We start from the raw sequence: 65,127 nt of genomic DNA on the forward strand, positions 1-65,127 counted from the left end.
GCTTAAGAAAAAAAGACAACACCCTAAGTCAGCCGTGAGATGCAGGAGGAGGAGGAGGAGGAGGAGGAGGACGCATGCTGCTGAAATATAAATGGGCTGCATGCCTTCCTTTGTTGTGAGTTTGCTGCAACAGAGCAAACAAAATGGTGGACTCTTCTAATGGCAACAATTGAGCACAGCATTATCCTTTGTTGACAATAGGACGGTGTAATTCTAAGGTGATTACCCTTGGATTTATATGGGTGGATTGTGCAGTTGTGTTGTCATCCATGCATCAACACCCTTGACCTAGTAACACAGACAAGGGTCAGTTGCATCCGTTTACATTATCTGGTGAAAAATGAATGAAAGAAGGATGAATGAAGTTTTACACCTAAACAGCCAACAGCAAAAACTAGGCCTACCGCCTCTTTTAGCCCTGCAAGCAACTGTCTGGTCCCTTTTGTAAAGCTCTAGGAAAAAGCCGGTTCTCCTGATTGTGCAGTTATGCAGTATGCTACAATGCATTATGAATTATTCGGCTTTGTTTTTCCCCTGTCGTTCTATTATCCTCCTAGCTAAGCCTCTTCATTTCCTCTGCCTCAGATGGCTGTGCCACTGTGCATTTCCCTCCCTGTAATTTATCCATCTGCAGAAATGGACCACGCGTGTGTGTGTGTGTTTGAGTGTTTGCGTGTGTGTGTATTTGCGTGTGTGTATGTGCTGAGTAATAGGAAATGTTGTGTTTAAGAGTGATGATTGCTTTGGCTCTCGTGGTTTACAAGCAGACAAGGTAATGATGGTTGCTACTTCTCAGCTAGCTCCAGTCAATCCCTCCACAGTGTGTGTGTGTATGTGTGTGTGTGTGTGTGTGTGTGTGTGTGTGTTTGTCTGTGTGCTGAGTAGTAGGAAATGTGTTTAAGAGCTCTCATGGCTTACAAACAGTAGGCATGGGTAATATACATTTTTTAATAACAGTATAGTTTTTGAAAATGTGTTCCTTTTAAAAGTAACTTTCCTTATTGAATGAAAGCACATTTTAACCAGCAATAGAGTAAATTATTTTCCAAGTAACATTTATACATCTCTACATTTCCAAACAGAATTCCTCCATGAGTGCCATTAGGTTAGTGTAAAACCTGAGATCTCACTTTAGGAATCCAACATTTTTAATCTTTTCAATACTTGTTGATACCTTTTGATGCCTATAGATTCTGATATGGAAAAATCAGTACTGTGCTAGTAAGTATCTCTTTTGATACACACTCCAAATAAGCAGACATGGTCATGATGGCTGCTACATCTTGTCTAGTTCTTACCTGTTTTATGTAATGCATGCATGCGTGTTTGTGTTTGTGTTTGTGTTTGTGCATGTAAGTGTTTCCTCAATGTAGGCTAAAGGCTGTGTGTGAAATGCAAGTAGGTGAACATCTCTCCAGGCCAGTGAGCTGGACAGATGGGCAAGGCTGCTTCATCAAATTATAGTATAAATAGCAAGATGTACTGGGAAAGGACAGGAGAGAATGAGATGATGAGATGAGAGAGAAACAGAGGCAGAGCCAAATGAGATAGTAAGGCAAGTGAAGAGAAAGAGATGGGGAAAAATTAAGTTTTGTGTAATTTTGTGGTTTCTCGCACATAAGACGCTTCCTAAGAATACACCCAGTCTTTGCATGAGTTGTAGGCCTGAATCTAACCGGCTGTGACAGTATTATCCTCTGCTAGTAGGTCTTCTTCCTGGGATAGAATGAGGAAGGCCGAAGTAGCTGGAGAAAAATAGAGTGAAAGAGAACCAGGGGAGATACAGAGAGAGCTACTACTTCTTTTTACACTTAAATGCCATTAAGAGAGGTTTAGCGCTGCTACTGGCCACTTCTCTCTGCCCAAAATTAGCGATGAAAGTGGATTTCAAATGTCCATAGGCAGGCAGACATCTAAATTTTCCATTTATCACGTGTGAACAGTGACCTGAAAATACCCTTCATTTGGTGATTCATTTTTGAACTACTTTCCTCTGTGTTTTCTGATTGGTAGTTGCTCTTCTGACTTTTTAGCAGAGAATTTGGGGGAGTAGAGAGTCATTTTCACCGCTCCTCTCCATAGACATTTCATGGAATCTGGTCACTGGTTGCTGCTGGTGAGCGCTGTTAGCAGAAATTAGGCGCTACATGAGGTGTGCTTTGAGTTAAAACCCATATCTGTATCTTTTTCATGGATCCTAGGCCTGAGAACAGCACACACACACACACAGACACACTCACTCACACACACACACACACACACACACACAGAGGCCCTAATCCCAGCACGTTATCAGTGAGCATCAGTGTGTGAAGTCATGTGGACTGGTATGAGTCTGTGGCTGAGCCTCAGACGCCATACAGCCGGGATCCGCTGACGAGAGCATCTCCGCTGGACGCCTGTCATCCTTTCACACCCCTACCCACTGCCTAGCGGCCCACATTAGCTCAGAAGCTGTTTGGTAGAGAGGGAGAGAGAGAGAGAGAGAGAGAGAGAGAGAGAGAGAGAGAGAGAGAGAATGGCAAGCCGGGCTATATTTAGCATTATATGTAGTCAAGAGACGCTGTAGTCAAGAGACAAGTCAGAAGTCATATGTAGGGAAAATTCACAGTACTATAATGCTTCCTAGAACAGAATTCATGGATGCAACATTTTATGATCTTCGACAGCTAAATTAATTTGTGAACATCAGTTTTTTTTCCATGTCCAGGGAATCAAGACTTTAATCTTTGATGCTGTCAAGAGACACTAGGATTAGAAATTGATTTTGTTGACCCATACAATGTTTGTTTGAGCTTTTACATCCAGTTGAACTTAATTTCTTTGCAGTGCATAGGTCACAAACCAGAAAATGAGCCCATATGTCACTGTGTCCATTAGGTCAGTTCTCCCATTTGCTATCAGCGCAGCAGCTCCAGGATTTGCCACACATTGACACTCAGCTACATTAGTTCAGCTTACTAAGTGAATTCTTAAATCCTTGTTTCAATTGCTCAACACAATAGACCAATCTGAACTCATTGTCTCTGTCACATCGGTCTGTATTTGTCTGCTTTTCTGGAACACATGACTCAGTCTGTGTCCTCTACAAACTCCAGCGCTCTAGTACAGTCGCCCCTTGCATGTGTGGCTGTGGGTCGCTTCATGTACATGATGATGTTATTAACCACTGCCATCGCAACCACACTATACTCTCTGCGTTGCATATCTCCGCTGTCATGCAGGTTCATCTTTTTCTAGAAATGTAATCCTTTAAGTAATAATCCGTGACATTTTCATATAAATCAATTTCAGTTTTGCTACGCTCTATATAACAGTCTTTCAACCTATACCCAGTTCATGAAAGCTATTACATTTGCTTGTTCTAAACAAATCCTCTGGCACACAGGAAGTGATGGGTTTTATGTTTATGGAAGCAGCAACAGTTTGTTTGGAATAAATAGGAGAAGAACTTGGTAGCTCCACCATGGCTGAACAGACAAATTGAATATGGGTACCTACAGAAACTCAAACTGCATCAACATAAAAAAAAAAAAGATGAATCACTCAGAGGAAAGCAAGTGCGCTAAAAAGGAAAAGGACCGTCTGAGACAAAAGTAGAGTGAACATCAGCATTGTGTTTCCAAGATGAAAAACATTGTAAGAGGGGAAGGCATGATGCAGATGTGGCTCTTTGATTGCTGCTAATCGGATGCATTTTTTTCTGTTGTGCTAACGTTACTTTAAGCAGCTGCTGTCTTTTGTCAATGTAAAGTTATTGGCTGAGCTATCGCTGCAGTAGATCACTTGCCCCTTCACAGGGAGGTCAGAGGTCGGGGTCAGGTACAGAACAGCAAGCCTGGAGCTGGTAGGATTCAGTGTCTTGGTCAAGGACACTTCAGCAGGGAGGATGCTTGAATCCAGGTTCACCGGTTGAAGGATGTTGTTCCTCCTCACTACACCACAATGCTGTCAACAAGAGAGCAGCAGCCTCCCTCTTTCAAGCCTGGCAAGACAGTGGGAATATAGGTCAACAGGTGTAAGCTTCCATTTACCATCCATGGCTAAAGACAAGTGGGGTGGAAGAGGAGGCAGTGGGATGTGAGCGCCATGCAGGGTGAATGGATGGAGGAGATGGAGAGCGGAGGATGGAGGGTGATTGGAAGACAGACTGTAGCAGTAGTTTGATCAATGTTTTATAAGTGTCACTACTCTGATTGTAGGCTAGACTTATCTTTCTCCTCTCCTGTGTGGGATACTGTGGAGTTGTGACTCATACAGGGCTGTGTGGTTAAGATAACAACTTGGCATTGTATGCCTCTCGAAGGGTGTGTGTCTGTGTGTGTGTCTGTGTGTGTTTGGCTATGTGTGTGCGCATGCATGCATGTGTGTGTTTGTGTTTGTTTACATATGTGGGTAGACCAAGATGGCCTGTGCACATATTGAAGGTCTACATCAGTTTTTATGACACAGCTTTGTTGAATACTCAATTCTGATTGGCCAACAAATGCATTCTGGTCTGGTCTGTCTGTTATTTCTGAATAACAGACCACCGTTTCACATCTAATCATATCAATCTGCAGTCAAGAAGTCGATTTTGCTGATTTTTCAATCAAATTAAGTTTGAGCGACACCTAAAATACACTACTCTTTGCAGACGAACACTTGACTAGGTTAGAAACATGGAAGATTTTTCCACCACTACTTTAATTTATTCAGAGAGCACAAAACTTTTGATTGCTGGTTAGAGGTAGAACGACAATCTTACCTGATTTGTTTACGTCGCTATGGTTACAGTTCTGCTACAGTGTAGCCCATGGATGCCAGATACAGACGTTTCTATGGTTGCAGTCCTGCTGAACTGTTTTTTGTGGTAGAAGCTTGTAAATTACTTTAGCTTGTAATAAAATAATTTAAAATGAATATTTCATGTCGAATGATTGATGTCTTAGGTAAGTAGTTGTGTAGAAAGCAGGATAATGTGCAGGGAGCCGGCCATTACTGCAAAACAAGGCCTCCTGATTCACCCTGCTGGGGCTTATTTTGCGTTAACGACTGTCTCACTGTACATTAACCCTTAATTATTGCCCTGTTTGTTTATGTTCTTCATCTTTTGTTTCCTGTCCGGAAGTGCATGTTCTCCTGACCTTTTACTGTATGTGTGCCTGTCTGAGGATTGGTAGTCGTACTAGAACTGACTCAAAGCAGCGGTGTGAACGGGATAATCCACTGACTGTTGTAGTGAATATCCCAGGCTGCATCATCAGTCAAAGCTGACGGTTTGCTTGCTGTCCTTGGCTGAGATGTGAGGGATTGAGATGCTGTCAGAGCCATGCCATACAGCTCATAAATAGCAGGTCCGGCCACAGCTTTTACAGAGGGATGACCCCTGCTATACCATAGGTAGGTCTCTGACATAAGCCACTTCCAGTTGTATCATGGACTGTTACACAGAAAACCTGTCAAAAAGCAGTATGTAAACAAGCATGGCTGGGATTGAGCCACTTACAAAGAGCAACTTGGTCCTTTTTTGTACCTTTTAATACATACATGCAAAGCTGAATATACCCTATGTCATAAAAAAAGTGTTGATTTTTAATGCTAAGCAACAGAACTGTCAAGTGTGTTTGTTTTACTGGCATTCAAGTTGAATGAAGAAGGAATTTTGCTTATCAGTAGCCGTGATAGATGACTATTGCGCTGTATTTTAAGGAAAGCCTCACCGTCTCTTTTGTTCTCTTTCTTGCTGTCTTGCTCTTGCTCTCTAAGCAGCTCGCCCACAAGAATACCACTATAACACACACACACACACATACACACACACACATACACACTTACAAGCACCATGCTGCGTAGTCGTTTATCGAAATCCACTTAACACACACCTTGCCCCAGCAGTTTTGAATTGAAGAACAGTCAGGCATAACAATACTCCCCAAACATCAACAAGGCTCATGTAACTCGGCCTACTCAAAGCCTGCCATGCTGTGCTGCAGCTAGCTCCATAAAGCCCTAACCTACATATTTTACATCTCAGCCTCAACCATCTCCCCATAAATCCAAGAGGGAATGCTCCTTGCCCAGTTATCAATAATACACGATTAAGAAGTAAGTCAAGGGTTTAACATGCCTAGATAATGGAGAGGAGAGGAGGATGCTTTCAAAGAACTGAGTGCTTTTAGCCCAGAAAACCACCACCAGGAAACACAGAGTCTTTATGGTAAGGAGCGGTAGTAGCGAGGGTTTGGGTTACTTTCTACAGATCGCTGATTACTCATTTCAGATTGTAATCACCAACACTAATGTCCAGAATTGATAGAATATGTAGTTAAATGAACATTTTATTCCAATTAACATGCTGTAATTTGATCCGTGTTCTATCATCACCTCCAACCATTATTAATCATTATTTAAATCATGGTTTTTAACATATCTAATAGGATTACCTGTTGTGTTTAAAGTGAGTGTAATTGATGATAGTTATAACTTTTTGTAATCACATTTCTGTAACCATCATCATTACTCTGCAATTCTGGTGGTAGCCAAGAGTATCCATGCCTGAAACCTTGTAGTCCTAAATATCTCTCATGTCCAGCTGCAGGTGTGTGGTGTTATATTTACATGTCTCATAATGAATATATTGATTACATCCGGTGCTATAGGACAGGGTGAAGATACAGTTTACTGAATGCTAAAGGAAGGGTTAGGGTTAGACACTTACAGATGTATACTCTAAGAGACATGCTAATCACATCAAAGATAGAATAATATTATTATCATTATAGTAAATATGACAAACTTTAATTTATTTTAATGTCATCCTCTGACATTTGAAAGAGAGTAATTTTCAAATGGATCACTCTCTGTTTGATGTACCTTTGAACAAATAGCACAGCAGCCATCGCTTTCTCAGGGTGAGAAGTTAGGATCTGCTTCCTCTGGGTGTTAAACACCATGTGCAATTATTTGCATTTTGGTTTAGTAAATCGATGGGAGTGAGCCATTTCAATAATCCCCTCTTCCATTTTTGCGCCCTACCATTGCCACTCCTCAAAATACATATTAATTGGGTCAAATGCGCCAAAAGTCTCCTGCCAAGTGTCAAGTCTACCCCATTTCCACTTGCAAAATGCTTGTGTGCACCAGTTAGTAGATCAGAATCAGCACTTTTAACACATGCAACTGCATTAGTGCCACCGCAGACGCTTAGTAAATACGCCCTGATTGATTACGGTATGTCATGCACTGTCAACTTAGACTTGTCTGGCTTGCCTGAGAAACAGACGCATATCTGAGTCTGGAGTTAACTTTTTTTTTTTACAAGTGCATGTATAAAACATTACATTGGGGAACTGGGTTCAGATGTAGTGTGTTACAGAGGAGAGCAGACACAGGCTTCTCTTGTTGCATCATCTCTGCCCGTCTGGTCCCTTTAATATGAGGGCAGAGGTACTGGAGTTGTGCTGCAGTTTGAGAAGTGACTGAAAGGTCACTGTTTTGAATCTTCAGGACAGCTGGGAAAAGTGAGAGTGGGAAGTAAACTCGAAAATGCTCTCCCCTCCCAGTGCTCTTTAGCAAGGCAATCCCAACTGGAGCGACCAAGAGAAGACTTTACAAACCATCTCCAGGTGTTTGTAAGTGTGTAACTCTCCTTCCCCTTGAAGATACTCCCCTAGGTTGTTTAAATAGGAAAGTATTCTCAGTCAGCCTGACTAGTTAAATTAGGGTTAAGAAATAGCTGTAGTTTTTTCCTGCTCTAAGTAGCCCTTGAACAGTTAATAACGTGTAATGTAAAGCAGCAATAGTAATAAAACCTGACTGAGGACACTGGCTACTTTTTGCACTGTGGGTAAATGTGTAGAGTACCAGGCAAATACAATAGGAGGCTTTATCACCATTAACGCATGCTCAGACCACAGATACAAACAAAAACCACTGAGCTCTCAGTGAAAAGAGGATACAATTGCATTGCCTTACCAGCTGCCATTTTGTTGTAAGCAGTTCATCTATAATCGTGTCTGTCTGCCAGCATTTCATGTATCTCAAGTGTTCCAGCATTGGAAACTCTCACACCATCACTGTGAATGGCTCATTAGCCATCAATAGAGGACAGCTTTACAGTAAATCCACACACTTGCACACATACACACACACACGCACACACACACACACACACACACACGCACGCAATAAACACACATACACACACACACACATGCAATAAACACAGGCACCCACTGACCCTCAGGGTTGCCAGTCGTCCTCTTTGTGTTTGCCCACTTCTCATCCTTCTGATGGCAAACCCATGAGGTCAAATGACAGAAGGCCGCTCTCAGTTTCAAAAAAAGAAACGTTTGTCTCCTCAGTCTTGATGTGATGTGGATACTGTCTGTGTACAGATGTTAGCCCTGGGGCCCAGAAACAAATACCATATGGCAGTGCCTTCTTCTCACATGATAGCAGGGCTGAAACGCTGTTATCCTTCGTACTTTTTCAGCGTATCGACTGTCTTGGGCAGATTAAGAACATGGCTTGATCTTCATGTACCTGTTGGCTTTGAGATATAGCAGATTGGTGTGATTTTAGCAGTATTTTATGTATACTGCTTCATTCTGCTCTACCTTACACTACACAGAAGAAATGATTAAAGCATTTCAGCTGCTTTATGTTTTTTTCTTTTTTAACTCATTACAGCTTCAAATCTGCATGTGAACAGCTACTCTGTCACAACAGGTGTCACATACAAAATTGCCAACAAGCACAACACAACAATGCTATAGTCACATATACTATCACTTGCATTGATTTCTAACTTGCATTGTAGCACCTATTTTCTTGTTGTTTTATTTTTGCTTGCTGTTTTATTTTTGGGAACTTTTTAAAACCAGGACACATTTCTGGGAACATTTTTGGATGACGGCCAGAACATTTTGTGGAACCTATACTTATCTTATCTGTCTTATGATTCCACATCTCTAACACTGCAAATTCATTTCTGAAAAATGGATTAGATTATAATTCTGTGTTGGGCCGAGACTAAAAGGTGGATTGTGGGGAGATGACAATTGCATCCATTGGAGGATTTAGTATCAAAAGTTTTCTGTGTTTTATTAATAGATGCCTTTGGCTAGGTTATGCTGCATCACCATGTAGGCTCAATAAAGCAGTATTAGCTAATAGGTTAATAGTCTGAAAATGTATTTACAAATTTTGATAACCTGAGAAAAGTTTGTTGTCCAAGTTAATAATCTTTTTTTTTGTACATGGATTGTATGTAAAAGCGTTGCAGGCCTGATCCTTCAGGTTTTCTGCCAGTGAGTAGGCAGTGAGTCAGTGGATATTGCAACAATGTCCAGACTTATCTATCTTGCCGCAGGTTATGGCCGCTAAAGAGAATAATTCATTTTCATTCAACATAGTTGGTAAACAAATAACAGACTGCAAAAGCACAATGTGTGTCTATTCTCTAAATGGATCCATGCTTTTCCACTGAAGACTTCCAGAGTTAAACAACTATAGTGTGCAGTGAAACTTTCAGTGAAGGATTCAACATGGAAAATGAATCCTTTGACTAATGGCTGACACTGAAGCAGTGATTCAAAACCTAATGATTATATAGAAACTGTGGTGATGGGCAACATGGGTCAGTTCCCATTAAACAAAATCCTGATGTCTCAAAAGCACTAGCCTCTCTATTCTAATTGCATTATGCAGCATCATTAGAATGTGATGCGCTTTTGAATTTGCACTTCGCATGTCTCCTCATAACTATGAATAACTGAAACGTGTGAATTTTCCATTGAGATTTCACATCAGATCCACAAAAACCTGGCAGAAAAAATAGAGAGTGCTTCAGGAACTTAGTTTGAGGTCACCCTTCTCTTTAATGTGCTTTTAATGAAGGCACACACGCACATGCACACACGTACATACATATACACGCACACTCACACACGCTCTTTCTCTCAAACACACACTCACACACACACACACATACACACACACACACACTCTGTCCTCAGGACTGTAGAGATCTCATTTAGATAACTCTCCTGATCTCTCAGTACCTCCCAGTCACCCTTCCCTGCTATATTCATCTATTACGGTGCCGCATCGAGAAGATAGCAACAACTTTTGCTGATCATTTCCCCCGATAGTGGCAAGATCATTGAAAGACTTGAAAACACTCTCTGAGTTTGATATCTGCCTTTCAGACGTTCAGTAACTTGGTCATCGGAGTGGTTTTCATGTTGCTAAACACCACACCATCATAGAGAAACAGCCTGTACTTTGCACTAAAATACTGTATGCGAATTACTGTTTATCTCACTGACAAGCGTTCCTCTTGTGACAGTTGTGATGCAGCCACCCATTTGCCATGTGGCCTGTGCTGTAATGATGCTGTTAGAGTGTACAGTACTTAGCATAGCGAAAGCTGCCTCAACTGTCGTAATTCTAGTTGGCTCTTTCTCTATTTAGTCTGCAGCTGCCCCCGCAACTCTCCACCTGCACAGCAGTTACAGTACTTCTCTGCACGGTGTGTGTGGGTCTGTGTGTGTGTGTGACAGAGAGAGAGAGAGAGAGAGAGAGAGAGAGAGAGCCCGGGTGAGACCCTCCCAAAGTGGCATGTGTATTTATATCCCAGAGGACTTGTGGAGGGGTGTGGCTGCTGTACTAGTCTGTTAACCAACAGACTCCCATATTTCCTCTCCCCATAATGCACAGCAGTGGGCCTGATAGCAAACCTCCATGGGGGAGGTGGGCCGATCAGTCAGTGACAGAATACAGGCAGCCCACGTTTTATCTTTAGACCTATTACTGTGTGCATTATATAAGATGTGTTTTCTTGTCTCTATCCTTCTTTTTACTAAATATTGCTTTTAAATTTACATCACATATGAACAGAAATCAAATGCTACACTGCATGAAATTTTGAAGGTAAGATATGAGTTGCAGACCTGAAATGAAATGAAAACTATCAGGTTTACACTCTTGAACAGTCCCTCCCTGTATCACAGTGCTGCCCCAACATCCCGTTTCAGCCAGAAATATGTCAAATCACAGAAGTAAGATGCTCTCAAAATGCTGTTTCATTGTGACTTTAGAAAACACTAGATGTGCCATTTCTTTTTTCAATTTTCGACTACTGTTCTCTGACAAAGATTAAGCCTCCACTCTATAGCAAGATACTGTACGTCATAACTGTCATTCAATCAGTCAGTCAACTCTGTTACACTTGGCTGTCAGTCTATTAATCAGTCTCCCTCATCTTTAGCAGCTAAAAGTTTAGCTAGGCAAGAGCGATTTGTGCCTCAAAAGGAAGGGAAGTTTGATAGTGAAAATCACCAATTTCAAAGCGATGTTGTCTGATGATGATGCCGTTCTTATATTGTAGTTTGGAGTTGTTTATGTACAGGCATGGAGTAGATCTTTGACCTACTTTCTAGCAAATTTGGGCCAGCCGGCTGATTGAACTGGGTGGTTATTAGGAAGTAGTGGGACAACTACCTGTTACACTACCTGTACACTGATGACTACGGATGTAAATGAGCATTTTTGCTAACTCCGGCATGTTAACATCTTGTATTTTTATGCTGATGTTCATTAACGTGCTCTGTCCCTATCAAATAAACAAATAAATAAATAAATGAAAGCCAAGGGCGGAAACGTCTGTATATTTAACGGCGTCAGTCATCTCTTTAAGTGCGAACGCTCTTTCTTGCTAACAAGTCTTATGGTGGGTCTTATGGTGGTTTTGTGTTTTGAGCACAGTAAGGAATCTGCTTTTTTGTACAGAAATTGGATTCGGCAGAGCTCAAAGGCTGGAAGCTACATAGACTGTCAGCCATAGCTCCACATTGTGCAGTTTTAACGCTGTATCGTTCATCAATCCATACTGCAAAACTCAGTGGTGAATCGCAAAACACCAGGACAATGAGACGGACATTGCAACAACGTGCAACGTCTACAACATTGCCTTTTTTTCGTCAGTTGCTGGCTGAATTGTCTGCCAAACACATTGATTTACTTACACATAATGATGTTAAACGGCTTAGAGAAGGAAAGGTGCTGAACCGCTTCCTCGGGCTCAGAGAGGAGATTGTCTTTCCTCTTGCAAATGTCAGCACAAACGAGCCGCAAAACTTTTGGAGAACATGTTGCACGAGAAAGTCATGATGAAAATCGGCCTTCTCTGTGACATTCTTGAACACCTGAACATTATGAATCTGGCATCGCAGGTGCTGGAAAAGTCTGTTGTGGATTTGGTAGAATGGTTGAATGCTTTCAAGACAAGTAATGTTCTTCTCATGGGACCTAAGAGGAATAGAGTTGCAACATTTTCCACAGCTATGTGCTTTCGTGAATCACCAGGACATCGTCATGACAGAATTCCTGGCAAAGTTTAGTGAAAACTTATGAGAGAGATTTCAAGGTTTCAGCTGAGGTCCTGCAGTTTGCTCATGACCCTTTCTCCATAACACCTGAGACAGACTTTAGTCATTCTGTAATTAGATGCACTAAAGCAGTACCTGCAGGCTGGTTGTGCAATGGACTTTTAGATTTCTAATATTTGTCAACATCAGTTCTCCACTCTGAATAAATTGGCATTGTTAACACTCACCATGTTCGGATCAACACACACCTCTGAGTCAAGCTTATCTCATATGAATACCATAAAAAAAACCTTACTTCTTATGAGCCAGACTTTGTTGAAAGAGCAAAGTCAAGACTGTGCAACTTCTCTCACTGATAGAAGTAGAATTCAATTAATAGAACCAAGCCATTGCAGTCGTGCTTGCTAAATCATCTGACTAATGCCTACCTGTCTAGTGTATGTCTTTCTGTAGTAGACAAAATGTTGAAGAAAAAACAGTCTGCTTGTTTACTGTTCATTTCAGTTGTGTTTGTAAATGCAGATTTGTAAATCTATAGTGAAGATTAATGGGATATCAGTTAGGGAGAGAAAGGCAGTTTTATTTGACTTTGGCAGGGGTGGGATTGTTAAAAAATCTGTGCTGATATTATTGTTTGGAATTGTTATATATGCCAGCTGGTACACGATGAAGTAGCCATTAAAGATACACTGTCTTAGTAAAAATAATGAGATTTTGATATAAGAATACAAGAAAATAGAAATGTTGGAATGTTTTGGGGCATTTATTGTTAAATAGACGTTTTTGTGACTTTAAGAAAAGGAACTTGTACTGCAAATACAAGTAACCAAATATGTCAAAGGCTTCAGTATGTCCAGTATTTTCATAGTGGTACTATATTGTCTCTCCATCAACTCTCTCTCTCTCTCTCTCTCTCTCTCTCACTCTGTCTCTCCCTCTCTCTGTCAGGTGGTTCAGGGTGAGATAGTGTAGAATGTGATCCTGTCCGCCCAGTAGAAGATGAATGCTAGATTGTGTGTGTATGTATGTGTGTGTGTGTGTGTGTGTGTGTGTGTGTGTGTGTGTGTGTGTGTGTGTGTGTATGTACGTGTGCATGTGTGTGTATGTACGTGTGCGTGTGTGTGTGTGTGTGTGTGTGTGCCCTCAGCGCAGGGCCTGTCCGTGGTTGTCACTGCTGAATGTCCCTTTGGTATCGGCAAATGGCCAGACTCTGTCACAGCCGCTGACTGGACCAGCTGTTTCCTTCTCTTTCTTCCATCTTATCTCCTCCCCTCTCTCTCTCTCTCTCTCTCTCTCTCTCTCTCTCTCTCTCTCTCTCTCTCTCTCTCTCTCTCTCTCTCTCTCTCTCTCTCTCTATCTGTCTTCCTCTCTCTGATTCAGTCACTTGCCTTCTGAAAGAGTCAGTGATAGGATGCCCGCTGGTGTAGAGCTTGACACGAAAGTTGATATCCACATGTGCTGGCATCACTGGTAAGGCAGTTTTGTGTGTGTGTGTGTGTGTGTATCTGTGTGTGTGTGTGTGTGTGTTGTACAGGGCAGCTAGGACACAAACACCATCCTGTGGATTGAGGGAACAAAGAGGACACATACACTCTCTTGTTGTTGTTGTTGTGGCAGTGTTGACAGAACGACAAGTGGGAGGAGGACGGTGAAGGTCGGAGGGTGTTAGTTTGGGACGTGGCCGGTCATACCGAGTTAAACAAGCGATGAAAGCGAAAGGGGATGGGTCCGGGCTTAAAGCTGTCTGGCTGTGCCTTGGTCTGGGCTGCTGGCGTCGGCACTTTTTGCCCTACGCATCTCGCATTGGGAGTTATCAGAGTGTGCAGGCAGGGACAGTCATCACAGCAGCAGGGTAGCGGTGGTAGACACTCACCAGGGGCTGCAGAGGGTCCTGGTTTGTCAATTGGATGACTAAATTGAAGTTTTGGTCCTCCAGAGAATCAGTGGGATCTATATTCGGCAATCATGGATCAGGCAGGGGAGTCGCTGAATCGTGTTTTGTTGGAAGAGAATGAAAGGCCATAATGGATTTATTAGGTGCGCAGTAGGAATGTTCGTTTGACATCAAAGTGTAACAGCTGAGCAGGCTCTGATTGGACTGGACGATCTCACCATGGCTTATCCAGAGCATTTCGATTGGTTGAGAGAAACTATCAATTTTCTGCCAGGTAAGAGTATGGTAGGTGAGTGATTCAATGATTTGACTTCTTGACAAGAATAGAACTTCAAAGTTGAGGTGTAACGCAGCAGGACTGAAGTGAGATGTGCAGAGTCAGAACTGTAATTGCACATGCTGCTGCTCACTGATCATGCTGAGACTTCAAACTTGACTCGAGTTTTGGGTTGATACAAACTTTCCAGCGTGCCGTAAACAGCGCGCTGCAGGAGCACAGCGGTAAAAAGCCTCTTCCAGACAGTCAACTGAAGTTGTTTACTGCAGTAGAAATACATCTACAGGGAATGGAATCTGAAGTGCATGTCCATGTAAACATTTTTTTTTCTTTTGAGCCAATTAAATCTTCTGAAGGGAATAAGATCTTGATAGAACAAGCGAATACAAATGGGGCAGAATGGAACAGCAAACAACAGAGCAGAGCAGGACTGGAGAGAGGCGAGGGATGAGAGAAGCTACTATTGATGAGGATGCAGAAACATTTGGTCTCACTCTGTAGCCTAATAGACCGACACATGTTGAGGAATATATGGAGATGCCAAACTTTAAGAAAAGATACTTGCCTGACCAGATAGCTAAACACTTCCTACATATTTAAAGCAGGCAAATGGCAAAAAGATTAGTGCTTTATAGGCTAACTATGGTTGAATTTCTAAGACTTAGTGAAGTTTCTGTCACTTTAACCAAGTTTAGCAGCATTCACAAACATTGGATATAATCCAGTGGAACATGAGGATAGTTTGGGCAAAAATGGAGCATCAAGTTTTGGCCTTTGCCTTTGAAATTCTTGACCTTTTGATTGAATTAGGAATTCCTCCTCTTCCCTGTAGCAGGAAGTAGAGGAGAGAACATCGCCCCTCCCTCCGCTTGTTTTTCAGGAAGAATTTGTGTCCTTTTCATGTTGCATTTTTAATTATGTATGAAATGTATTAGCATGTTTGTGCATGAGTGAATGCTCTGTGCCCCAAATACCAAATTATGTTTCCGAGTTAGAATCTAAGGAATACAAAATTAATGTGGTATTTTGAAATCACTCAAAATACGCCGCGCTGCAACATAGCATTAACATGTGCTTGGGCACCAAAAATAGACACACACACACACACACACACACACAGCAAAATACATACATGTCGGCACATACAGTATATGCACACATCCATATGTTTGCAAATGTTCAAACACACAAGAGACATGTGCTCATGGGTAAATACTGTGAACATGCCCAAGTGCATAGACACACAAGCTCTCTCTCTCTCTCTCTCTCTCTCTCTCTCTCTCTCTCTCTCTCTCTCTCTCTCTCTCTCTCTCTCTCTCTCTCTCTCTCTCTCTCTCTCTCTCTCTCTCTCTCTCTCTCTCTCTCTCTCACTCACACACACACACACGCACACAAAAAATACCTGTTTTGGTGTATTTTGGGGGAGGATCCAGTGAAATTATGTATGTGTCGAGGCGTGGTTGGACAAAAGGGGAAATGCCTGCGGAGGCTCAGATGGTGACAGATGGTTTGGAGACAAATCAGCCTGGGAGTCAGGATCTCTGCCCTGGGAGTAGTGGCCCTTTAGTGTGTGTGTGTGTGTGTGTGTGTGTGTGTGTGTGTGGCTGAGCATTTCTGTATTTTGTGTGTAGAATGTCAAGCCGATGGTCTGTGTGGAATACACACATGCGTAAGCGTGGTTATGTAATGCTGCTGTAACGGCACACTGAATGCGACAGCAACATCAAAATATATTGTTTTTACATACTTTAAAGGGCACATACTCCTGTAGCAGGACAACATGCAGCTCTCAGTTATATAAGGTCATCTCTGTAGAGGTTTATGAGGGAATACACACAACACACACATGCATACATGGACACACACCTCCACGCTTACATATTTTTGCCTGTGCTTGCACACTGCTATTAGTTTGCATTGGTGCGTGCACACACACACACACACACACACACACACACACACACACACACACACACACACAAACACACACACACACACACACACACACACACACACACGTGTACGTAGTCAATGTTAAAAAGCACAATCCACTGCAGTGTTGCACACCTTGAATGATGGAGTAATCTCCGCAATATATTACCAGGTGCTATTTCCCATCAGAGTGACTTTGTTCCTCTTTGGTGGAATAACCTTCTAGGCATTAGTTTTAAACTTCACAAAGTGTTTTACAATCTACCCATAAATTACAGCTCAAGAGGTGCTTGTGTGGCAGCCAAGAGCAGTTGTGCATTAAGTAGTTCCTGTGGCCTCATGGAGGCAATTCCCCGAGGTCCCTGCGCTTAAAGTACATCTCAATCCAAAACCTGTTTCATCTGTTGTGAGAAGGCAGCCATGCACACTGGAAACCATTCCACTCTTAACAGCCCTGCAAAATGAAGTTTGTGTTCTTGCAGTGTGTGTGTGTGTGTGTGTGTGTGTGTGTCTGTGTGTGTGTGTGTGTTGCTCCGTCTCTTAGCAGTTGGGCTCGGCCTAGACGACTTAAGCCCTACTAGCCTTAATAATCTCATTCCCAAGACATACCATCTAGGTCAGGGGTTTGCATCTTTATTATGGCTGCTTACAGACCACAGAGTCTCTGATGAAGGCCGGTGTGCTGAAAATGTTTTGTCCGTCGTGAAATAAATGCTTCTTAAAAATATCCTTGCTGCAGAACGCAACCCCATTCTTTTAAATAGACATTTTATATAAGGATAAGCACAGATTGGTCTGAGCACACTGGTCCACCTACAAACGGCATGCTCCACACAGACACACACAAAAATAGATACATGCTAAAATGTTTTGTATCAGCAGAGGGACGGGACTATATTCTGCTGTTAGACCCAGTCTGATTATCACTTCCACTACCTTGCGGTTTAAAATGGGTGCTTAGTTGGATACAGCATTATGGGGTGTGTATTCGTTTTTGTTGACATATTGCTCTATGGTAACAGGGGCTTCAACTACAGTATGTGTTAGATGATGATTCAGTGCAAGGCTGCTATCAAACCCTGTTTAGTCACTGTGTGTCTCACTGCAATGAATGCAGAAGGCAACTTTGTAGTCGACATTTACAAAACACTGGAGCGCTGCCTTCTGTCAGAAAGCCTCTGTCTTTTAGCTTCACCCTTGACGGCGTCTTCATTTACTTTATCTTGAGAGTGTCATTTCTCATAAGTGGAGTGTTCGCATGCCACTGTTTCATCTTGCAGAGGACACTTTGTTTACATGCTCCAGAAATAGTAACACGGTCAGACACCTTGGGCCAATTTGTGGAGGTTTAAGTGGCAATCAGCCAAAAGTGGAAAGAGGGTTGCTGGCATGTCCGCATTGCGTAAGAGATGATTGGCAGCTCAGCAGAAAATGGATAAGAGGAGGGCTAAGGATTGCAAAGCATTCACTTTTGCTGGCTATTTTAGGAGAATACCTGTGGAAGGCATGTATGTTATGCGTTTTTGTGCGTGGGATCATGTGATGGAGCAGGAGAATTTTTTGCTACTCTGGTGATGCCTTTTGGAATCAGTTACCATTGATTTATTGATCCTTTAGCAGTTAGTTCAGTTAGCCAGTTGCCCCTTCTCAAAATGACTAAGAGCATCATGCCTAGCTCTCTCCTGAGCAATTTTGATGTTTCCACAACTCATTTCAAGTAATTGATTGCAGGTTAAATGCATGTTAGGCGCCTAGTGTCATGAAAATTGCACAGAAAGTTCTCTATAAGCTACTGTATGTACCTTTTGGGGCCATCATGTGATATACTGCACTGACTTTCAAAGCTTTCCTTGGAGGACCCACATTGTAGTTTAATTTTCTTGGGACTCATACATGATTTTGCAGGCTAATCTAAAGTTTGGACTAATTTTGGGGACCTATCTCAGTATTTTGCTCACTCAAATCATATCCCAGTTACACTGAATTGATACAATGCATACCTCAGTCATTGCAATGTAAACCAAGGCTTGCAGAGAGTGCAGCATAGAGGCTGGAGTTGTGTAAACATGCCTGTGGGACCAGGTTTCTATCTATGACTTAACACCCTTTTGATCCAGTATTGAGCTTTATACAGGCGGCGGTGTACTGCATAATAATTTGCTGTGCTATGGTTTTGCTCTACTGTATGCATCACAAAAGCCTTAAGCCTTCTCACCCTCCTGCCCTTCCTCCCTTCCTCTCTCCCTCCCTTTCTCTCCCTCTCCCCCTCCTTTCCTTCCTCCATTCATTTCTCTATCTCCTTAACCTCCTGACCATGCTCCTTTACTTTTCTCATCTTCTGCACCCTCCCCTCCCCTCTCGCTCTCCCCTCAGTCCATCGCTCCATCTTTCCTGTTTGAGTCCACTAATTTGGCCTGTCTGGCTCAGCTGCGGGACAGGGAAGAAAATGAGAGAGAGACTTCTATGATTGCAGTTTTTTTTTCCAATCTCTGTCTCAGGTTAGGTTGAGGAATAAAGTCTTCAATGAGTTCAGTCATTGCATCATGTCCAGAAAGTACTGTTAGTCATTTTCAGACCTTTTCTTTGGGAACCCACATTTTCATAACCCAGAATCAATTTTGCACACTATTATGCAAACCTACTTATGCAGATAACTAACCTGCTTGTCTACAATAGTTTATTCAGCCATTACATGGACTTGGTAGTTCTGTAGCAACATAACATAACCAGTAGGTGATGTCATGTTATGTATTAATTTGGGGACCCATTTTAAACATTGTCTGCCTTTTAGCATCAACCCACACATCAAAATCCTCAAGTGGTTTGGCTGAGACAAATCTCTCAATGTGTTTCCTTAAGTAGAGGTTTCTTGCTTGTTTTTGTGTACAATGCACATGTACAACACATGTGTTTTTGTGCATGCACGAGTGAGTGGTATGGGCTGGTACAGCAAGCATTATTTGTGACAAAAACATAAAGAAGGGAGAGAGAGAGAGAAAGAGAGGAGGGGGGAAACAGAGAGAGGAAGAGGGATGACTTTGTTTTTCTCCAAGGACAATGTCTCTTAGAGGAAAAAGACACAATAGGCTTCTTTCACAAAATCATGACATCTTGTTCCTATGACTGGAGACTATGCATCCTCCCCTCACAGCATTACCGCAGCACCCAGCAGATTTCCAAACAATTCCTCTTGGGGATGGAGTAACAGTGCAGCAGCAGTGTGTAGCAGTGTACACCTGAACCTGGCTGTATTCCCACAGCAAGGATACAGAACTCTATATCGCTATCAAATATTACAAAAAAAAGACTTACTTATATGCTTTTCTAACTGAGCATAGTTTGTATTCTTTTTCTGTTTGCCTCAGTGCATCAGCTACTTCTTTTCTCTGATGTTTAGGTTACATAACCAAAGTGGACACTTGGTTTTCCAGCATTTTTGGACGTTTTTTGCTTGTTTTCTCCTTGTTGTTTGTATCCTGCAGCATCTATAAGGCTGAGCGTAGCATACTACACAGCGTACATAACAGCACAGCACAATACAAAATACAGTTACAGCAAAGCAGTCTGACTGATCAAAGATTATGTTCCAACCATGCTAACAATTTGTTATTAGTTGTTATGCCAACAGTATATTAACCAGGGCGATTTGATTGGTGTTTGTCAGCAATCTGTCTTATATTTACCTGTTTTTATGCGTATATTAATTTGAAGTAAACTTTTTAGTCAGTGCATGTGTTGGTAGCTGTTGTATAAAAGCTTTAATACAGTTAAGGACTTTGTTCTTTAGTATTCCATAGTGTAGCATCTGCAAGGCTCAATATTGGATCAAAAGCTTGGTATTGGATCAAAAGCTTGGCGAGTCAAAGATACTGTAAAATCCTAATGCTTGTCGGCATGTTTACACAGCTCCACCATCTATGCTGCATTCCCCATCAACAGCGCTTTACATTGAAGGATTTAGTAGTATCAACTCTAAACATCATAAGCAATTCAATGTAACTGGAATGTGATTATTGTTCTCATCAGGGAAAATTAGATGGAGAATTTTGGAGATGGAAATGGCTTCTCTTTGGCTGATTTAAACAGACAGCTGTTCAATCATTTTGCCAGTGATTTAAAGCAATGCTACAGTCTCTTTCCACTGCTGCTGAAACATGGAAACCACATCAACTGTAATGACATAAACCGTAATAAGGCTTTCACATGACAAATTTTCACCCAGCTGCCGAATGTGCGATGGCAAGTTTAAAGCTTTTAAAAGACCCTTGTACAAATAAACAGACGCTGCTAATTAACTGTCAAAGCTCAACTGAAATGTATGTGTATGCGCTTGCGTTTGTGTATAGGTGTGTATGTGTTTGTGTGCGTTATGTTAAGTGTCTGATGCGTTCATTATGTTGCTCCGTGTTTTCTCCTTTCCCAGTAAGAGGACAAGTGCACATTTCATAATGCTGTGTCTGAATCCGTGGCATAAACGCCTCTCATCTGCATCCACTCAACCTAATGCACTGCCCCTTACCTCCCATATGAAATACAAATTGTGAATGCATTCAAGGTCAACAGGCTATACATGCTGAAGTGGAGGACAGATTGAAAAACCTTTGCCAAACCTTTTGCGAGGCTAGAACATGCGCTGCCCTTCAGAAGTAGAGAGTATTCATTGTACAGTAGAGAGTACTGCTTTGAAATACTCTGTGTGCAGTAATGAGTTTCATCTGAGTATTTATGGATTTACCTCTTGAAATCAGTCAGTGAAGCTGTTCAGAGGTTAAAGTCTGCACTCCCATTAGTTCCTGGAAAACAGAGTATCTTTAATGGTGACCTCATGCTGCACTAGTAGACGTAAATAAAAATTCCAACCAATAAAACCATCACAGATTTTTGAACAGTCCCGCCCCCCCATCACATAGATCTCCCATTGGTTTACACTTTTGAATGATGTAGTAGAAGTATGATGTAGAAGTAAAGATGTTGTTTCATGGTGGTCTTTAATCAGCTCTCTCATTTGGGTTGCCAGGTTTGCCAGGGTTTTCCAGCATGTTTGGGAAGAAGAAGAAACGGCTGGAGATCTCGGCTCCGTCTAACTTCGAGCACCGGGTGCACACGGGCTTCGACCCGCGGGAGCAGAAGTTCACCGGGCTGCCGCAGCAATGGCAGAGCCTCCTGGCGGACACTGCCAACCGGCCCAAGCCCATGGTGGACCCCTCCTACATCACCCCCATCCAGCTGGCGCCAATGAAGGTAGAGTGTGATTGGGCACAGAGCATGCAGGCCGAAACACTGGGGGACAAATCATTATCATTTTCTGTGTCTGTGTCTGTCTCTTACCTCACCTTTCCTGCATCTGTGTGACTATCTTGCTCTCCATTCCTATTTATTTCTCTCTCTGTTTCTTCTTATTTGACTTTCTCTCCCTCTCTCTCCCTCTCTCTCATTCTCTCTCTCTCTCTATTAGGTATTTTATGTATATTAGGTATTTATCTCTGTATAGTACCCCCTATTTTCTGATTGATTTCTTCTTTCACAGTAATTTCTCCGCTGTTCTCCCCCTCGCCTTTTCACTCTGTTTATTTATTTCTGTCTGTCTCTTTCAGTGACTCTGTCTCTCACCACTCCGCTCTCCACTCACCCAGTTTGTCACAATCCGTTCACATGTTACACTCTGTTGTCTTTCTTCTGAGGGAAAATGGGTAATTCTCCGAAGCCATGTGGCCACTTCACACTATCTGTTTATATTACACTAGTATATCAAATTATACTACATTAGATTACATTAAATTGCATTAGATTATACTAGATTATCTCATAAAACTACAGTGATTTTCTGTAAAACAAAGTCTCAGCTACCAGAAACCGTACTGCAACCTGCTGTTTTTGGTGGTTTCTTTTCCACACGGCTGTGTGAATTCCCCAGCTTACCTCCTCTGTGACCGTGATTGTGTGTCTCCTCTTGTCTCTGAACCTTCTGAGTGTCTCCTCTGATGTGTTGTTGTTCATTGGCTGTTCATAATATATTCGCTGATCAACTGAAACAGGACCACAACTGATAAAAAGACACAGACACATTGAAAAAAAACATTTGATAAATTGCACCTTAATCTTTCAGCTATGCACCTTTCTCTGAGGTGTAGCAGAAACACATACACATTGTACTTTTGTATTCTAGAGGGTATTTTTAGGGCAATTCTCTTGATGTATTCGGCTACATGGTGTTCAACACAGGGTCTCTCCAGGCCCAGTCACTGCTTAAAACGTGGCATTCCTCCTCTCCCCCTGCCCTCTGTCTGTGGTCCCATCATACTGCATGTGTGACCCAAGCCTTGGCCTTCCAGCGGGCCATTGCTCTTCAGCTTTCAAACCCTTAGACCTTTTGTCCTGTGTGTGTTACAACACCTGCTTGCACTGACACCATTTCCGTTGACCTTTATGATATACTTAACGGATACATGCCACATAAACGTGTCAGTTTCAAACAAGTTTCTCATATCTGATGCTGAAAGTTGATATTTAGCAGTGCAGCACTGAGTCATATTACTTGGCTGCATTTGAATACATCTAAAGCAATGAGGCTTAATCCACTAGTGTTAGTATTATAAGTTATGATAAGCTATGAGGAATAGTGACAGGAAAAGACATGATCAGACGTCCACAACCCTCCTATAAACCCTAGAACAGCAATATGCCACAGGAGATATCTCTGAAGAGGGGGAAACAAGAAAATAATTCTCTTGCTCTCTTCACAGATATCTCCCAAGAAAGTCCGGTCATCCGAAACGCCGTTGCTAAAAGTATGACTTCTACTTCCCTTCTGTTTTTTTCCCCTCTTTTTTTTTTTTTTTTTCTTTTGTTGGTCGCCCTCACGCAATCACAACTTGCTCTTCTCCTTTTCTGTTTCTACATCCCTCCTCCGCTGCCTGCTGCCATGCGTTCAGGTGGAGGTGGTGTGTCAGCAGTAGTGGGGAGAAACATTGAGAATGACTCCACACATGACATAACTACATTGCTCTGCCAAGTCTTTTCTTAGACCTCATCACCACACTCTTTTTGTGCCATCCGCATGAGACTCCCCCCCAAAAACGACAATATTAACTGTAGCGGAATGTTCCCTTGTTTCTCCCCTTGCTATGGAGTTGTGTCATCAGCGGCATTGATGATGATGATGATGATAATCATGTTGATGATGATAATGATGATGATGGAGAGAAGTGCATGTTGCCATGACAGCTGATCCTGCTCTGCCGTAGGCCCCCACTGTGTAGGAAATAGGTCATGTGGGGTTTGCATGTGTTAGAACCCTTCCTCCGATCCTTTTCTTGATCCGACCGAACCCGGGCCGGGCTGAGCCGGTTTCCATCCTCTCCTCTCCTCTCCTCTCCTCTTTCCTCTTTCCTCTCCTCTATTGTCATCTCCTCTTATCCACCCTCATCAAAGGCTCTTAGTAACTGAAATGAATCAAACATGATGCACTCTCTCAGTCGTGAAAGCACGATACGGCCCGGCTGGCTGGCAAGCTGTGCTTTTTTTTCTTTTTTTTCTTGTTCAATTACACCATCGACACAGAGTTGTTGTAAATGTTTTATAGAGCATCTATAAATCTTACATAGCCAAAATTGAATCCTGTTGTCTGTGTTTTAGGGCAAAAAGGTGAACATTCAAATTCAGAGCCAACATTTAGTATATCATCTTCATCACACCTTCACTCATCCTCCCTTAAGTACCCCTCTTTTCTCTCCTTTTGCTTCCAGAATAGAATGTATGTGTGTATATGAGTGTGAGTGTGCATGCATCCAGGAATGTGTGAATATGTGTGTAGGTGTGTGCATGCCTGTGTGTGTGTGTGTGTATGTGTGTGTGTGTGTGTGTGTGGTGTGTGTGTATGCTTCTGCTTGTGTGTGTGTCCCTGACTCCCAAGGTGGGCTAGGTTATTTATAGTGTCCCACCCATGGCCTGATAGCCTTCTCCTTTGGTTGCCCTGACACTTGATTGACATTAGGCTTCCTCTGCATGGCAGACTCCCCCAGCTCTGTCCGCTTGTGTGTGTGTGTGTGTGTGTGTGTGTAGGGGTGAAGCAGTCTCCTGTCTGGCAGACCTCCAGTTCCGTCCCCACAGTACAGTACAGAGGGACAGACTACAGTAAAAGGTCGACATGGTTTGTGTACGTGTGTGTGTGTTTGTGTGAGAACATGTGTTGCTCAGGCAAGCCCTTGTGTGTGTGTGTGTGTGTGTGTGTGTGTGTGTGCGCGCATGTGCAGCAGTTAGAGAGGTCAGCGCGGTCATCATGCTGAAATAACTACCATCGTTGCCCTCTGGCTTGTGCGCTCATCGTTTATTCGCGAGGCTTGTAGCCTTGTTGTCAGACTGCTCATCTCAGCTGAGCATTAGTATTGCTTAAAGCCTTGGCTCTCTTCTCTGTTCTGCCCCCTTCCCCCCTCCACCAGCCCTCAGCGCACATGCAAATCCAGAAGTAGGCTAACGTCATGCCCTAACAGCATTTCCATGTTTAAAACATTGTGGTCTTAAAGCTTCTGCAGTCAGTCTGAAATTGTGCATGTTGGTGTGCACTTGTTTCTGCTTGTCTGTGTGTAACTGTGTGTGTGTGTGTGTACGTGCGTGTGTGTGTGTGTGTGTGTGTGTGTGTGTGCGTGTGTGTGTGTGCGTGTGTGTGCGTGTGCGGGTATGTGACTAAGTGCACACTGTAATTGCAAATTTAGCACATTTATAACTACTGCCTTGCAAAATTTGTGTCTTCATCTTTATCCTGACCTCGTATTTCTTGTTTTGATGTAGACATAAATGATTGAAATGTGTGTTTCTATGTGTGTGTGTTTCTATGTGTGTGTGTTTCTGTGTGTGTGTGTGTGTGTGTGTGTGTGTAAATGTGTTGCATTCGTTAGCAGTAGCAGGGACAGCGCCGTGGCTATTATTAATGGTAGTCTCATGTAGCTCCTTGACTTTAACACCCTCAAAGTGCCGACTCCTGTGGAGCTGAGGAGATAATTTACCAGGATGGGATGTGTGTGTGTGTGCTTGTAGGTATGTGTATGTGTGTGTGTTGGCAAGCATGTGTGTGTGTGTGTGTGTGTGTATGCCTGTTGATGTTATCTTCCTGTTCTTATTTGCTCATGTTTCCACAGCTGTGTGTCAATATTAGGTGTCTCTGGTTTTGTGAATAAGACAGTATGACGAGTGTATGAAAGGTGAGTGTAGTAGAGTATTAGTTTAGCGGGAGTGGATTCTACTTGCAGTGCTTGTGTTTCTACTTTACTCCCTGCCTCTATTGGAGACCCTGTTACCTTGGCTGACTTGAGGGCGCCACCCACTTCTCCTTGTGCCATTTACATTACATTACATTTTGTGCATTTAGCAGATGCTCTTATCCAGAGCAACTTACAATGAAGTGAAACAGTAGAATAAGATTAACTTCCTACATAACCGACATTTCAAGCAACCAACAGTAAGGAGGGCAGGGTCAGAGCTGTAGAGGTCTGACAGTACACCCGTGGCAATAAAATGATTATGCAATACAGAAGTGCTAGGAGAAGAAACAGGGATTAACAACTGAAATGTGGTTTTGGGATTGTATAACACAACAGAGAAAAAGTTTACAGTAAAGTTTACATCCTCTAGACAATGTCAGGCTGACCCAGAAGAAGATGACACCCCAATGTCAGAGCTTGGCCTGGTTCTCTGGCAGATAGAGAATAATGTATCATTTGAGCTCAGAGATGGTGTGGTAGTTCAAGTCAAAATTCATATATTGAATTTCAAATCAAATTCAAATATTGTTGTCAACGTGCTGCAAAAAGGAAATGTCAACTTTTCAGGAACTGAGAGAAACTGGTTCATTTCTGTTTTCGATTTTTTATTTATTTTATTTTCATTAGTTTGGCTTGGTCCCAGGGTTATCAAACAATCCTTCACACATGGAGGTCAGTGTCAGTATGTTCATTACATTACTTATAGAACTCTTATGATGTATTATTCCTGGCCAGTTAAATTGAGATTTATCAAGTGTGACTGGAAGCTTAATTCTCTTAATTCTACAGTAGCTGTGGAAAAGAGTTGTTCATGTTCACATATATTGATTGAACGAGCCGAGTTCACAGGAATAACATATGCAAATCCTGTTTTAAGGTGGATTTTTCTCACATACTGTACCTCTCCTGGATGAGGATCAAATCCCTCCAGAACCATAATCCTAATTCTTCTCATTACTCCTACTGCCTGTGACAACAACTACTACAGAGAGTGGACTGTTGTGGAATATTTTATTACTTTTTATCGCCCCTTATAGTCCATGTTCTGCCTCAGTTATGTGTACACAAGGAGTTACAGTAAATGACTTGAGCATGATTATTATAATTTCTCACCCTGTGCCTGTGGAGAAGACCTTAAATGAGCCCTAAACATAGGACTGGTCTTTGAACAGTGGCATAAATATTAATAGAGTGCAGTTAATAAGTGAGAATGATAATGATAGACCACTATAGTGTTGAATCGCTTGAGTTGGTCCACCAGTTTAAGCTCACAAAACGGCAGGGATGGATGGGGAGATTTGAAGACAGCAGTGAGAGGATTAGTCATAGAGATATGGGTAGAGTGCACAAATATTTGTTTTGTTTTGAAAAGTGCTATAAGTTCTCTATATAAGTTTACTGTTATTATATAGAAAGAGTGTGCTTGTGGAAGCATTGAGTGAACTGTTGCCTGTTCATCCCATACCTCCAAATTAAAGCTGTCTGCATCTAAATTTCACATACAAAGTGATAAGGAGCCAAAATACTAAGTGCTGCATCTCTGTCTGAATGCTTACAAAGTTTGCTAATTCCCAGTGGGGGTCAGGGAAGATAGGCAAGGGGTGACAGTGTTATTAAGGAATAGACAGGTGCTGCAGTGAAGATGTTGCTTGGTGTGACTGATGCTGGGGCTGCAGGAAAGGGAACCATGTGGGGAGTGAGAGGGTGACATGCAGGGTGTGAACTGCACTGGTTTGCATTAGCACTAACATGGATGTGACTTTGGTTCAAAGCCACAGGGGGGACCATGAATATAAATCAGACAAATAAATATTGATATTCAGAGTAATGAAGGTAGAGTACAGGGCCTAGGTTAAAGGGAAAATCCACCTTTGGATACTTTTACACTGTTAGATTCATCAGTCTGTGATGTTCAATGTTTTACAGGAGTTATTTTGTGTTGAAGCGTTGTAAATTACTTATTGGTGTACCCACTTTCCCTCATCCTGCCTCATCTACTTCTGCTTCATTTAGTGATTTCCTACATTTCCCAGAATTACTTTCAACAACCCCTAGAGAACGGGCATGAACTTTTTGCATTCAGCTGTGGCTTTTGCATGTAGGCGGAAAGAGCAACAGCGATGGCGACTGTGGTGTGAGAGTTTTTCCAGTCGAGAACACAAGTGAGAGACATGTCCTGTGGCTGCATTGCATTCTGGTCCATTGAGGCTACTGTCAGTGGAGAAATTGGTCTCTCTGCCTCTTTTGCAATGGATCTCTCCCTGTATGATTGTTGAACATCGGTGCAAAATGGTGACTCTAGAAAGAAGCCCTTACTCTTTGATTCTGAAAGACTGACACCAAAACCTGACATTTGATGTTCTAGATAGCTGACTTTTTTTCTCCAATCAATCAAACTACATTGTAGTTGCACTGGAAATATCTTGATGTGACACTATTCAAAGGAATTAGAAAATACACCACCAAACAACAATTAGGGTGGATTTTCCCTGTAACATTTGGTGGATGCTTTTATCTAAAGCACCTCACAGTACGATGAATGCATACGCTTTTAAGCATGTGTAGCCTCAGTGAGAATCAAACCCGTCACCGTGACAGTGTTAGTGCCATGCTGCAACCAGATCAATTGAAGAACAGTCTGTAATTCATCCACACAAGTCATATTTCTGTGAGTTAAGTGACACTGAGACTTAGCTTCTGTACATTTAGTCCGAGTCAGACAATAGTGAGGCTGTCACAGTGTGGGAGACTGGGAGACAGAAGAATGGACTGGCACAGTGGGAAAAATGACACCATGACAAAGAGCATGACACACAGTCTGTGGGGGGGGGGTCATAACTGTTACAGCGCTACTGTAAATGTCAGTGGGTCAGTGATAGCAGAGCAGGCTTTTTGTGAGCCAGCCCTCCCACCTCCCCTCCCCTCTGCACCCCCCCCCCCCCCACCCTTGGCAGGTGATGGAGCAGGAAACTCGATCACTGGGTCGCTCTGAGGGTAGGGGGCCGCGGGTGTGCAGATGACAGAGTGGCTGGATGCGGCGGCAGCAGCTGGGCAGAGCGACTTATGGCGGGGGGGCGAGGAGCAGCAGAGGCCCGGGCCGGAGCGAGTGGGAGGAGAGAGGGGCCGGGAGCGGCGGGGAAGGGGCAGCTGAGGCCCGGGCCGAGGCAGGTGGCGGGAGCGGTGAGGAGGGAGAGAGCGGCGGTGTTGGAAGCCCAGGCACAGACGATTCATAAGCAGTTACAGGTGGGGTGTTCAGTGCGCAACTGTTTCTGGTTAGCCAAGACTGCATGCTGGTATGCTGGCTATGCAGATTTGTCTGTCTGTGCAACAACAGGTCTCCGATTTTCTCGCTGCTAGCAACCTGACTGGATGATATACTGAGTAAAAAACCCTATTAGAATAAACAGTGATGATGTGGATAGGTTATGCTGTAGCTGCATGTAGGGCTTAGGTTTTGCAAGTTTCCAAATAGCATTTACTCTCACTTTTTACTTTGTGCTGACACTGATATTACAGAGATCAGGTGTTTCAAGGGTCAGGTATTTAAGATGTTTAAGACCTGTTGCTATTTTTGTGGTCTTTTCAGCAGTGAACCATGACATTCCATAAATTAAAGTGCTTGTGTTTTCTCATGTTTCTTGGGAGAGGTTAAGTTTGTGCTGCCTGTAAGTATGGAAAAGTTATTTTTGTAGCGCCAGTGCATTGCTGTATGTGTATGTATGGAGACAGAGCTAACACAGATAGTGTTTCCAGTTAAACAGGGTCACCCTCCCTCTGCTTAAGGGGCGGAAATGCAAACCTGCATCTTTATTTAACAGGGAAGTGTAGCATTAAGGTTCTGACATACTGCAGAGAGTTGCTAATTTGAGGAGACATTTTATTGCTGTATGTGTTAATTATACTGGATGCTTTCCAAGGCAGTGAACTCTCCAGACTCAGAATGGATGCGGTCTAGACAGGTGCTGCTTAGATGTGGAGCAGGTCCAGAATCTCTAACATGTCTCTGTGTTAAAGCTATTGTTGTTATTCTGATGAAGGTCAGCAGCCAGACAGTCTGTCTACTGTCTTTTTTGTTTTTAATAAAGTGTCTTCTCTGGTGTCTGTTTGTTTGGGCATTTATCTCTGATATTGCTGCTAATTATCAACAGTCCAGATCACTGTCTGTTTATAACAAGCTACAGACAAGTTGTGCTACTACGATTACCACAGTATTTAGTATTTAGAGGCGCATTTTGAAAGAACTCCAGAGTGAGGCTGTTTTCCATGATGATGTTTTTGCAAAGAGAGCCTCCTTCATTCATCACAGAGACATTTTAGTGCTTCAAATCTAACAAACTGCGTCTTAAAGTGAAACTGAATAAATCTGTCTAGTACTCTGGATTCTCATGCACAGTGATTGTGTGTGATTTATGCAGCTACTTCACTGACAGAAGAAAGGTAGATTTTGAGATTGATTTGTGCTTGATTTTAATGGTCATTTGAATTCGACCTCACATATATGAAACTCTTTCCTACATTGATCTCGGAATAGTCTCGGAGGAAAATAACTCTTGATTGATGTGTGTTTGTGCAGACAGACACACACATGGACACGCACACACACAGATAGAGAGAGCATCTGTCTTTCTTGGCAGTCAACTGAAGTGGATGGCATTGATTTAGGCCTCTCTCATTCCTTCCTCCACTCTGCTCCTCCTCCTCTGCTCTCTCACTTTGTCTTCTCTCGCTGCTGCCATTCACAGTCACACTCTTCAAATCACCTCCCTGGGAGGCTTCAGAGTCGCAGTCAGTGGGGGAAGTTTGGCTTTCAGCAGCGTGCGCCGCACCTTGCCAGGGCAGCTCAAAATGTCCTGGCTAACAACCAGCCTCCAATGACCGAATGTGGGTTTTTTGGAAGGACATTTCAGCTGTGAATTTTAAAAAGGGTGATTGTTGAGGAAATTGATTTTTGAGGTGATTGGTGTGTCATACTTTAAAAGCTGCAAGTTTGTAATGGATTGAAGAGAACGCTTTCCAAGTTCTTAATTAGAGACTGGAGGGCGACTTTTGAAAATCCTAATCTTCCGGAAACCCTCAGGACTTTGGTGTCCTGTGGAGTTAGCTCAAGCATACCTTGGGAATTTGTTCAAATGAGAAGAGAATGGATTTTGAAGATAAAGAAGAAAAAAATTATGTTAAGTTTGTTAAAATTCTACCTAACAGGCTAATGTGGTAGGTCAATTATTCTTTTTTTCTGTCCCTTCTTCATGGTGATGTGGATTTTTGCATCTTTCTGAAGTTTACCTCAGCATCTAAAAAGTGAGAATCACTAACACTGAGAATAAGCTAGTTTCTCACAATATGAAATAGCATGGTGTCAATGACATTATTTGAATTTTATCCTGTGTTTCTCAATCAGCAGAAACTAATGTACACTTTGGTGTGAAATAATTTGATGACTGGATCTGCAGTATCCTCGTGTGGCCAAATAGTGAACTACAACTCTCAGTTCAGTGTGTTTCAAACCCCCGTCCTCCTGTTTTATAGCACCATGGTGGAAGTATGTTTGATGGGAGGTTTGCAGTCACTTTTTGATACATCTGGCATTTTTTGGCAGCTTAGAATGGGCATCTATTTTATCATTTTATAATTATCATCTCTTTTATTATTTTAGATATTTTTGTCAACAAACCTCATATAGAAGAGGTTCTCATATATTCATATATATAAAGTTACATATTATGCTTACAAACAAATCCAAGCCAAACATGTGATTTGTGAAAAATTCAACTTGGTGCAAAAATCTGCAATTTACATTAACTTTCTATTATATATCAATGGCTATACATGATCATTATCCACAGTATGGTTGTCAGCTGTATCTTTAAAATGATTGTGGAATGGAGCTGGGACAAAGTAACTAGGCAAGTAACATTTTTATAAATCATGCTTCAAAAAGACAGTGTGTACTTCAAGTCACCGTAAGGCTCCCCCATTGATAATCTATTGTAGCTGTTCTGTTCTACATCCCATGTCCATGAGGGACGGAAGAGAAGGAAATCAATGCTGTGATAGAAACAGGAACAGAAATGAGATTCTCAGCTAACATCTTTTGTTGATGAATGATGATTGATTTGTGCTTTAGATGCTTTCCACAGGACTTTCAATGTCCTTCACTTCATTTTTCACACTTGGCACAAAGCCTATGATCTCTGTTACTGATTTAAGGTGTAATTTTATTATAATATACTTAATGACCCTTATGTCCCACCTCCTCCCCTCCCTCCCTCCCTTGCTCCTGCTCTGCTCTTATGGAAATGCAGGTATCATTATATGGTACAGTAATGCATACTCATTCTCATTCATATTCATAATGTGACTTCAGTTTATCTTTTGATGCTGACCTTGAAGATGGGAAGTGTAAGATAGAGAGAAATGCAAGTGTGTGTGTGTATGTGTGTGTATGTGTGAGAGAGAGAGAGAGAGAGAGGTGGGGGAGGAAAAGAGTAAAAAAGGACAGGGGTAGAATGAAAATGAGAGAAGAAGAAAGGTAGAGAGAGAGAGCGGCCTTATGAGAATAAGCAAAAAGAGGAGTAGAAACTGAGTGTGGAATGAGAATGGCAGGGGCGGCCATGTATTGCAGAGGCCTAACCGGGTGACGGGGCTTTGATTAACGAGTGAGCGTGAGTAATTAATCTATAGTGGGCTGCTGTCCGTCTATCTGTCTCGGAGCTGAAGAGTAGATAACTGAGGGACGTCTAATTGATCCCCTCCTCTTCCTCTATCAGCCTGTCTCCTCTCCTCTCCTCTCTCCTCCTTCAGATCAGAAAGTTTTCCTGACGGTGATGGACTCGCCGGGAAACTCCTCGATATTGAATGTGCAGGTCGAAAACAATTAGACACTCACACAATTCGATCACATCGGCAAGGATACAGTACTGCAGCTGATTGATTCTGCTCTTTTTTTTTTTTTTTTGTCTAGAAATTTCTGTTTCTGAATCAGCCTAAATCTGCCACTGCTTAGAGGGATAGAAAAAGAGAAGGGTGTCCAGGCTTTACTGCCAGTAATATGCTTAAGGTTCAAGGATTTGGTCCGACTGTATGTTTGTATTTCATTATGCCGCCGCTAATCCATTTTTCTGGAAATTATTCCTCGCTCCTCGCATGAAGCCCCCCTCATGTGTCACTCATGGATCCTGGAGCTCGGTATAGTTGAGAGGCTTTTACCCCGACGAGGTCAAAGGTAACTGGGTCACGATGGTCTCAGCTGCTGGTTGGGGGAGTTGGGGGTGAGGGGGTGGAGGGTGTGTGTGTGGGTGTGTGTCGGGGTTGGGGGGTGCGGAGGCATCACATCAGAGAAACATAACAGAGCCACAAAAACTCCCCACCTCCAGCTCTTCTGCTTGTGTAAGGGTCTCCCCAGTCTCCCTACAGCAGCATGACACACACACCCACACCGTACACACACATACACACCATACACACACATAAAGCAACGCAAACTAAAACACACGCTGATACGCATTAATCCCAATGCATATACACTGAAGCGCACACCAAGACACTAATATACATTGACACACATGCACGCCAACACATGCACACATATGAACACATGCAGAGAGAGAGAGAGAGAGAGGGAATCCAACGCCTCTAACAAATATGGCACCAAGCTGTAAGAAATGTGAGGTAAGCCATCCTTTAAATAAAGGTGAACCATCTTGATTTCCCTTTACAATGAATGTTTTATGGAGTTTGAATAATTGGATTGGTGATTGGAAAAAACAACTAAACTTCACATCAGTTACAAGCAGAGTCTTCTACATCTCCCTCATACTTTTACACATGCACACACACACACACACACATAGAAACACCTGTGCACAGACACACAAACACACATTAGCTGCAAGGCATTGTAAAGCCCATCAGCTTTAGCAGAATCCTCCCTTACTAGTCGAGGCACATTCGTAGGATTTGATTTTGATCATTAAGTCGTCTATTCTGACTAATAGGGCATTATGTGTTATATCAGTGTCTTATCATGGTATCCACTTATTCTATTAAATCCTCAGTGAGTGTACAGTCTCTCTGCAGCGTGGTGAGATGATGGTTATTAGCCACTGTAACTAACAGGCAGCAGGATGCCCAGAGGAAACAGGTCAGCTCATAGCCTATTAATCATGGAAACGCTCCAAAATCCTCGCCTTGAATAATCCTGTTCATGTTTGCTAAAACCTCATCTGTAGCTCGGCTAATAACATGTCAAGAATTCAGCGGAACCGTTTCATGAAATCCTGTAGCAAGTAATACGTGGCAGGTGGGTCAGCCTGTCAACCTGCGTACGCTGATCTGAGGACGTATTCGACTGGATTTTGAGGTCAGGATTAGTCATTCTAATTAACAATTTAGATTCTACATCTGCGCCTCAGGGCATCTTCCTCCCCGAAGCCTCACTGTACTGTGTCCTTGTATCAATGAAATTTACACCCACATCATTTTAATTCAGTGTGTCCCGCCTTAGACATGCAGTACTGAGTAAGACCAGCAGGGAGCAGCAGAGCCTAAGCATTAATAAGAGACTTCCTGCTTCTCCTTGCCTGCTGCCATCTGAAAAACTTGCTGGCTAATTGCAATTTTGACATTGGTTGACATTACTCAATTGTTTCTTACTTGAATTTAGCCTCTTCATAGCACTTTGTATACAAATTTTCATCAGCCTATGGTCCAAAAAAAACAATGAAAACACATTGGCTACATTTACATGCACAGAGAAGTGTTTTTGGGTGTGATTATTGGGGATTCAGCCCCAAAAAATGGCAAGGCTAACCTACTATTCTGATATTTGACATCTGGTTTGAAGTGATTTCTAAGGAAGTAGCATGAGAATATTGGAATTATATTGTGAATGTTATCTTACCTTAAAACTTTTATTTCAATGTTTACCTCTTTTTATGTCCTATCACCCTGGTACATAGTAGGCAGGACCCTATGCTATCATGGTGGCATTTGTGTGTGTGTGTGTGTGTGTGTGTGTGTCTGTCTGTCTGTCTGTCTGTGTGTACACACATTCCTGTAAACAGAATAACTCAAGAACAACATGTGATATTCATCTTGATGCTTTGGCAATATTGTCTGTGAACTTTCATGCCAATAAAGCACATTGAATTGAATTGAATTGATAGAAACTTTATTCTTTCACCACAGGTTCCCCCTATAGAGCAGATGATCTGATTAGATTTTGGAGTACCTTGCATTTGCATATTAATGAGGAAAACCTGATTTTCCTGATGATACAGAGTTCATATTAATACTTCCCCATGTGTTATGTGAAGACAAGTATGTTTAAATATTTGTTAATTAATGCATTACTCAGCTTAATTAATGACCTCATTAGGGTAACTGGTTGTGTTTAATATATCATGGTGATTATGGCGGGACATCAGGCAGCTCAAGTGCCTCTTGTTACGTTTACCTCTTGTTGGCGTTGTAGCTTGACCTTAAAGTCTTTTATGAATGGGATCTTAGAAAATGGAACAGAAAATAAAATTTCATTCAGCATCTTTGTTGCTTTTATCACTTCCATCCAGCAGAGAGAGCTAGAGGATAAGCACACCCACTATTAATGTATTGCCTATTCTATCTGTGGGTACCTAAATAGGTTAAGATTATTGAATTATATCCCTTTCATTTTCGCTGTGAATACATGTATTATTGTTAAAATGATGACTAAAAACCCTTGTGTGTCTTGCACAATATCACCTACATCAAAGCAGAGCCAAAAGCAACTAATACGGTGCAGTGATAATGCATGGAGTTACATTTATTGCTCTATGAAAGCTCTATCTATCTCTACTGATGGATGTTTTATTTTTACACAATAGATACAGTACCTTTGTTCTTTGTTTATGCGTCTGCTAGTTTCTGTGTGAGTATTCATTAATCAATACTGTAGATCATGTTTGGCCCACATCAACCGACACTTCGAAGGAGAGTCGTGAGTCGTCTCTTTGTCCGCTGTCTCAAGGGCCCGCTGATATTATCTGTCTCAGACGGCAGTGAATAAGCTACTGTCCGCAAATTGGTCACTGATGCAGCGGGATACTGCACTTCAGGAGCAGCAGAAGTAGTAGTGTGTACTTGTTGACCGTGTGTATGTGTGTGTGTGTGTGTGTGTGTGTGTGTGTGTGTAAATATACATATGCATGCATACCCATGCATGCTTATTCTCTGCAGCGTGAGTCGTGACAATGAGATTCACACATTCAGTATGGAGAGAGAATACAGGGAGGGAGGGAGAGGGAGGGAGGGAGGGAGAGGGAGAATAGTGAGAGAGGGATAGGGAAAGTGAAATACTACGGTTGCACTAAGATTTTGAAGCACGCTCCCAGTTGCCATGTGAGTGAGTCATGAAGCAACATACTTTCATTGTACTACATCACAGCACATCAGCAAACATGTCACAGTCGAGCCACATCATTTCTGTGTGGCTGCATTTTGTCTGTTTGTCTCCCAGAGAGCGTGGGCAGGATTTTGTTGAGAGTGGGGGTGTGAGGAGTAGGCATTGCTCTGCAGTGTGTGTGTGTGTGTGTGTGTGTGTGTGTGTGTGTGTGTGTGTGTGTGTGTGTGCGTGATCGGGTGCAGCACAGCAGCCGTATGGGAGTTTTGTGAGTGTGTGTGTGTGTGTGTGTGTCGGCATGTCATTCTGAGAGCGGGGGTGTGTTAGGTGATGTGTGGTCATGTGTGACTAAAGACACACAAGGGGGAGGAGTTACGCATCTGCCTCTGTTACTATGTGTGTGTATGTGTGTGTGTGTGTGTGTGTGTGTGTGCCTACGTGTGAGTATCTGTGTGTGCCTGCCTACATCAAATATCAGGTCATTTCTTTTTTCCTCCCCAAACATGACTATAGGGTGTTACAGAATGAAACGCTTCATGTAAATAAATAACTTTTCCATATTTAGAAAAGTGCTATATTTATTAATATATTTAACATTTTATAACATAAGCTTTGAAAACCACATTATCTCCAAAATGTCAATTTTTCAGAAAAGTGGGGCGCCCCGGTGGTTCACCGAGTAGAGTGCGTACCATATAAGGCTCAATCCTTCCCGCAGTGACCCGGGTTCGAATCCAGCCCGCGGTCATTTGCTGCATGTCCTCCCCTCTCTCACTCCCATACCTTCCTGTCTCTCTCTCACACTATCTCTGTTAAAGCATAAAATGCCTAAAATAAATCTTTAAAAAAAAAAAAATTCAGAAAAGTAGCCTTTTTAGCTTGATGACCATGCATTTGTCACTTTGTCCAATAAGGTTTTCATAATCTTAAAGGTACTTAGAACTTTAGAACTCATAGAGGAGCATGTAATTTGTCAATTTAATTTAAAACATGAAAATCACTAAAATTGCAAGGTTTTCACAACAACAATATGCTCTAACAACGGTCATATATACCAAAAGCCTGCATTAAAATATGAACATTGCATTGATCTAAGTGTGCAGAAGTTTCATACAGCTTTTAAAAACAATTCCAAAGCCATAGTAGAATGAAACACCAGAGTAGAAGAGCCAGGCACCAGAGGAGCGGAGCCTCTCCTCCTCCGGTCCCTCTGTCGTCCCGGGACCCTGCTGGCCAGCGATGCGCAGCCTCTAAACCAGGGTTCTAGCTAGGAGTCACAGGAAGGGCAAGCTCATTAATTATCCCTCCCTCTCTTCCTCCCTCCATCCTCCCATCACACCTCCCTTCATTACCAGCAAGGTTAATCCCCCCTTATCTCCCAATGAGCCTCATTTTTCATCGCTCCCTTTCTCCCTCCCTTCCATCCTTCCCTCCCATCCTCACCCCTTCTCCATCCTTTCTCATGCCATTCCTCTCTCTTCCTACACTGCTGCTTCTCTCGCTTTTCTGTGAGCACTGATGAATGCTGGCTTTCTTCTTCTCCTTCACTATTTCCAGTTTCCCATTACCCATACTGGCTATTTTGGTCACCATGCACCCACACATACTTTCCACTCTTCTATGCTTTTCTCTTCTCTCACCCTCCTGTTTGCGTTCTTCCTTTATTCTGCTCTCCTCCCTCTACTGTCCACTTTTTCCTCCCCCACTCGTTCCTCCTCTCCTCTCTTCTATCGTGCTCCCTTCTCCTCTCCTCTCCTCTCCTCTCCTCCTCTCCTCTCCTCTCCTCTCCTCTCCTCTCCTCTCCTCTGTGCTTACCTTGAGCAGGCCGTGGTGAGTGGAGAGAGTAGATCTATTACAGCTTATCACTAAAGGACAGGCCAACGCCGCACGCCGGTGAAATATGGCTGCTGTCACAGCACCCGCCGAACACGACCCGTGCGCGGAGCTCCCAGAGCTATAAGGGTGGGGGAGGAGGGGTGAGGAGGGGTGAGGGGAGGGGGACACGGAAGCCAGTATCAGCCCTCTAATTCAAATTAATGGAAAGATTTTCAGGCTTGATGCCGACCGTTTGACAGTGATTTGGCACACAATTAACCTTGTCTCTCTCTCCCCTCTGCACCCTCGTCACCTCCTCGCTTTCATTTGCCGCCTCCCTCTCCCTCCCTCTCTCTCTCTCTTGTTCTCTGACTCTGTCTCGCTCCTGTAACTGTCACGCTCCTTGACACACGCTTATTGATTATGAACCAAATGGAGACGATGATGTTTTATTAGATAACTTGACACTCCCTACTGTTGTCTGCCAATTGAATTAGGCGTGAATCACCCGCATCCGTACAATGTAACATGATGTGACTTGGCCTCATTTTTAGGTTTCACACGGGAGCACACCATTTACAGTTTCATAGCACAGTTTAGATGAAGTGTAAGAATAATGATAATGACAATAACAACAGCAACAATTATCATTAGTAATAATATTGGCAATAATATTGGCATTAGTATAGCATTAGCGTTATTGTATGAAGAAGAAAGAGATCAAGAATAAGTGCAGGCCTATGTGAATTTTTTTCATCAATGTATGAGTTGTGAGTTGTGTTTTCTTTTGTTCTGTTCATGTCAGCCTAAGCCAGCACTATATGTAACATCTGTCCAGAACATGATAGATTTCTACCCAATGACCTGTTTAAAAGACCATCCGTCCCGGTCTCCCCTCACCCCTAAGCCTCTCTAAGCCAGACTTTACTCACTGGTTTATAGGCCATTTCACCTTGGGTTCCAGTTCACAGCACCAAACAGCCCCGGCTCTCAAACAGAGGAGAGCAGGAGAGTGTTAAAGAGGGAAGCGGTGCAGAGGGAGAGAAAGGTGTATGAAGTAACAAAAGAGAAGGCAGAGATGATGAAAGTATACCTGTGTTAGCCTTGCTAGGAGAGGTTTGTACAGAGAGCTTCCTTTTAGTCTGGAAAGAAATTATTCAGCTCTTCAGTGGAAAAAAACACTAGTAACTAGTAAGTGGAGGTCAAAAATACAAAGTTGTGGCTGTATAAGTTAAAATAGGAGAAGAAGAGGTAGGGGAAAGCTGGTTTGGCACGTTTCCCGGCTGGTCACCATGGTAACCCCCATGTTTATTTTCAATTGATCTTTCAACCAACAGTCAAGAACTTGTACTGTATATATCAATGGACAGAAACAGTCACACTGACATTATGGCACAAGCATCTTCCTATTATATTGTATCATGGCATGTTAGCTAACGTTAGCTAGTTTTCAATACCTGTTTCTAGGAGTAAGTGGCTACACAGATATATGGGGGGGGGGTGTTGAAAAATCATCAACGTAAACATTATTTTATTTCATTATTATTTGCAGTAGCTTGGTCGAGCTGAGATACATATATAGATGGGAGCACTGTTGTTGTGGGAGTTGCAGCTCAGTAAAGGCGTCTAGATGTTTCCCTGTGTCAGCAAAATATTGTTGAGAGGTGATGATTATCCCAGCTTTTCTCTGCGTCTGGCTCAGCACATGTGACATGGGCAAACTACAGCAGGGACAAGAATGACACTTAATGTGACAGACAGAGAGGCGAGAGGCCTGTCAAAGTGTGTCGCAGAACTTGCTGATGCGACGCTCTTAGGTCTAAGAGTCGGGTTAAGCAAACACCTTTAGCGGTGGAAAGGACTAACAAGTACCTAGAGAGCCGTGCAGTCGGTTTATTATTAGTATTTCAAGCCTTCACACAAATTAATAACATTAGCTTTTCATCTGTAAAGTGAAATATAAGCATTTCATTGGAAAAGTCTGTCTTCGGTAGCTTATATCAGTTTATAAAATGGATAGTTCCAGTGCTCAGTTCTGATTGGCTCAGTCTCGTTCAAAGCCATTCTGAAATACCCAGTAAACATACACCTGCATACCATTTAATTAAAGTGAGGCTGTAGAGAAGAGTGTTCACTGTAGATCATGATCTTTCTTGGTTTATTGCATCTATTTAAAAGTTAATATGACATATGACATAGGCCTACCATATGCTATTTGTTGGACTTTTATCCAAAGTGCCTCACAGTATCAAGTACATTTCTAGCATGGACCAATAGTGGGAATCAAACATTTATCCCTGGTGATGTTAGTGCCATGCTGTACCAGCTGAGGTACAGGTACACTGGACCACGGTTAGCTAGTTTAGCTAGTTCAATTCAGTTCAATTCAGCTTTATTCTGCTCCATGACTGCTACAGCTTTATGAACCTGTTAATTTGATGATGTTACAGTCAGTGGATTTAGGATTTTTCCAGGCTTGTGAAAGACTTACGTGATAACAATAACATCGCCAGCTGGATGAGTCATGCTTTGGGACATGAGGCTGAGAACTCTGAGACCATAAAAGCATTAAGGGGCAAATACCCTGAATGTCCAAAGTATTAGGGACACTTACTCTTTTCATGAAGCACACTGATGAGGTGAATCCAGGTAAAAGCTATTATCCCGTATTGATTTCCCTTATTAAATCTACACCAATCACAAAGGAGGAGACAATTGAGATGTGGACTGTGCAAAAGGGGCTGCAACGTAATATGAAGAAGATGACCCAAATATTTTGTACATTCAGCTTTTGAAACCTATTCTGAGGCTGTAATGCAAGGGAAGCACCGCTGAAACACAGTCAGAGGCTTTATGCAACAAAATAAGCTTTTTTTTTTTTTTAGTTTTGTTCCATGATGAGAAAAAGCCCTCAGATAGGTTGTGTAAGAGTTTGAAATTCAAGTAACCCCTACATCCTCCTCTCAGCACTCAGCAGTCACACAACATGCTCCCATTGTTCTAATGCATTGTTTCCCATAAAACCCAAGTGGTAGAGAGACAGGTAGATAAAAAGCTGTGTCATTGGCTTCTGCCCTCACTCTCATGCTTTTCACTGTGCTGGTGTGTTGATCCTCTGGGTTGACACCACAGAACTGCATACACACGTGCACACACACACACACACACACACACACAGAGACTTTGATTCCTCCCAGAGAATGCAGTTTTGTGAGTACCGCTGTCGCACAGTTCCCCGTGACTCACGACACAGCCGTGTAAAGGGTTTAGCACAAGGTAGGAGGGGATAAGCAGCACCCCTGATGTTTAAGCTGCATTCGCTTCGAAGCAGATGTGAGCACGTATGTTCTCTCCCTCTCTCCCCCTCACTCTCTCTTTCTCTGTTTGTATGTGTGTGTGTGTGTGTGTGCGCATGCATGTCTGTTCATGCGCCTTACGAGCACCACACCAAATGTCACGACTATTAATGTATCCTGATCAGCCCACTGAAAATGAAGCTGATCTGTTGCGAGGGAAATGGGGCAGGAATTAGCTCCTTCAATCTACCACTGGTTTCCTCTTAGCATCGAAGGTATCTCGCCATTTATTTCCATGCATTTTCTGGCTGCATCCTAACTCACAACTACTAGCGGTTGTGTAGAATGATGCCTGCTGTTCTTTCAGATGACAAATACTGGCATTCATTTATTGCAAGTGATGATTCATTTCATACTTGTCACTAAGCCCTGATACACATGAATTGAAATTCCAGCCTGAATATTTAAGTGTTGTTAATTAACTGAATTTGATTAAACAGGAATTCCAATTCATCTCCTTCAGCTTTCAGCCAAAAATGGCTGAACTGAAATGGAATGTACTGCAACCCAAGGTATCAGGGCTATCTACAAGACATCCATCAAACTATCAGCCAGCTGGTTCTCTTGTGTGCTAAGTGTATATGTGTTTGTTCCTCCTGTAGACCATCGTCAGAGGGAACCGGCCGCCCAAGGACGCATCCATCAACGGCCTGCTGGAGGAGTTTGACAACATCTCAGTGACGCGCTCCAACTCCCTGCGTAAAGAGAGCCCACCAGGCCCCCACCAGGCCGGCAGCAGCTCCAAACCGCCTGGCGGCGGTCATCCCAACGCCCCGGAGGAGAATGGCTTCAGCCACTATTACTCCCGCTACTCCTGTGACCTGGACACCTCCAGCAGGGACTTCTCTCTGGAGCCTGGCAAGCCAGGCTTCTCCATAGATGGGGACTGGGCCGTGGGGAGGCATTATCGCTTCCCCAAGCAGAATGGCCACTCGCACCCAATACGCAGCCCCTTCTACCCGGACGCTATGCCCCAGAAATCAGACTACGGCAAGCTGCCGCCGGACTACCACACTTACCTGGAGAGCAAAGGGCGCTCGGCTGATGAGGTGGCCTCCACAGTGGGGAGCGGGGTGGGCTCCAGCGGCTACTACCGGGCGTCTGTGGGCGGCTCATCCAGCCAGGACTACCGGGACACGTCAGTGGGCACGCCGTCTCGCGCCTCACTCCACAGCGAACAGATCAACTACCCAGACAGCGAGTGGAGCTACGGCGGCCTGCGGGACGAGTACGAAAAGCGACCCAAGAGTTCCTACGTGACTCAGACCAGCCCCACGCCGGCTATACGGCAGCGGTCTCAGTCGGGCTCTGGGCTGCAGGAGCCCAATGTCCCGTATGGGGCCAGTGGGGCTTTCAAGAACCCTCCTCAGGCCCACCCATACAGCTCCTACACCTACCCCCGCCTCTCAGAGAGTCTCACCAACTCACAGACCATAGTCAAGGTATGTCTGCAACTCTTTGGATGCAAACTCTCTCATCTGTCCTTCAGCGTACTGTATATGCCAACCTGATAGTGCTTTGCATAAGTGTTTTTGTAACACAAAAGATGTATTTTAGTACATTTATTCAACAATTTCTTATACAAGTTATACTTTTTCATCTCAGTTCATGCTAAACAGCTGAGTATATAAGCTACCCAGTTACAGTGACTGTCCAGGAAAGGTTTTAACACTACAGTGAAATCTCTAACAAGCCCTTAGAACCATTGCAGAGAAAATTACAGATATATTGGCACTTGCGCCCTTATCTCACACCCCCCATCCACCTACACTCTCTTCTCTGTATATTTTTCTCCTCTCTCTCTCTCTCTCTCTCTCTCTCTCTCTCTCTCTCTCTCTCTCTCTCTCCCTCTCTTGTCTCTCAGTCTCTCTGTCTCCCTCTCTGTTTCTTGCTCTTTCTCATCCTCTCCATCCGTTTTGCTGGCCTTCCTGCTAGATAGATGGTGTCAGGTGTTAATCTACTCTCCCCCAGTGGAGGCAGGCGCTGCCACATACAGAATTACCCCTCTTCAACAGCCACTCTCTCTGCACGCAAATCAATTAATGCACACACTGACCATCAACCAGATAGCACTGAAAGCTAGAGAGACAGACTGAGAGAGACTAGGCAAAGAGAGGACTGAAGGAAAGCGGAGGAGAAAGGGAGATGGGAGAGGAAGAGTTATAGCAGGAAGAAAGAGAGAGAAAGAAATGGGATGTTTAAGATGGAAGAGAGGAAGAGAGTGGTTCACTTTGGAGTCTCCCCATCCATTACTTCATGACAGAGACAGACAGATACAGACCTACAGCCAAAATGTATGTGGAGAAATATACTAATCATGATTGCATCTTGAAGGGCTGAAGAACCGTCTTTTGAGAGCATAGTATACTTATCTTGTCCTAAGATGAGACTGTTAATTAATGCTCATCATGTCAAAAGCACACTCCCAGAAGTGTAACAACCTCTTATTTGTGATGAGGAAATCAAGTCTAACCAGAAGAGACCATTCTAGGCACAACAGACCAGACCACATAAGACCAGATTAGATCAAACGAGACCAGAGCAAACCAGAGCAGAAATATATAAATAAATGTCTGTTCTGCTACTATCGCAGATTGATATGACACAGTAGTGATTCAACCTATACCCTGTTCATGAAAGCTTTTACATTTGTCACATTTGCTTGTCTTTCCTATTAAAAATCCTCTGGTGCATAAAAAATGAGAGAGCATTTTACATTTCCAGCTGCAGCAACAGCGATTTGTTTGGACTAAATAGAAGAATTAGCATGCTAATTAGCATGAGCAGCGATAGCCACCATAGCTGAACAGACAAAGAAAAGAGAAAACCACAGAAACTCAACCTTAATCGACAGAATGTCCAATAATAATAACAAAAAACTTTGTTTATATTGTGCTTTTCAAAACAAAGTTACAAAGTGCTTTACATAGCCAATAAAGTGAAAGACAGCACAAAAAGCAATTAAACAAATGAATAAAAATTGAAGATAAGAATAGGAGAAGGGAGAAGAATAAAAGAGAGGATAAATAGTTTGTAAAGTAACAAATAAAACATAAACCAAGAGGAACAAAAAAAGGGCATGCAAAAAGCCTGTTCATAAAAGTACGTTTTGAGGAGTCATTTAAAAGATGATACTGATTTGTCTAGCCTTAGTTTTTTGGTCACCTTTAGTAATTAACTAAGTGTTTGATACTGCCAGGAGAGCCATGCCCAGTGTCGGTGAGCCTTAAAAGTTGTCAGTAAAATGTTAAAATCAATTCTAAAACTAACTGGCAGCAGGTGAAGAGAGGCTAAAGTGGAATTTGTCAGAAGCCTTGCAGCTGCATTTTCCACTATAGCTGCAAACAAAATCTCTCACTGAGGCCAGAGCAGAAGGAGTTACAGTATTTTAGATGAGATGAGATAAAAGCATGAATAACCCTCTCAAGGCCTGCAAAGGATAGAAAGGATCTTATTTTAAAGAGGAAACATATCAAATACCACACTCAGGTTTTTAGCAGCCACCTTAACACAGGCTGGTAGGTAGCCAAGATCACCCTTAAGTATGTTAATAGTTTGGTGGGCCAAAAAGAACAAACTCAGATTTGTTGTCATTTATTTGGAGGAAATTTTGGGATATCTAGCACTTCTTAATATCTGATAGGCAGGCCTTGAGTCAAGGTGAGCTGCTGCTACAGAAAAGGTTCTGGTCGTCAGGTAAGAAAATAATCAATCAAATCAAAGAGCAGCATTCAAGGTGGTTTAGTAGTATGTCATGGTCAACTGTGTCAAACAGTGTGCTGAGATCTAAGAGGACAAGAACTGAGCAGCCACCAGCGTCAGCTGCAAGGAGAAGGATGTTAGTAACTTTAAGAAGAGCAGTCTCTGTGCAATGGTCGCTTATCACTGAAGATGTTGCCGATAACAAACAAAAAAAAAAAAAACAGATCTCACAAATTCCCACTTAAGGTGATGATCAAAGTGATGTGCAAAATGAGCAATGTAATATTACCCATGAGCAACGGGTAATATTACATTCAGCAGGGATTACCAATAAAAACAAAATGATCATGACGAAAAAGATATAAATGTAAAATTCTTATTTAATTATGAGCAGAATTACATGCAATTAGATTATTTCATAGTTTATGTTTCATGGCTTGTGGCTTGCCTTGGTGTGAACAGCGTGTGTGAGTGTGTTGGCACTGAGCGCTGTGCAGCAGTTGTTCTCCTACCAGCCAAATGCCTGCGACTTGCTCCAGTGGAGCAGCAGCAGCGACCAGGAGACCCGAGAGATGCCTCCACACTATAGACATCAGCAAACAAACGTCCCATGCATTACTGGCTGTGTAATGCAACCTTATGTTTCCAGTATAAGTCATTTGTGTTGTCTCCTTTAAACGAATATGAATGCATCATACTACATACACTACATTACAGGATTTTAGAACAGGTTGTATACAGTAGAGGGGAGAGGAAAGATGTTGTCAACTTAATAACAGAGTTAATAACAGAAACAGTGGTGATTCTCTAAAATGTTCTTTTCTTTCCTAGATATTGTTCTCCAAAGCCTTCCTATTACACTGTCCCATTAGGCCCATTATAGGAGTGTGTGTAGTGCTATCACACCCGTCCACTATCCCTCCTTCACACACACTGCGAGTCCAGTAGCTGAGAAAAGAACTGGGTTTGCTGATGTAGATCCCAGGGTGCCTTGATGAAAAACCATTTAACCTGCATGCCTCAGTAAATAGCCACTCAAGAGAAATGCACACACTCGTACAAAAAAACAGCCACGGAGAATGCAAGAGTAGCAGGATTGGAGCTGCGGCAGGAGGAGGTCGTTTTTTCTTACATATTATTCTTTCTGAGCGGCTGTGCTTGAGCAGAAATAGTTTCACAGAAATGTGTAAGGAATGTAAAGATTCAAGGCTAAAGTGAGGAAAACATGATTCCCATTCCCATTAGATTCCCATTGAAATTGCATGTTTGGATTGTTGTTGAAACACACCTGTTTAGTATTTTTTTCATTGTAAAATGGTAAAAAAAAAAAAAAAAGGTATCTATAGAAAAGCTAAAAGAAATGAACTCTAATCTGACTGTATTTGGCGTGAAAAAACTTTAAAGATTTGATTTGATATTCTATTTGTTGTTTAGTTCTGTGTTAAACCCAATGGGAAATAGGCCATATTGAAGTGTTGGCTTAGGAAACAACGCAGCCTAATTTGCCTTGTGATGCTTGTAGGAGAATTTGCGGCACTGGCAAGGAAAAACAAAGAGCACACTAAGTCATCTGGCAGCTTAAGAATCACTATTCTTCTTGGCTCATGGACCATGTAACAAACCCACCCCTCTCCTCTCTCTCATTCTCTGTCTTTTCTTCTCTTTCTTTCATTCAACCCACTCATACCACTGAACTAAATCCTTCTCTTTCCCCGCCGTTGTTGGGAGCCGGTGGGGATGTAATAGTAGACAGCATGGAGACTTTGCCACACACAGACACACAGACACACAAAGACAGAAAATACACACTAACTCACTCACTCACTTTCTCTCTCTCTGTCTCTCTCTCTTTCTCTCTCTCTCTCTCTCTCTCTCTCTCTCTCTCTCTCTCTCTCTCTCTCTGTCTCTCTCTCTCTGTCTCTCTGTCTCTCTCTCTCTCTCTCTGTCTCTCTCTCTGTTGTGTGGCAAGCGTGAGCTCAGTGCCGCAGCTCTCGGTGACAAATTGATGTTGCGGCACTTTCCCTTTCTGCAGCCTTAGCATAAAACTGGCCGAACGATGTTCCACCGCGGAATTCAATTTCACAGTTGAGTTAGGTTGTTGATTACCCTGCCAAACTCAGATTAATGCGCGTTTAACCAACATGGATCAGGAGACCCTTGGCTGACAGCCAGCCAGCGGTGCCGGCCAACGATAGGGGGGCCCGAGACTGGGCCATCCCAGCACCACCACCCCTCCCCACCTGCCTGAGAGTGATTGATTAAAGGAGTTCACACCATGTAATTATACACCATCCCAACACATCAGGGCTCCTCCTCTTGCCCTGTCTATGTGTGTGTGTGTGTGTGTGTGTGTGTGTATGTGCGTCTCTCTCTGTGTGGAAGTGTAATAGATAAAGAGCGATAGTCATTGAGAGAGAAACAAATAAAGAGCAAGCGAGAGAGGGCGAGACAGAGAGAGAGAAATTTTTTCTATTATCCTCTCTGTCTCTTGAGAATTTATGAGACAGAAAATCATGCTGGTTGAAGTGCGTTTTTGGGAGGAGTGGCAAAGGTAATTTAATTTAGTCTCCTCAGGGTGGAGGCAGCCTGCTCCTCTACTGTCAGTGCATTAGTCGAGTTTCTGCATCACACTGTCCTGTTTAGTCCACCCTGGACTATTGATATTTAGCCAGTGTCACTGTCATCTCTTTAAATGTGTCATGTTAGATACATTTACCTTAGATTATAATTTCATAACTTCATTTCAGGACCCCCACATGTTTTGTTTGTTCCGTCGATCATCACAGTATGTTATCTAGAGTGTAAGGAGGTTTACATGTAACTTCGACTGTAACTTTTTTTAAAATGGGATCTTAAGGAAGTGGCGCGTCCCAGATCTGGGTGCTCCCTGGACTCCTGTGTGATGAATGGAGTGTTTGAGGAGCAGTGTGGGGTGCTAATGATAAAGTATGGTCCCTGTCCTCTGGACTAAATGTCCTCCATTAGATCTGTCTAGGGCTAACGTACCTGCAGACAGACCTGGGAGTGGAGCCGACATTTTACTGTTAACACAGAGGGAGTGTTTGCAGGAGTTTTATGTGTTTGTGCATGTACAAGGAGACAATTTTTGTTTCAGAATGTATGTTGATCAAGGAGGAAAGTATTATTTCACAAAGTGGTAGCCATGAATGGAATATTTCCATTCAATGCATTCAATAAGTCAAGAATGCTACGGAAATGCATGTACCGAAGCCCTGGTGATGCACCACAACACACCCGGGGGACGCCTGTGTACTGTAACTGTGAGACAAATTGTACAGAAAACATGAAATTTCTTTAAAATTTGACCCATTCAGACACTTGACCCAGTCCTTGTGCCCTCTCTCTCAGGGCGACTACGAGCGTCCGTCGCGGGACGGCAGTCCGCAGGTTCCGGGTGGTGACACCTACCCCCGAGGGCCTCTCAAGCTACCTCAGAGCCACACCAAGCCGCCTGGCTACCCCCCTGTACATCTGCCCTACCCCCCTGTCTTCCACCATTACAAACCCTCACCCTACCATCACCCCCCCTCCCAGCCCAGCCCACCATACACCCCTCAGGTACGTTCACTGTTTGAATAATGCATACAAATCTCTATAGACATGCATGTATTGAATTTGACATGTATATAGACATTCTGTGCTAGCTGACTCAGCATGTCCTATATCCATGGTACTATTAAGTCTTTATAGGTCCCATATTATTCTGTAATCATGATTGATTGATTTTGTTTCCAAAATTGTTTTCTATTGCTCAAGATTAAAATAATGTTTTTTAGGGATGTTTTGCAAGTAAATATATAAATATTAAAAGTGTAATCGTTGAATGTATTTGAAGTCGTCATGGGCAGAATAGTCACAATACTGGGCCCTGATTGGCTGATGATATCAGCTCCTATAATTCAAATGAGGCAAACCTGCTGAGTGGAGACTTTTCACTTCAAATAGTGCAAACTTGCCTGACTGTAAAGAGTCTGTCATGATGTGTTGACTGGAGTTAATCCAAAACTATTTTCAAAAAGCAATAACTATATTAATAGAGGGAAATTGAATTCCTTTAATAGGGCCTCTTTAAAAGCCATCTCTCTCTTGCTCTGTGTGTGTGTGTGTGTGTGTGTGTGTGTGTGTGTGTGTGTTTCCATCCAGGGGGCCTACTCGCAGCCTTCGTCGCCCTACATCCCCCCGGGGGCCTACCCGCCTCCTTCCTGGGGCTCCAGCTCAGACACACAGCCCTCCAGAGTCTCCCATGAGCAGTTCAGAGCTGCACTACAACTGGTGGTCAACCCGGGTGAGAAATGGACTCCAGATTTTCAAAATGGAGGGGAATATACAGCTCTAGCCACTGTAGAGGTTTAACAGTGTAGTAGTTTAAAACAGGAGGACAGAGCCAAGTTATAATACTTAAGAATCTGTAGAAGCGTTGAGATCTCTATTATATACAGTACATGTTTAAGTATAATATAATCGTTAAGCTTCAGAATTCTAATTCATTATGAATCGCAGAGCATACCAAGTTCTTCAACAAAAGTTTCTCCGATGCTGCAGCATAATTGATTCATGCTTGTGTGCCATCAGGCGACCCTCGGGAATACCTGGACAGCTTCATCAAGATCGGCGAGGGCTCCACGGGCATCGTGTGCATCGCCAGCGAGAAACACAGCGGCAAGCAGGTGGCGGTGAAGAAGATGGACCTCAGGAAACAGCAGAGGAGAGAGCTGCTCTTCAATGAGGTGTGAAAGGCTGACAGAGATGGGGTTTAGATGGGACTGCAGGCAGAGGAGTAGCATAACTGTTGACTTCTAGCTGTAGTCTCTCTGCAGAAAGTAGCGTTGTCTCAAGGCATGCTGACACCTAAAGAAGTACGTTTTAACACCCACATGTTATTGGCATCACTAGGTATTCATAAATTCATGCATTAATACATTTTGTTGTGAATATCAGATGCCTTTTCCCTTGTTGTTTTACATGTTAGGTTGTGTAACAGGGAGCGTGATGTGTAGAGGAGTGTTTTGGGGTTTGGAGGTGTAGGTTTGAGTTGCACCTCTTCAGTCCTGTTGTGAGCTGCTGTGTCAGACTGACCCACGCCAATATAGAGCGTACCGCCTCACTCCCACATCACATCTGAGATCAGAGCTAACAGTGTTCACCGATTGCTGCTAGCTCGACGAGCTGTTTCCTATAGCAGAAGCAGGGATGGAACAAGATAAAATAACATCATTTAAGATAACTTGTTTAATGGAAAATGGCTAAAATTAGATCTCACCAACCCACAGCTAATTTCCTCATGGCAGCTTGCTTGCTACCTTGCTAATTAACCAACAACATGCAAAGTTCAGTTCGGCTATATTTCTGTGATACATTTCCATGACAATCAAAACACATTTTGCCATCCTTAATCACGTTCGTTTACCAAAAATTCATTAGTGTATGCATTACTGGACACCACAGGCAAGTCTGTAAATTATTCATACAGTAACTGATTCTATTCACGGTCTGTGAACTACTGAAAAAATAAGCTCTATACGCAGTCCCTATTATTGGTACATTTCCCATTTCGGCAAATAATATCCCTGTTTAATTTAACCATATTTGCATACTTCATGATTACTTGTTTAGCAGAAACTAGCAAAGGTGAAATTGAGTAGAGGGTGAACTGTGTTTTTCCTCCATCAAGCAATTTTGCACAGATTCTATTTTGGGTCTGAGTGTGTGTTTATGTGTGTGTGTGTGTGTGTGTGTGTGTGTGTGTGTGTGCACATGAGAATGCATGCATGCATGTATGCATGTGTGTACAGTGAATGCATTTGCGTAGCAGTGGGTGTTCAATTGGCAACTAATGTGCTTCATGTTATCCTATTAATTTTTCAATGTAATCCTTTTATAGTTAAGCCTCCATGACATCTACAAATTAGAAAAAAGAAAGTTAAATTATTGAAATATTCAGAGATTAATTCATTATACCACACTCACATATTCCCACAAATTAGATTTTGGGTATTGATAAAAAAAAATACAACATTGATTAGGGCAAATACTTTGTGAAATATTGCAATAATTGTTTTACAAATATAAAATGGCCTTCAAAGAATCAGAATATATGATTTATAGTCCATGGAATGTGATAGTTCTTTATCACATGAGTTTCCAATATAAATAGAAATCTTCTCGCTTCACTTGCAAACAGAAATTGAACTGGGAAACACATAAATATAATGACTGGAAGTGTGAAAAGTTATTTCCATGCCCTTTTAATGGCTGCTGTAAATACTGTGATAGTGATATTGCTTTACTCTGCATCAGCAATGTAATTCTCTTCTCTCTCTCTCTCTCTCTCTCTCTCTCTCTCTCTCTCTCTCTCTCTCTCTCTCTGTGGTGTAGGTGGTGATCATGCGGGACTACCACCATGAGAACGTGGTGGACATGTACAACAGCTACCTGGTGGGAGACGAGCTGTGGGTCGTCATGGAGTTCCTCGAGGGCGGGGCGCTCACCGACATCGTCACTCACACCAGGTAACCAATCGCGTGTCTCTGAAGCTGAAATTACACAGCAGCAGAGAAATCTGTACGTTTGTTTTTGTTTTCATAGTTTTTAGAGCCCACATTATTAGAATTTACTGCTCCACTAACCCACTAATCTCACTTCATGAGACAGGCGGCTCCAGATCAGATGGTTTTTCAGTGTTTAGCCAGAATTTAGAAGATCATGTCTGGACATCCAGACATGATCATTAAAAATAATATTTTCCTGTATCTATGATGCCATGTGATGTCACTGAAATCAAATTTATTCATAGAGCACTTTCACAATCAGTCAAACAAATGTTCTACAGAAAACAAAGAATGTACAAACAGATAAAACAAGGGCGATTAAAAACAAGAGATAAAACAAGTACAACGCAAAGTCCAAGAAATGGGGCCGGAGATTGTGTGTATGATGTTTTGCTTGTGTGTGTGTTTGTGTGTGTGTTTATCTGTACATGCCACCATGCATGTGTGAGAGTGGATATGATAGCAATCAACAGTACCGGGGTGGTGTGAGGCAAAGTGAATGACAGACTGCAGGGAAGTAAACAAAGAGAAAGGAATGGCAGATAAGGTGGATGTTAAGGAAGGTTGTGCTGAATAAATCGGTCTTGAGTCTGGACTGAAATACTGAGACAGTGTCTGATTCCCCCAAAAATGACAGAAAGCTTGTTCTAGAGAGGGAGGAGGCTCTTCTCCACACAGTTTTCTTTCAGATGTGTGGAAAGACAAGGGATGTGGCTATTAACTGGAATTGCACTACTGAAATACCTGTGATGTTCAGGTGCGGCTAGCGAGACCCTGTTATGGCGATTTGTGGCATCCAGTGAGTTTAACTGACAACTAGCAAGCAGGGAGCTGTTGTTCAGAATCATAATGGTAGGGTCATTTTCTCTACACCCCAAAAAAACTTCACACAATAGAAAATTAGAGTTATTGTTCTCCAACTTTTCCTAATTGCTCCTCTGTTGTTGAGTTGTGTTTCTAAGCCACCGCCTCATTGTTTTAAGCTTACTTTGTGCTTGGTGTTTAATTACAGTCATTTGCGTGGAGTGTCAGCATTAGCACTGCACGGTGTCGGATGCTAATAACACGCTTTGGTGAGGCTGAGCACCGCTGTAGCTGTGAAGTATTTTGAACAGTCACAGTCTCCCACACAGATGTTTGCCTGTGTGTGTGTGTGTGTGTGTGTGTGTGTGTGTATGTGTGTGTGTGAGTGCACACGTGAGAGCTTTTAGAGGTACTAATGGAAATCTCAGTAAATGGGATATTATTGGGCACACATGTTTCTTTTTCACGCTCCCTTTCCCCCTTTCTGTCTCTCTCGCCCTCTCTCTCAAACAACACATGTACACAATCAAACACCCCACATGGGTTTGTTGGATTTTGAGTGGAACTAAATGTGGGTGGGAAATTCACGACAGGCTGAAGTTTCGCGCCATTTAGAGGAAAATGAGATTCCTGCTATGTTCCATGTTTTCTAACCAGTTTTCTAACCATTGAAACGACAGTTGGAGGGGTAGAAATGCACAATAAATGCACAATACAAACAGAATACTTTAATATGTTATATAAAAGCCATAATAGCTCCAGAATTGGCATTGATATCCTGGTGATTATCACCAATCAGAAGAAGGAAACAAAGAAAGAGGAAAAACATGTTTACTAAATGTGATTTTAGTTCCTAGATGTAATTAAACACCTTGTGTGGGTACGTGATTGAATTGTCAGCGTTAAATCCCCGAGTTGATAGCATAGGAAACAAGGCGATGTGTTTTCCCTCGATGAATTCAGCCATTTTTGTCCAGGTGAAGCCTTGTTCTATTTCTGTTAGGCCTTTTGTTGTGGAAATGGCTGCAGCCTGCTTCTCCTTGTGCAAGCCTCATCAGCTCCATGGGTTGTTGCCAACGCACACACACCTGCACATACACACACAGACATACGTAGAGACACACACACACACACACACACACGCAGGCGAGTGAACAATGGCAGAATGGGCCTCACCATGTGCAGCGTCCATGTTCCTGAGCCATTTCAAGTAGGTTCAAATTTCAATTATACTCTGGAGGTTGTTAATGACTTGCACTTCACAGGGATTCATCCAGTGTAACAGAAACAGCATGTGTATTTGTGTGTGTGAACTTGTGTGTGTGCATGCATGCCTGCGTGTGTGTATGTGTTTGTGTGTGTGTGTGTGTGTGTGTGTGTGTGTGTGTGTGTGTGTGTCTCCTCCCCTTGACAACATTTACAGGCTCATTAGAATTGTTTTTCACTGTGCGTTTGAAACAATTTTCTATTTCAGCAATCCTTTGTTTTCTGTTTGATTGTGTGTATACGTGTGTGTCTGACAGAGAGAGAGAGAGAGAGCGCGAGGGGGGGGGGGGGCACTAAGAGGTGAATTGCCTTTGTGTACACATCTCCATCCCATTCACTTTCAGTTAGCCAGTTGTTTTTCTATTAGCAGAAGGCTCATTTATCTCTTGTGATTGTGAATGCATACATGTGTGACAATAAAATCTGCCGCAATCTGCAGTGGGAAGTGTGTGTGTCAGTGTGTGTGTGTGTGTGTGTGTGTGTGTGTGTGTGTGTGTGTGTGTGTGGCCTGGGGGTTGTTCCTCATAATGACAAGTTTGTAAGCGACTGCTAAGACAATGGGATCCTGCGCAGTGAGAGGGGACAGCGGCACAAGGGGAGATAAAGGGACTGCAGATGAAAGGGAGGTGTGTGTTTGAGTGTGTGAGAGAGTTAAAGAGAGAGAGAGAGCAGTGTGTGTGTGTGTGTGTGTGTGTGTGTCAGTGACTGTGTATGCCTGTGTATGTACAGTATTTGCGTGTGATAATGATACAAAGTGTGTATGCTTAGTTGTATGTATGCAAATGAGGGCATCTGTGTGTACATATGTGTATATGAAGGCAGATGAAGGCACTACGTGGACACACACACACACACACATATATAGAGTCACACACACACACACATACACACCACGGCCTGGCCAGCTGGGTCTTGATGTTAATGTTCAGTGGAGCTGTGTGAGTTTATGTGTGAGCTCAGCCAGACGCACCGCTTGCCCCGTCTCTCCATATGGGACCCTACCGCCTGCCTGACTACAGCCACTACAGGCTAGGAGGGGATATGGTAAAACAGGATTTCTGTGCCATCGCTTCTGTATCGGACAGTAATCTCTTCAGAACTACAGCAAAGTCTGAAGCCGGACTCAAATCTATGGTCTGTGCTGGAGCCAAAGACACAATGGATATTTTGACATTTCCTCCTCCTCCAAAGATGTGTATTATCATTTAAAATACTATGACTTCCAGAAGTTTTGGGGCAACATAGTCGTATTAGTTGGGATATGGGATGACAAAATTACAATTAAGTTTAAGTGCAAACTGTCAGCTTTAATCTGAGGGAATTTTCAGCCGTATTTGATGAAGAGTTAAAAGCTAAAGCCCCTCGGTAAATGCTGCTCACATTTTTGGTTGGCAGATTTAGAATATACCTGAATAAACTACTAATTTTTAGCACAATGACCTCTAAAATTCTGTAACACATAAGCATCTGATATCCAATGTGATATATTCATCTCAGGTACACTCTCAAGCTTTTTAGCATATTTGTGGATCTCTCTATGCAGATTCAGTTTTGGACTTCACTCTGAGGCAGTGTCCAGTATGTGGTTAATGTGGTTAAACCAGGACTGAGGTTATAAAAACAGTTTTCAATCATTGTGTTCTTCTTCCCATCGCGTTTCAAGATAGGCACAGTTGCCTTTAGCACTTTCCAAGTAGAGATCAATAGGAAAATCAGTAAGTAGAAACAACTGTTGAAGTCATCCATGCCTATCTGGAAGGTCTGTAGCGGGAACATTATTTGAGTATTAAATCAGTAATTGGGAAACCATGTGAAATGAAAAGGCTGTACTTCTTTATCTTTACTTTGTCAAGTATTGCTGAAAATACTAACAAATTTACTTTTTGAGTCCATTGTATTCAATTCATTTGTGGATTCTTGTTATCGTATATAATCCCAGAAAATTATTTTATTTTAATGTTGAAGTTGGAGTTTACTGTGAAAAATCACCGGAGAAGTCATCTCCCAAAACTTATCAGTATGTCAGCTGTTGTGCTACATGCTCTCCTACTTTTACTGTCACCACTGACGTGTCTGTTTTTCTGTGTGTGTGTGTGTGTGTGTGTGTGTGTGTGTATGTGTGTTTCCTCACAGGATGAATGAGGAGCAGATTGCTACGGTGTGTGTGTCGGTGCTGAGGGCTCTGTCCTACCTCCACACACAGGGCGTCATCCACCGCGACATTAAGAGTGACTCCATTCTCCTTACCAGTGATGGCAGGGTAAGGGCACACAAACAGTGTGTGTGTGTGTGTGTGTGTGTGTGTGTGTTCTACATTCACAATTCACATCAGGGCATTAAGAAGCAGATGATCTCCTTTTACACAACCCCAGGTGTTAATAACACCCTGCTACTGCCCCTGTTTACCACACTAGCTCAGTATCAATATATGCCAGTATCATAGTCTCCGTGTCTCTGCCACACACACACACACACACTGACCTTCTCCATGGGTGCCAGTCCTGCTGCTCGTCAACAGCCAGTGCCAGAAACTCATCATCATCAATTACCACTTAGGCCCCAGTAATTAAATCCTGCCTAATGCCTCCTAACGAGCTGATAAGACATGATTAATTGAAGGATAATTAACCACTAATATGCGGGATTAGTGTCTTCTATGAAAGCTCTTCATCATAAAGGGTCAGTGCACTTCTTGACACCACACACTGACGTTCTGAAGTAATAAAATCTAACATGAACATTTATGCTACATTTTCATGTTGGAAAAAAACAACAACATTGTGACTGTGTGTCCTCAGATTTGAAGACACTCGTTGGCAGAGTGTGAAAGCTGAAGGCAGCGATGTGTTTGTGTGTTTGTTGTGCAGATCAAGCTGTCGGATTTCGGCTTTTGTGCCCAAGTTTCCAAAGAGGTGCCCAAGAGAAAGTCCCTCGTGGGCACGCCCTACTGGATGGCACCGGAGGTCATCTCTAGACTACCTTATGGGACTGAGGTGAGTACACACACACACACACACACACACACACACACACACACACACACACACACACACACACACACACACACACACACACACACACACAGATGCACTTTTTTGCTCTAATGCAGTGATTCTCAACCTTTTTCATATCAAGGACCCCTAATTTAATCCACATTAGGGCCACGGACCCCCATTTAATGAAATGTTGTCTCTTGGACCCAAATCTGAGAATATTTTTATTGTTTGATATGATTTTGTCCAGAATTCCATCACTATCTGTTTTGTAGGTAGAGAGATAACAGAGAAACTATGATCAAAATAGTCTTTCTTCTACATTCTCTAATTGTGTTAACTTCTTGTAAATGGAATAATGGTGAAGTTTAACAATTCACCAATTTGCTGGGGACCTCCTGGAACCCCCTCAAGGACCCCTGGTGGTCCCCGGACCCCATGTTGAGAAACACTGCTCTAATGGACTCTTCACATTGACTCATCCATCTCAAATGGTCAGAAGCTGAATCAAGAGAGACATATACCGTACATTTAATGGATCACTGACTTCAAATCCAGTGGAAAGACTCAATGTTCTTGTGTGTGTGTGTGTGTGTGTGTGTAGGTGGATATCTGGTCTTTAGGCATCATGGTGATAGAGATGGTGGATGGGGAGCCCCCTTACTTCAACGAGCCCCCTCTGCAGGCCATGAGGAGGATACGAGACAACCTGCCCCCACGGCTAAAAGAGTCTCACAAGGTAAGAGAGTCCTTGACACCTGACTGCAGGTTTACTGGACAGGAAGCATGAGCACAGGCTAGCATAGGGATGGAAAATGTAAAGCTGGCTTGTGTTAAAGAAGCATAACTTTATTGATAGTACATATCAGTGCTTGTGTCAAAATATTAAAATCCACATGACCATTCCAAACAAGACCTTGTGATACGACTGCATTAAGACAATAAAGGCATTCTAATCATATGATGCCTAGACTGACCAACATCCATATTAAAATTTTCTATCATTTTTTCACTGATCTATGTGTCATACACATCATGCACACAATTAGACATATATGACCTGATCCAATTTTGACAAAACTTGGGGAAATGATGCATCTCATCGCTGCATTCCAGCATTCAAAATTTCACTGATTATTCCAAAAGGGAACTACACTTACAGCTCAAAATAAGGTGACATATTTGTTACTGTTTGGCCCAGACGGGGATTAGTCATTCGTGGGGGAGGACTTCCTGTTGTTTTCAAATGTTTCAGTGTCATGAAAGCTTTATCTTGCCCATTAGTACGCTTGCATAATGTCTTGAAAACGAAAACGATTTGTGTATATGAATGAATTCTTTCTATGTGGTTTATTCAGCAATGTTTCAACCCAAACTGTCCCTGTTACACTCATGTGACCAGCAGAATTTGTCACTCACAAGCTGCTGCCAGCATATAATTGTATTAATAGTAGATTTCCCTTTACAATGAATGGTATGAGACCGAATTAATGACCAGCATTGAATTGATTCTCCCTCCCTCTTCCTCCAGGTCTCGTCGGTTCTGAGGGCCTTCCTGGACCTGATGCTGGTGCGGGAGCCGTCTCAGAGAGCCACGGCCCTGGAACTGCTCCAGCATCCCTTCCTCAAGATGTCGGGACCCCCTTCCTGCATTGTCCCCCTAATGAGGCACTATCGCCACCGCTGACCTGGCCTAACCTGACCACCTACCCCCTCCCCCCCCGCCTGCCCACACACACACACACACACACACACAAACACACACACTACCAGGGCGGCGATGCCCTCACCCAGCCAAAACACCCGCCGCTTGGTGGCGCGCCACTAAAGTACCACTCACACCTGTAACCGTGAAGTAGATTAGCTAGAGGAATATCTAAGAAAAAAAAAAAACCAAGAAAACAAGACAGAGAAAAGAAGAAAACATCATCTACTATTTTGAAACTCTGAACCGGAGTAGCAGAGTGTACTGTGCCAGAGGAACTCACTAGACCGTTAGATGTCCAGTAGAAATGTGTGGGCTGGCTCGCCCCCGCTGCAGTCTTCTTTCTTCCCAGACTGTGAGTCTCAACTCCCTGTAGAGTTGTAGTAGCCATCGACTAGAGCTTCAGAGGGGCGCGGTGAGTGGCTGACGAGCGGAGGGACCCCCGGGACCGGCGCTCTGCTCCAGACCAGAGCAGCGGAGGGCAGAACAATCAGCGGAGAGCGGAGGAGGGATCGACCGGTAATGACTGAGTTACTGTAGTGTGGCTGCTGTGTTGTCGGTCCATCTGGAGGACAGGCTGTCGGTCGGCCGGTCGGAAAGAACCGAGCTCTCTTAAATCTCACTTCTCTCTTCTCACACACTAACAGTGAAAATGTATTTTAGAGAAACTTGTAAGTTTTTCTGTACAGTTTTGATAATTTGCAGTATTTTATCGTGTCGTAACCATTGTGATATGAGCAGTATTAAATAGAATTCAGAGTTTCTGCAGAGATCTTTCCTACTGTTTATAATCCATTTTTTTGCTTAAAGATATGAGATATCCCAAATAAACCAACCTAAACCTAACTGTTACTAAAAATACTGAATATATTTATTATCTTACATTTGTAGACAGAACTTCCATTAAATGTTGGAAAAAGGGTAATGTCAGAATTTTGTATGATGTTTTAAAGTATTTATTTATTTTTTGGAATTGAAGGTTTATTTTTTGGTAGTGTGGCCTTTTTTTTTTCTTTTTTTTTTGGTTTTGTTTTACATTTCTAAATGCGCATCGGCAGACAGTGATATCGGTTGTTATATCATCCAAGCAATACCCCAGACCTATTTATTAAACCATGTCCTGTATTTATGATACTGTAATTACACCACGCGTTTAAATGTAGCACAGATTGAGTGGATTTGACAAGAAGAAGAAAAAAAGAAGAGTCGCCATTTATTCTACACAGGCCTGTTTTCCTTTATATCAGCTGTCTCATCCTGCTTCTATAAATGCTAAGGGGCACCCATCCAAGACTCCCGTCTACCACGCAGATTTTAGGATGCTGATAAAAGGTCTCGTTTTCTACTCACATCCTCACTGTCATCATCTCACTCCTTATCCCACCCCAGTCAGACACACACTCCCTATCACTGGAACTGTGCTGCCATTCTCATCTCTGGTCGGACCGGGAGAACAGTGTAATCCTCCTTCCCACATCGTTTTTACCCATCAGTCACTGTGATATGTAAATATGAATGTTGCGTATGTGGATGCGTTTGCGCGTGTGTTTGTGCTTGTGTGTGTGTGTGTGTGCGTGTTTGTGTGAGTCAAAGAGAAAGAGTAAAAGAGGGAGAGCGTGTTTATCTCTGTACAGCATCTGAAAGTGTTTGTGTGTTTGTGTGCGTGTGTGTGTGCATGTGTGTATGTGTGTGCGTGTGTGTGCGTGTGTGTCTGCTGCTGGCTTATCCTTGACAAAGTGTCAAGACTTGAATGAGTAATACTTATCTGTGGTGTTGGCTTGTACAGTGATATTGCATGTTTGTTATCAGTGAAGCTGGTTTCAATTAAAAAACGCCCATAAAAACATTGAGATGTGTTGCATGGATTTTTCCTTCATCACCCTATACTATCTCTTGTTCTCGCTCTTCCCCCCTCTTTCTCTCTATCTCATGTCAAACGGAGATTTTGTTGGAATAGCGCCCTGTCAGATTATTCAAGGGAGTTTCCTTTCAATCATCAGCAGTTTATTTTCTCTTTGTTGTTTGGGTCCTCCATATTCTTGAAATGTAACAACTCTCATCGCCAACTATTTCACCCTAACTCCACCTCTGAAGAGAGAAGCAGAGAGACAGATCCATGGATCGGTGTTGCCATAATATATGAGGTTATTTCTCTTTCTTTCCTCTAAGCCTTTTTCCCTCTGAGACACTATAATGGGATATTGATTTAGCCGGGACAGAGAATGGGGCTTCTTTCTCAGAGGAAGATACCTCCACCAACAGCCCAGTAAATAAAACAGCAATAAACACAACTACTGGGGCCGGCGGGGCTGTGGGGCATCAATGAGGGTCACACTGGAGACTGTAGAGAGTCACTATTAGAGGATCCATACTACAGTACTTCCATATCACAAAGGGCCAAGCTGGCACCATAAGGTCTTTTCTATAATAGCTTAAGACAGGCTATACATTAGGATGATGATTTTATAAAATGTTAAATATGAGCTTCCTAAGGGGATCAATCATCTTGTCCAACATGTTACTTATAAATACCATGTGTTCACATCTGTGTGGGTGCAAATCACTGTTCATATGCAGGGTCAGAAATTAATCTCCACCCAACCAGAAGTGCAAAATGAGGGTAAATCTCAAAGGCAGTCCTGCCACCTGACGTCCGACTAGTTCTCCTCTTCATGCACTCAAAAGGCAGAAAGGTTGTAGAAACTAATCCGGTATATTTGACTCATCACAACAATCACCTTCAGGATGCAAAGGATTCTCCTATGTGATGATGATGTCGCACCACTGATTTTTATACATAATGGCAGACAAGTGTGGAGGACAAACGGTCCATCAACCGCCATGACGATGGGTCCAAACAGGGGAGACCGGGGAGGGTTGTAACGCTTTTGGTGTCAGCATCTATAACTCAGTGGTTGTTTGTGATGGATCTCTCAATCTTTGATACAAGCTACTCCTATTTCTCTAATACAAATAACAGTCCTCCAGACATCTACTCAGTCACAGGTTATGTGAGGTAATGTCAAATGTAACGAGTTCCACTGTTACAACCTAATCCGTTACAGGGGTGAGTGGTAACCCTAACTGGGGATGTGTGTAACAATGAGAAAATTTGCTGAAATAAGGCTCACTGTGAAATTTATAAAACAATTTTAATGAAAAAATGTTTGAATAAACTCAATTTTTCAACAAAATAAATGAAAGTGATAGAGAGTCAGTTGTTTTTTCTTAAACTTTAAACCCTTTTGGCCCTTTTGCAACATTTTCAACATTTCAGCATTTTCAAAATGTAAAATCTTTTTTGTAAACATAAATGTCTCTTTTGTTCAATGTGACACATCTCTTAACTTTAAACTTCAACTTAAAATCACACAAACAAGACAAACCTAATAGCAGATAGTAGCACACTGTGTGTGTGTGTGTGTGTGTGTGTGTGTGTGTGTGTGTGTGTGTGTGTGTGTGAATATCTAAGTTGACTATTGAAGCACTTTGAGGAAAGTGTTACAACTATCCCCCTCCCTGCTGTTCATTACATAGATAACTGTTTCAACAGCAATCAATAGCATGAATAGCATTTCAATAGCATGAATTTAAAGCATCTCACTCAACTAGAGAGACTACTAGTTAAACCATTTTATCTACAACAGCGTTACCAAAATAGCAATTGTTTTATGGTGTAAAATGGTGTAAAATGCTCAGTTTTGCTGACAGAGCCATTAAACTTCTCCTGTGAGCTCATTGAATGCACCACCATAGCTCATTCCTGACTGGTCAAATAGACAGTGTTAACATTAACCCCATGTTACAACCATCCCCAGTCTCCTCTATGCTTGGTGAAGCAGTGGCATGGTGGTCTTGTCCTCTTTGAATTACTTGACTGAGATCACATCTGTGTTAAATCACAAAAAGAAACCCGGGTGTTGGGGATGTTGACTTGAGTGATGCAGCTGTGACCGGTACAGATTTAGTGATTAATCAACGCTTAATCAGATTTACACATGTGAGGACAAGTGTGGATAGCTAATGGCGTGTAAACCATGACCCCATCTGGTATTCATATAGAGACAATAGATCAGGGCAGGTTAGAGGGGACTTCCAGGGTCTTGAGTAGCCTTCCCAACAAAACCATTGTTGGTCTTTCTCAGATAAACATCTTGTTAGAAAGCTCTTGTAATAGGAAACACCTTCTAAACATTGACCGGGAGACTGTTAAGTTCTCTACACCTGTCTGTCATCAGATAGATAAATCATTTCTGATTTGTCATGCTGAATGTCCACCAACCCCATCTGCAAAACCATTTTCATAACCAATTTTGACTCTGAAAGGAAACCATCTTCTATGTCAGCTAACATGGCTAACATTAACACTAAACCACCATATGTGTCACTGAATGCGTCACTGGACATGGAGACCACATCTGTCTGTTATCATGTACACTGAATATACAAAATATTAGGGACGCTTACTCTTTTCATTAAGCACACTGATGGGGTGAATCCAGGTAAAAGCCATTATCACTGATTAATTTCCCTTATTAAATCTGGATTGTGCGAAAGGGGCTGAAATGTCAAGATGTCCCTAATATTTAGTATATGCAGTGTATGTTAATGTATAGTTAAGTAGGCTACTGAATATGCCATGTCATTATCTCTGTGTCTCTTCACAAGCTCCCATTTGTTGTGATTGGACCAGCTCCATGTTGTAGCCCTTGATGACATCACACACTGGAGTATGTTTTCCATGTTCAAAAATATTGACTTGACTGTCCTTTAAGCATAAAATTACCAGAGTGAGTTATGTTTTAAAATCAAGTGAGGAGAGGATGAACTTAAAGGCCAACTACGACTGTGGGTTTAGAGTTCAGAAACAGTATGGGATTAAATTTAAATTGGTTATAATCATTTTACTGTTAAAACTGCTCTAACATACCTGCACACAGGCACTTTTAATGAGAGCGTGACGCTTTCCAACAATGAAGTGGCCAGACTGAGTGGGGAAAAAATGGATTAAGGGCTTTGACTTTGATGACTTGCGATGATGCATGATGTCCGGGCTGCTGAAACAAATAGGTGCGGGTGACAGGAATGCTCAATTTATTTTCAATTAGACTTGTTCATATCTCGTTTCCTTTGAAGGCCCAGAGTCAGACGACAAGATCAATACTTCATCTCTGCAGCGTCTCCCGCGACAGGCGCATCCATCACCTCTTCCTGCCGCTTTGTTTCATCTGAACGCTGTAATGTTGTTTGACTTTTTTAAATATAGGTCGATTTGAAAAATGTTATCTCCCTACAGAACTACAGCAATAATAAATTGTATTATAATATGATTTTATAATATTTTATAATAATATCCCACCAGATTATTATAGAGATATCATTGACGATTTAAAAAAATACAATAAACAAAGTACGATAATATACATACAGTGCGATAAGTTCGCTATAAACTCACTATTGGGTGCCACGGACACACTATTCGTATAATATTGCCTGTAATATTCCAATATTTCCAATAGGAATTGTAGGAAATATCCATATATAGGAATCCCTACAGGAATATTACAGGAGTATTATAGAGATTTTTCGTTAACGCTCCAAGTTTTATAAGAAAAAAATAAAATAATAATAATCGTTTGACAGGGTTGTAGAGATGATTCCAGCAATTTATTTCAATGAACAGAATACTGCACAAGTTTGCATCAGCAGAGGTTTATGCATAGACTTTGTTTCTGAAAATATTATACATATATTATTATTTTTCAAATAATCTCTCTGTACTTCCATATACACTTCCTTATGGCATTCTGACCTGTGATAAATTCTTCACTATGTATTACAGGATTTTTTTTTTTTTTTTTTTTGTCAGGTGTGTATGTATTTCTTTCATTTTTTTTTTGATATGTTCCATAAATTGGGTTGTGGAAAAGGATTTGTCAAAGTCAAAGCAAATACACTGCAACTCTTTATGATTCTGAATGCCACTGAAAACACCTGCACACACCACAAGACTGTCCACTGTCAACACTATGACTGCATTCAAAAACGAAATAAAAGGGATTCTTGAAGGAAAAAATAAAGAAACATTAGCAAATATCGAACCACAATAGGTATTGAAATTATTATTAGCAGCAATTTCGAAGAGAGGAAGAGACAAAAAAAGAAAACTGCTGGCAAATGAGAGCACAAGCTTAGGCGATTTCTGGAATTTCTGTCAAAGGGAAGTTTTGGTAAAAATGGCTGAACAGATAAACTAGGCCCCAGTGAGGATGTGGTTAAGAAAAAGATGGGTCAAGTATGACTTCAGTTGGTGATTATCATAAGGCAAACAACCACCAGTATGAACAAAAATCAATTACATGTTCACAAAAGCATTAATTTATGCTTTTTTCAATGAAGAGACCCCATCTTTATATACTTACATCAGTTTGATACTACTTACTATGTGAATTTATGCCATAAAGATTCATGTTAGCCTAAAAAGGCAAATAAACTCTACTGCACAAATAAAAAGGTGCATGGGTACATTGAGTTTTGGTGGGTTTACTCTCCACTACATCCCTGCTAGGCCCAAAACACTTTTAATACCCCAGTTAATACCCCACCTCACTTCAGTTTAAGCTGTTCAAAAGCTCAAGCTGGGGCCTAATAGGCTACACACATCTATCAATCGAGGAGTCAGTCCACCACAGGACACTTTTCTGTGCGGTGTCGGGCCTTGGACATCGAGGAGACAAGTCCTTTTTTCAGGTTGGCTTTGGAGAGAGCTGAGGGAGTCGGGGGGGAGAAGAGCCGCCGGCGTTTC

At 42.4% G+C, this 65,127-nt stretch overlaps 1 protein-coding gene across 1 annotated transcript; it reads left to right on the forward strand.

Moving 5' to 3' along the window:
- The first annotated feature begins 21,499 nt into the window (after positions 1–21,499).
- On the forward strand, positions 21,500–58,305 carry pak5 (p21 protein (Cdc42/Rac)-activated kinase 5). The gene is made up of 11 exons (XM_071527929.1): positions 21,500–21,718; positions 23,221–23,265; positions 41,886–42,725; positions 48,355–48,564; positions 49,150–49,291; positions 49,579–49,733; positions 51,382–51,515; positions 55,758–55,884; positions 56,492–56,617; positions 57,222–57,356; positions 58,149–58,305. The coding sequence occupies exons 1-11, from the start codon at positions 21,515–21,517 to the stop codon at positions 58,302–58,304; spliced, it is 2,274 nt and encodes a 757-aa protein (XP_071384030.1). The 5' UTR covers positions 21,500–21,514; the 3' UTR covers position 58,305.
- The last annotated feature ends 6,822 nt before the right edge of the window (positions 58,306–65,127 follow it).

This window comes from Centroberyx affinis, unplaced genomic scaffold (assembly GCF_046629955.1).
Source record: "Centroberyx affinis isolate AG114_WGS23_722 - 3 ecotype Tasmania unplaced genomic scaffold, CSIRO-AGI_Caff_v1 ptg001590l_1, whole genome shotgun sequence".
Lineage (NCBI taxonomy): Eukaryota > Metazoa > Chordata > Actinopteri > Beryciformes > Berycidae > Centroberyx > Centroberyx affinis.

What these genes read in the sequence shown, in the direction of transcription:
- pak5 (XM_071527929.1), top strand. Translation starts at nt 21,515, where the DNA reads ATGTTTGGGAAGAAGAAGAAACGGCTGGAGATCTCGGCTCCGTCTAAC. An exon ending in CCGAAACGCCGTTGCTAAAA is followed by an intron (nt 23,266 to 41,885) that starts GTATGACTTCTA and finishes TTCCTCCTGTAG; the next exon opens with ACCATCGTCAGAGGGAACCG. An exon ending in ACAACTGGTGGTCAACCCGG is followed by an intron (nt 49,292 to 49,578) that starts GTGAGAAATGGA and finishes GTGTGCCATCAG; the next exon opens with GCGACCCTCGGGAATACCTG.